At 39.0% G+C, this 72,089-nt stretch overlaps 2 non-coding genes across 2 annotated transcripts; one reads left to right on the top strand and one right to left on the bottom strand.

The window, feature by feature from the left end:
* Positions 1 to 27,657: 27,657 nt before the first annotated feature.
* LOC148547620 (small nucleolar RNA R71) lies at positions 27,658 to 27,761 on the bottom strand. The gene has a single exon (XR_015898533.1). It is a non-coding gene; the product is annotated as a small nucleolar RNA R71 (small nucleolar RNA).
* Positions 27,762 to 41,523: 13,762 nt separating this feature from the next.
* LOC148547619 (small nucleolar RNA R71) lies at positions 41,524 to 41,631 on the top strand. Its single transcript, XR_015897403.1, has one exon. It is a non-coding gene; the product is annotated as a small nucleolar RNA R71 (small nucleolar RNA).
* The last annotated feature ends 30,458 nt before the right edge of the window (positions 41,632 to 72,089 follow it).

Below are 72,089 nucleotides of genomic sequence, written 5' to 3'. Positions count from 1 at the left end.
ACATGTTCCACCTTTCCTTTTGCAGTCTCAGCATCAATCTCTTCATACATAAGCTCTAAAGTAGAAATCTTAAGTCTAGGATCAAGAATAGCACCAAATGCAAGAATGACAATATACTTTTCCCAATACTTCTTAAATTTGTTCATCATCTTTTCTCCCATGCTCCTTAGAAGCTCATATTCACTTCTCAAACTTCCCATCAAAACACATTGAATATGATAGACTTGTAGAAAATACAAATTCGAAGTAGGATAAGATGTGCCAGAAATCAAATTAGTAGTTTCATAAAAGGGGTATGTACTTTTCAAATGAGTAGAAAATACAACGAATATGAAAGAACTCTCCATCACACAACAACCAATCATGCATATTTAATGTACTTTTCAAATGATCTTGGCATGTATCATTAGCAGATGCGTTATCTAGTGTAAGAGTCATAATCTTCTTTTCAATTCCCCATTCATTTAAAAGCTCAAAAATCTTGGAAGACAATTCAAATCCCGTGTGAGGAGGAGGCATATGACAAAAACTCAAAATTTTACTTTGCAATTTCCAATTTAGATCAACAAAGTGAGCAGTTAGGCATAAATAACCCTCTGTAGTGATGGATGTCCACAAATTAGAAGTCAAACAAACTCTATTAGGAATGGCTAATAAAGTACTTTTAAGCTTTTCCTTTTCCCTTGAGTAAATTTTTAACACATCCTCCTTAAGAGTATTTCTAGTAATTAGGCCTAGAGTTGGACTGATGTATTTTACCCAATTTCTAAATTTCTTATTATCAACAATAGAAAAGGGAACATCACAATCAATCACAAATGCAACAAACATCTGACGCCATACATGATTATCTATCTTGAGAGCCCCCATTTTATTTTGCATTTCTATCAAAGTTTGACCAATATCCTCGAAATCTATTTTCACGCACCTGTCCAAATGACGCTGAAGTGACGATGTCCCATATTGTTTACCACCAGCCTTAAACTTCTGTTTGCATCCATCACATTGAGCACGATCTATTCCATCATCACCAGGTCCAAGCTTTGTGAAATATCTCCACACATCAGATGTTTCAGCCTTTGTCTTTTTCTTTTTAATATCTTCTTCCGTTTCAGATCTTTCCATATTTTTAGGATTTTGTGTTACATTCCCACCATCAACTTCCATAGAGACAGAATCATCCATTGCAGAATCAACAACTCAACCTAAATAACACAAATACATAACAATATCTAAATCAGCAATAAATCAATAATGTTGTATCAGAAGTCAGAACACATACACCAAGCATCACAGAAAGCAACGAAATAAAAGTTCAAACTAAAGTTACATAGTTAAAATGATACTAATACAGTAATACTCTAATAGAAGCCACACAAAGATAGGCAAGAAACAAGATGAATAGCATGTATTATTCACACTAGTACACTACAAACTTTTGGAATATTCATTAGTACCTCACACCCAGTACATACCACCACAAAATGAAAAAAGGACGAAGATAAAGATGGTGAAAATATGTAATAGCAGCATGCCAGAGATATAATTTCTGGTATAATTAATGTAATTCTTTTCTTTTTTTCTAGACTATTTCAGTAGATCATAAGCTTTGCATAAATTAATGAACATAGGCCTTCAAATTACTATGCTTACATTTTCAATTCATAGGAGAATTTCAAGGGAAGCAAAACAATGAAATGGTAGAAGAATTATATTATATATATACGGCCATTTAAATACAAATAATTCTTCCATATATGGATGGAAGTAGTGTATGTCCTACATAACAAGCACTACAATGCTGATATCTGAGAGGGTTACTTGCCTACTCTCAAAATTCATAAACAAAATTCATAAACAAATTTCAAAAACAAACACCAGTAAAACAAATTTTATAAACAAATCCACAGTAATTTTCAACGGCATCAAAGAAGCTGACCACAACCACAATCACAGATTCACAGTTCCTTACTAAAAAAACAAAAAAATAAATAAAAATCTTTACTTACTGGCTCACAGCCATCGAGAGGCAGGGGAGGAGAGAGTAACACCGCCGGGATCCGCCGGAACACAGAACCGCCGAGACAGCGTAGAGGCAACATGAGACAGCGTCGCCGGGACTTCAGTTTAGTGAGGATAGGCGAGATGAAACAGCGACCGGCGACGTGACTGACCGACGACAAAAGGCAACTCAGAGAGAAGTGGAACTGGAGCGCACCGCCACGAACCGCGACGGTGTGATGCTGCCTGCGCATGGAGCTCAGGGAACACCTGAACACAGCAAGGCCAAGGAGTGAGGACAGATGAGGGAGCTGAGTTGTTGAAGGATGAAGCCGGGGTCAGGGTCCGTCGGTCTGAGGGTCTCACCGTCTCAGGGAAGGGAGTAAGGGACGAAGGGTTAGGGCCGACTGTTTGTGGGAAGTGGGAACTGGGATTCTGGGAAGCAGGGGAAGGAAAACCTAATTTTCCTATTTATATATCACTTGTAAATTTACGAAATTACCCTAAAAAAATAATATGTCAGCCCACCGGGCCAGCCCGCGCCGCCCCGCCTTGGCCCGCGGTTTTAGCGGTACGATTTTGGTGGGTTTTTAAAATTTGGCGGGTTCAAAATCTCGTCCCGACCGCCATTTTTGGCGGTTTTGGCGGTTTGACCCGGCGGGTTCGGCCCGTTTTGCCACCCCTACATAAATGAATACATACAACCAAGATAGGCTAGTAATATTAGCATTATAAAAACATAGCAATCTTCTCACCACCACATTCTGCAGATTATCCGATTGTAAAATATCTACCAATTTCATTAGAATATTGGATTTCTCCATGTTTGCTTCCTCAATTGCAAGGCAAATATCAATATCACTTCTAGAAATGCCAAATGAATTAGTACATGATCCATAGATATAAACCCGAGCTTTTTTTGCCACTCTTTGCTAACTAACTTCTCCAATATCGCTAATAAACAATAAGTCAATAATTAACTGAAAATAAATAAGTTAATATTAATTCAGACAATTAATAATAATAAATTAATTAACTCAAAAAAAATTAACTCAAATAACACCATAACAGAAATTAGAACAATGCAGTTAGAAATCTTATACTTGTAAAATAATAAACAAAAATTAAATTAATAAACAGAAATTAGAAGAATAAACACAGAATCATTAAAACAAAATTTTAAACATAGAATCATCAAAACAAAATAAAAAAACCTAAATCAAAATAGAATTAAAAGATCCTAAGGGGGTGTGTGGTTCAAGTATTAGTTTGTTACTCAGATTCCATTCCCATGGAAATCAAATATACCCAGGGGGAAGGTGGGAATTGAAATGATGGTATTTTGATTCCCTGAAATCAAATTTATTTAGGAATTGCTTTTCAAACTTTGAACCAAACATGGGAATATGATATTCCCATCTTAAAATTTCTAGAAATTATTTATAATTCCCCCAACCACACACACCCTAAATCTAAACTAATATAGTAATACATGTGAAAAACAGTTAAATCTCTAATACAAACATCCTAATTGAAAATTTTCATATATATAACAAATTAAAATTAGATAAATTAGGATTTAGGGTTTAACTACCAAAAACTAATTGGTGAGTTACTTGGAGACAGTGGCGGCGCAGAGGACTTTTCTAGCATGGTAGCAGCACGGTTGGCGAAGTGGCGGTAGCGGTGACCAATCGGCAGGGCTGCAGTAGGATTTTTTTTAAATAAATTAAAAAAAATAGTAAGAACAAGGAGAAGGACACAACATACCTGAAGGGAGGAAGGAGGAAACTTTAGTGACATAGGGAGCAGCGGTGACAACGTTGGCAGCAGTGGCAGCTGAAGCAGTGGTAAGAGTGACGAATTTATTACCAAATCTACCGGTAAATCCACCGCTAATGTTCGACGCTAAATCCGACGGAATTTAGCATTTTTCTTGTAGTAAACCCTAGGATAGAATTGTAGTGTTGACAAGTTGAAATGATTTATGCGAGGGGATAAGGTGATTAAAACCTCTAGAACTAACAAATTAAATGTTTCCTCAAGTTGATTTTTTTTGTGTTGGTTGTGGTTGATATAATTGAAAATTTTGGAGTACTCTAATTATAAGGGAGACTCTATCAAGTTTTTTAAAAAATTTGAAACACTTAATTAATAAAACTTAAACATAAACTCTTTTATCGACAATAATGTAAGAGAAATTAAGCACTAATGGTCTAAATTTATTTAATTTTACTTGCTTTAGGTGACGTGATAAGTGACAGGGGATGAGCTGATGGCGGGCGGGGTGGTTGTATTAGTAGGGGCAGCCCAGAAAGAATACACGCATCCCACTTGACTTGGGTGCATCGTCATTATGCACCTAACTTACAACCATCGCACCTACTACCGATGTTGTGCTTAATGTGTAGACACAACTGTCACAGGATTTGGATTATTTGGATTTTCAAGAACCACTATAGGTAGTTGGTGCACGAATTTTAAATCACACTTTTCACAACTCGTACCACTAACCAGCAAGTGCACTGGGTCGTCCAAGTAATACCTTACGTGAGTAAGGGTCGAATCCCACGGAGATTGTTGGCTTGAAGCAATCTATGGTTATCTTGTAATTCTTAGTCAGGATATCAATTATAATTATCAGTTTGGATTGTGAAAAATAAAAGAGCATGAATTAAATACTTGTTATGCAGTAATGGAGAATATGTTGGAGTTTTGGATATGCTTTGTCTTCTGAATCTCTGCTTTCCCCATGTCTTCTTCTTCACGCACGCAAGGTTCCTCCTATGGCAAGCTGTATGTTGGTGGATCACCGTTGTCAATGGCTACCATCCGTCCTCTCAGTGAAAATGGTCCGGGTGCGCTGTCACCACACGACTAATCATCTTTCGGTTCTCACTCATGTTGGAATAGGATCCATTGATCCTTTTGCGTCTGTCACTACGCCCAACCCTTGTGAGTTTGAAGCACGTCACAGTCATCCAACCCCTGAATCCTACTCGGAATACCACAGACAAGGTTTAGACTTTCCGGATTCTCAAGAATGCTGCCAATGGATTCTAGCTTATACCACGAAGATTCCGATTAAGAAATCCAAGAGATACTCATTCAATCGAAGGTAGAACGGAGGTGGTTGTCAGTCATGCGTTCATAGTTTGGGAATGGTGATGAGTGTCACGGATCATCCCTTCCATCATATTGAAGTGCGAATGAACATCTTAGAGAGAAACAAGCGTGTTTGAATAGAAAACAGAAATAATTGCATTAATTCATCAGGACACAGCAAAGCTCGTCACCCCCAACAATGGAGTTTAGAGACTCATGCCGTCAAAGAGTACAAAGTTCAGATCTAAAATGTCATGAGGTACAAAATAAATCTCTAAAAGTTGTTTAAATACTAAACTAGTGATCTAGGTTTACAGAAAATGAGTAGACTATGATAGATAGTGCAGAAATTTACTTCTGGGGCCCACTTGGTGTGTGCTGGGGCTGAGACTTGAGCTTTACACATGCCTAGGCTGTTTCTAGAGTTAAACGCAAGGTTGTAACCTGATTCTGGCGTTTAACTCCAACTTGTAACCTGTTTATGGCGTTTAATGCCAGAATGCAACATGGAACTGGCATTGAACGCCAGTTTACGTCATCTATCCTTGAGTAAAGTATGGACTATTATATATTGCTGGAAAGCCCTGGATGTCTACTTTCCAACGCAATTAAGAGTGCGCCAATTTGACTCCTGTAGCTCCAAAAATCTCCATTCCGAGTGCAGGGAGGTCAGAATCCAACAGCATCAGCAGTCCTTTTTCAGCCTGAATAAGATTTTTGCTCAGCTCCCTCAATTTCAGCCAGAAATTACCTGAAATCATAGAAAAACACACAAACTCATAGTAAAGTCCAGAAATGTAATTTTTATTTTAAAACTAATAAAAATATAATAAAAGGTGACTAAAACATATTAAAAACTACCTAAAAACAATGCCAAAAAGCGTATAAATTATCCGCTCATCACAACACCAAACTTAAATTGTTACTTGTCCCCAAGCAACTAAAAACAAAGTAGGATAAAAAGAAGAGAATATACAATGAATTCTAAAAACATCTATGAAGACCAGTCTTAATTAGATGAGCGGTGCTATTAACTTTTGGCTTCTGAACAGTTTTGGCATCTCACTTTATCCTTTGAAGTTCAGAATGATTGGCATCTATAGGAACTCAGAATTCAGATAGTGTTATTGATTCTCCTAGTTCATTATGTTGATTCTTGAACACAGCTAATTTATGAGTCTTGGTCGTGGCCCTAAGCACTTTGTTTTCCAGTATTACCACCAGATACATCAATGCCACAGACACATAACTGGGTGAACCTTTTTAGATTGTGACTCAGCTTTGCTAGAGTCCCCACTTAGAGGTGTCCAGGGTTCTTAAGCACACTCTTTTTTTTTTTTGCTTTGAACATCGACTTTAACCGCTCAGTCTCAAGTTTTCACTTGACACCTTCACGCCACAAGCACATGGTTAGGGACAGCTTTGTTTAGCTGCTTAGGCCAGGATTTTATTCCTTTGGCCCTCCTATCCACTGATGGTCAAAGCCTTGGATCCTCTCTATTACCCTTGCCTTTTGGTTTTAAGGGCTATTGGCTTTTCGCTCTTGCCTTTTGGTTTAAAGAGCTTTTGGTTTTTTTTTTCTGCTTGCTTTTTCTCTCTTTTTTTTTTTTTTTGCATTTTTTTCTGCAAGCTTTGTTCTTCACTGCTTTTTCTTGCTTCAAGAATCATTTTTATGATTTTTCATATTATCAAATAACATTTCTCCTTTTTCATCATTCTTTCAAGAGCCAACAATTTTAACATTCATAAACAACAAATTCAAAAGACATATGCACTGTTCAAGCATTCTTTCAGAAAACAAAAAGTATTGCCACCACATCAAAATAATTAAACTATTTTAAAATTTGAAATTCATGTACTTCTTTTTCTTTTTCAGAAAACATTTTTCATTTAAGAAAGGTGATAGATTCATAGGACATTCATATCTTTAAGACATAGACACTTAGATACTAGTGATCATGTAATAAGATCCAAACATAAATAAACATAAACCATAGTAAACGAAAAACAGAGAAATAAGAACAAGGAGATTAAGGAACGGGTCCACCTTAGTGAGGGTGGCGTCTTCCTCTTCTTGAAGAACCAATGGTGCTCTTGAGCTCCTCTATGTCTCTTCCTTGTCTTTGTTGCTCCTTCCTCATAGCTCTTTGATCTGCAGTCAAATGCTCTACCACTAAACTATGGACCCTTGAGATAAACCTTTCCATCTCTCATGACTCGGGGGTGGAAGAAAATGCCTTTCTTTTCCTCTTTCTAGAGGTTTCTCCGGCCTTAGGTGCCATAAATGGTTATGAAAAAACAAAAAGCAACGCTTTTTCCTCACCAAACTTAAAAGGTTCGCTCGTCCTCAAGCAAAAGAAGATAGAAGGGAGTAGAAGGAGAAGTAGAGGAGAAGGAGGTGTGTGAATGAGTGGGTATGGGAGGAAAATGGTTTGAATTGGAATGGTGAGGTAGGTGAGGATCCTGTGGGGTCCACAGATCCTGAGGGGTTAAGAACTTAGCATCCCTGCTCCATTGAGGCATGCAAAACGCCCTTAGTGTGTAATCCTGGCGTTTAACGCCAGACTGCTGCTTGTTTCTGGCGTTAAACGCCAGCTTTTCCCTTTTCTTGGCGTTGAACGCCAACTTGGTGCTTGTTTCTGGCGTTTAAACGCCAGTAAGCTCTTCCTCCAGGGTGAGCTATTTTTAATGCTGTTTTTCATTTTATTTTTGATTTTTCAGTAGTTTTTGTGACTTCACATGATCATCAACCTACAGAAAACATAAAATAGCAATGGAAACTAAATAGATATAGTTAAATAACATTGGGTTGCCTCCCAACAAGCGCTTCTTTATTGTCTTTAGCTGGACCTTGCTGAGCTTTTAATCTAGCCTCAGCCTTGAGCACTCTTGCTCAACATTGCCTTCAAGATAATGCTTGATTCTATGTCCATTAACAATGAACTTCTTATTAGAATCAATGTCTTGAAGCTCCACATAGCCATATGGTGACACACTTATAATCGCATATGGTCCCCTCCACCGGGATTTCAGTTTCCCGGGGAATAGCCTGAGCCTAGAGTTAAACAGCAGAACCTTCTGTCCTGGTTCAAAGACTCTAGATGACAACTTTCTGTCATGCCACCTTTTTGCTTTCTCTTTGTAAAGCTTGGTATTTTCGAAAGCAGTGAGTCTGAATTCCTCTAGCTCATTCAGCTGGAGCAATCTTTTTTCTCCAGCTAATTTGGCATCAAAGTTTAGGAATCTGGTTGCCCAGTAGGCCTTATGCTCCAGTTCCACGGGCAGATGACAGGCCTTACCATACACAAGCTGGTATGGAGAGGTCCCTATAGGAGTCTTGAATGCTGTTCTGTAAGCCCACAGAGCATCATCCAAGCTTCTCGCCCAATCCTTTCTACGGGTACTTACAGTCCGTTCCAGGATTCTTTTTAGTTCTCTATTAGAGACTTCATCTTGCCCGTTTGTCTGTGGATGATATGGAGTTGCCACCTTGTGACTAATTTCATACCGGACCATAGCAGAGTAAAGCTGTTTATTGCAGAAGTGAGTGCCCCCATCACTAATTAGTGCTCTAGGGACACCAAACCTACTGAAGATATGTTTCTGGAGGAACTTCAGCAATGTCTTAGTATCATTAGTGGGTGTGGCAATGGCCTCTACCCATTTGGATACATAGTCGACTGCAACCAGAATAAAAGTGTTTGAGTATGATGGTGGGAAAGGCCCCATTAAGTCAATACCCCATACATCAAACAACACAATCTCCAAGATTCCTTGTTGAGGCATGGCGTAACCATGAGGCAGATTACCAGCTCTCTGGCAACTGTCACAGTTATGTACAAACTCTCGGGAATTTCTATAGAGGGTAGGCCAGTAGAAGCCACATTAGAGGACCTTGGTGGCTGTTCGCTCACCTCCGAAATGGCCTCCATATTGTAACCCATGGCAATGCCATAAGATCTTCTGTGCTTCTTCTCTAGGCACACACCTTCGGATTATTCCGTCTGCACATCTCTTAAAGAGATAGGGTTCATCCCACAAGTAGTACTTTGCATCAGTAATTAATTTTTTCTTTTGTTGCCTGCTATACTCCTTGGGTATGAACCTTGCAGCTTTATAGTTTGCAATGTTTGCAAACCATGGCGTTTCCTGAATGGCGAACAAATGCTCATCAGGAAAGGTTTCAGAGATCTCAATAGAGGGAAAGGACGCCCCTTCTACTGGCTCTATCCGGGACAGATGATTAGCCACTTGGTTTTCTGTCCCTTTTCTGTCTCTTATTTCTATATCAAACTCTTGCAGAAGCAACACCCATCTTATGAGCCTGGGTTTTGAATCCTGCTTTGTAAGTAGATATTTAAGAGCAGTATGGTCAGTGTACACAATCACTTTTAATCCTACTAAGTATGATCTAAACTTGTCAATGGCATAAACCACTGCAAGCAATTCTTTTTCTGTGGTTGTGTAATTTTTCTGGGCATCATTCAAAACACGGCTAGCATAATAAATGACATGTAGAAGCTTGTTATGCCTCTGCCCCCAATACTGCACCAATGGCATGGTCACTGGCATCACACATTAATTCGAATGGTAATATCCAGTCTGGTGCAGAAATAACTGGTGCTGTGACCAGCTTAGCTTTCAGGGTTTCAAACACCTGCAGGCACTCTGTGTCAAACACAAATGGCATGTCAGCAGCTAGCAGGTTGTTCAGAGGTTTTGCAATTTTTGAAAAATCCTTTATAAACCTCCTATAGAATCCTGCATGCCCCAGAAAGCTTCTGATTGCCTTAACATTGGCAGGTGGTGGTAATTTTTCAATTACTTCTACCTTAGCTTGATCCACCTCTATTCCCTTGTTCGAAATCTTATGCCCAAGGACAATCCCTTCAGTCACCATAAAGTGACACTTTTTCCAGTTTAAAACCAGGTTAGTCTCTTGGCATCTTTTCAGAACCAGTGTCAGGTGATCAAGACAGGAGCTGAATGAGTCTCCATATACTGAGAAGTCATCCATGAAGACTTCCAAAAAATTTTTCACCATATCAGAGAAAATAGAGAGCATGCATCTTTGAAAGGTTGCAGGTGCATTACACAGCCCAAATGGCATCCTTCTGTAGGCAAATACTCCAGATGGACATGTGAATGCTATTTTCTCTTGATCCTGGGGATCTACTGTAATTTGGTTGTAGCCTGAATAGCCATCCAAGAAGCAGTAATAATCATGACCTGCTAGTCTTTCTAGCATCTGGTCTATGAATGGTAAAGGAAAATGATCCTTTCTGGTGGCTGTATTGAGCCTTCTATAGTCAATACACATGCGCCATCCTGTAACTGTTCTTGTAGGAACCAGTTCGTTTTTTTCATTATGAACCACTGTCATGCCTCCCTTTTTGGGGACAACTTGGACAGGGCTCACCCAGGGGCTATCAGAAATAGGATAAATAATCCCAGCCTCTAGTAACTTAGTGACCTCTTTCTGCACCACTTCCTTCATGGCTGGATTTAACCGCTCTGTGGTTGAACCACTGGCTTAGCATCATCCTCCAATAGGATCTTGTGCATGCATCTAGCTGGGCTTATGCCCTTAAGATCACTTATGGACCACCCAAGAGCTGTCTTGTGTGTCCTTAGCACTTGAAGTAGCGCTTCCTCTTCCAGGGGATTTAAAGCAGAGCTTATGATCACTAGAAAAGTGTCACCTTCTCCCAGAAATGCATATTTCAGGGATGGTGGTAATGGTTTGAGCTCAGGTTTAGGAGGTTTTTCCTCTTCCTAAGGAAGTTTCAGAGGCTCTTTCAATTCCTCTGAATCCTCCAGATCAAGATGAACATCTTTAAATATGTCTTCCAGCTCTGATTCGAGACTCTCAGCCATGTTGATCTCCTCTACCAAAGAGTCAATAAGATCAACTTTCATGCAGTCTTTTGGTGTGTCTGGATGCTGCATGGCCTTGACAGCATTCAATTTAAACTCATCCTCATTGACTCTCAAGGTTACTTCCCCCTTTTGGACATCAATGAGAGTTCGTCCAGTTGCTAGGAAAGGTCTTCCTAGAATGAGAGTAGCACTCTTGTGCTCCTCCATTTCCAGTACTACAAAGTCAGTGGGGAAGGCGAATGGCCCAACCCTGACAATCATGTCTTCAATCACGCCTGATGGGTATTTAATGGAGCCATCAGCAAGTTGGAGACATATCCGGGTTGGTCTAACTTCTTCAGTTAAACCAAGCTTTCTGATAGTGGATGCAGGTATTAGGTTGATGCTTGCCCCAAGATCACATAAAGCTGTCTTGGTGTAATTACCCTATAATATGCATGGTATCATAAAGCTCCCGGGATCTTTAAGCTTTTCTGGGAAGCTTTTCAGAATGACTGCACTACATTCTTCAGTAAGGAGAACTCTTTCAGTTTCTCTCCAATCTTTCTTATGACTCAAGATCTCTTTCATGAACTTGGCATAAGATGGTATTTGCTCAAGTGCCTCTGCAAACGGAATCTTTATTTCAAGAGTCCTCAGATAGTCTGCAAAGCGAGCAAATTGCTTATCCTGCTCCTCTTGGCAGAGTTTTTGAGGATAAGGTATCTTGGCTTTGTATTCCTCAACCTTAGTTGCTGCAGGTTTATTTCCTACAGAGGTGGTTGGAGAAGCCATTTTAGAGGGGTTGTTATCAGCACGTGTGTGTGTCTGATCCCTCACTGGCGTTTGAATGCCAGGGTTGAAAGCTGAATTGGCATTGGACACCAACTCCTTACCTGTTTCTGGCGTTTGAACGCCAGAACTGAGCTTCCATTGGGCGTTTAACGCCAACTCCTTGCCTGTTTGTGGCATTTGAACGCCAGAACTGAGCATGGATTGGGCGTTTAACGCCAGTTCTTCACCTTTTTCTAGCGTTTGAGCGCCAGAATTATTCCTCTCTGGGCTCTTACTGTCCTCAGAGGGATTTTGGGTAGCAGTTTGTTCATTTCTTGGCTTCCTGCTGCTTTGAAGTGAGGTATTTAATATTTTCCCACTTCTTAATTGAACTGCTTGGCACTCTTCTGTTATTTGTTTTGATAACTGCTGTTTTGTTTACTTCAACTGTACTTCCATATTCATATTAGCCATTCTTGTGTCTTGTAGTATCTCCTTGAATTCGGCTAGCTGTTTTGTTAGAAAATTTAATTGCTGATTAAATTCAGTAACTTGTTCTGCAGGACTGAGTTCAGCAGTTACTGCTTTAGCCTCTTCTTTCATGGAAGACTCACTACTTAGGTACAGATGATGATTTCTGGCAACTGTATCAATGAGCTCTTGAGCTTCTTCAATTGTCTTTCTCATGTGTATAGATCCAACAGTTGAGTGGTCCAAAGACATCTGAGCTTTCTCTGTAAGCCCATAATAGAAGATGTCTAACTGCACCTACTCTGAAAATATTTCAAAGGGGCATTCTCTTAGCATCTCTCTGTATCTCTCCCAGGCATCATAAAGAGATTCATTATCTCCTTGTTTAAAGCCTTGGATGTTCAGCCTTAGCTGTGTCATCCGTTTTGGAGGGAAATATTGATTCAGGAATTTTTCTGACAGCTGTTTCCATGTCCTTACGCTAGCCTTAGGTTGGTTATTTAACCACCTCTTAACTTGGTCTTTTACAGCAAATGGAAATAGTAATAATCTGTAGACATCCTGATCTACTTTCTTATCATGTACTGTGTCAGTAATTTGTAAAAACTGTACCAGAAATTCTGTAGGTTCTTCCTGTGGAAGACCGAAATACTGGCAACTTTGCTGCACCATGATAATGAGCTGAGGATTCAACTCAAAACTACTAACTCCGATGGAGGGTATACAGATACTACTCCCATATGAAGCAGTAGTGGAGTTAGCATATGACCCCAGAATCCTTCTGGACTATTCATTTCCACTTAGGTCCATGATGGAGAAAGCGAGATGTTGTGAATTGCAAATAAAATATTTTTTTTGGAAAACCAAAATTAAAATAAAATAAAATAAATGAAAAATTGATTATGATTTTGAAAATTTGAAGAAAAATAAATAAAAGAAAATTGAAAACTAAATTAATTAATTAAAAAGATTTGAAAAAGATGTGGGTGAGGATTTTCGAAAAAAATTGAAGAGAGAGAAATTGGTTAGGAAGTTTTGAAAAAGATATGTCTTAAAATTAAAGATACTTGTAAGAAAATAAAATAAAATAAAATAAAAAGATATGAAAAAGATTTTATTTTAAGATTTGAGATTAGAAAAGATAAGATAAGTTAGGTAAGAGAAGATAAGGAATTTAAATTAAAAAGTTTCGAAATTTGAATTTTGAAATTTGAATTTTGAATTTTGGAAGTTGAAATTTGAAATTTGAAATAAGATAAGATAAGATTTTGAAAAAGATATGATTTTTTTTTAAAAATATTTGAATTTTGAAATTTTAAAACTAAGATAAGATAAAATAAAAAATTTTAAAATAAAATCTGAATTTTTCAAAGGAAAATTCGAAAAATCAATTAAAATAAAGGAAAAAGATATTTTTGAATTCAATGAGGAAAGAGAAAAACAATAAAAAGACACAAAACTTAAAATTTTTTAGATCTAATGCTCCTTATTTTTGAAAATTTGGAGGAAAAATACCAAGGAGCACCAAACATAAAAATTTTAAGATCAAAACGCAAGAAAGACTCAGGAACACCTTGAAGATTTACAAGAACACGAAGAACAAAAATTCAAAGACTCAAAGGACTCAAGAACATAAAAAAAGAACACCAAACTTAAAATTTTTTTGAAAACCAAAAATAAATTTTCGAAAATTAAATAAAGACTGACAAGAAAATACCAAACTTAAAACTTGACACAAGATTTAATCAAAGAAAAATTATTTTTGAAAAGATTTTAGAAAGAAACACTCAAAGGAGCAACTATTCACAAGAACATAGACATAACGCTCTAGCCAATTGAGTTATAAATTTAAAGTGTTTTAATAAAGGTATTTAATGTATAAAATATCTTATTTATATTTTTTTTTGGATACTAATAATTCAAAAATGCACAAGAAAAACAAGAAAAATCACAAAACAAGAAAAGCTAAAGATCAAATAAGGAAAATAAACAAGAACAACTTGAAGATTAAGAAAGAACAATGAACACAAATTCGAAAATTTAAAAGAAAATAAAAAACATGCAATTGACACCAAACTTAAAATATGAAACTAAACTCAAACAGAAAAACTCAATTATCAGTTTATAAAATTTTCAAAAAATTTAAAAATAGAAAATAAGGATTTAAAAAAAAGAAATTTCAACCAAAAACAATAATAGAAGACTCTAAACCAAAAAGAAAAATTTTTCCTAATCTAAGCAACAAAATAAACCGTCAGTTGTCCAAACTTGAACAATTCCCGGCAACGGCGCCAAAAACTTGGTGCACGAATTGTAAATCACACTTTTCACAACTCGTACCACTAACCAGCAAGTGCACTGGGTCGTCCAAGTAATACCTTACGTGAGTAAGGGTCGAATCCCACGGAGATTGTTGGCTTGAAGCAATCTATGGTTATCTTGTAATTCTTAGTCAGGATATCAATTATAAATCAGTTTGGATTGTGAAAAATAAAAGAGCATGAATTAAATACTTGTTATGCAGTAATGGAGAATATGTTGGAGTTTTGGAGATGCTTTGTCTTCTGAATCTCTGCTTTCCCCCTGTTTTCTTCTTCACGCACGCAAGGTTTCTCCTATGGCAAGCTGTGTGTTGGTGGATCACCGTTGTCAATGGCTACCATCCTTCCTCTCAGTGAAAATGGTCCGGGTGCGCTGTCACCGCACGGCTAATCATCTGTTGGTTCTCACTCATGCTGGAATAGGATCCATTGATCCTTTTGTGTCTGTCACTACGCCCAACCCTTGTGAGTTTGAAGCACGTCACAGTCATCCAATCCCTGAATCCTACTCGGAATACCACAGACAAGGTTTAGACTTTCCGGATTCTCAAGAATGCTGCCAATGGATTCTAGCTTATAACACGAAGATTCCGATTAAGAAATCCAAGAGATACTCATTCAATCGAAGGTAGAACGGATGTGGTTGTCAGTCACGCGTTCATAGTTTGGGAATGGTGATGAGTGTCACGGATCATCCCTTCCATCATATTGAAGTGTGAATGAACATCTTAGATAGAAACAAGCGTGTTTGAATAGAAAACAGAAATAATTGCATTAATTCATCCGGACACAGCAGAGCTCCTCACCCCCAACAATGGATTTTAGAGACTCATGCCGTCAAAGAGTACAAAGTTCAGATCTAAAATGTCCTGAGGTACAAAATAAATCTCTAAAAGTTGTTTAAATACTAAACTAGTGACCTAGGTTTATAGAAAATGAGTAGACTATGATAGATAGTGCAGAAATCCACTTCTGGGGCCCACTTGGTGTGTGCTGGGGCTGAGACTTGAGCTTTACACGTGCCTAGGCTGTTTCTAGAGTGAAACGCCAGGTTGTAACCTGTTTCTGGCGTTTAATTCCAACTTGTAACCTGTTTTTGGCGTTTAACGCCAGAATGCAACATGGAACTGGCGTTGAACGCCAGTTTACGTCGTCTATCCTTGAGCAAAGTATGGACTATTATATATTGCTGGAAAGCGCTAGATGTCTACTTTCCAACGCAATCGAGAGCGTGCCAATTTGACTCCTATAGCTCCAAAAAAATCCATTCCGAGTGCAAGGAGGTCAGAATCCAACAGCATCAGCAGTCCTTTTTTAGCCTGAATCAGATTTTTGCTCAGCTCCCTCAATTTCAGCCAGAAATTACCTGAAATCACAGAAAAACACACAAACTCATAGTAAAGTCCAAAAATGTAATTTTTATTTAAGAACTAATAAAAATATAATAAAAAGTGACTAAAACATATTAAAAACTACCTAAAAATAATGCCAAAAAGCGTATAAATTATCCGCTCATCAGTAGTTCATACCCAAGTTTAGCATGGTTCCAGATAACGTCCGCGATCTTTGGTGGCAACTTTTTAAGGTAATTAAGCATTTTTTTTAAACTTCAAATTATTAAATCAATATTGATCTAATTCACTTGTATTTGCTATTGTAGGACCACTTTGAGTTTGTCCATGGGGAGAAACAGAAGATGTACAATGGTTAATAGGTGAGAGCCGCCAAGTAGGGGTGGAAATGGGTAGGCTAGGGTAGCATTTGAACCCAACCCTAACCCTACCCGCTAGTTGAATTTCTTACTAAAACTCAATCCTACCTAACTCGCGGGTTGAGAACAACCCAACCCTAACCCTACCCACGGTCAACCCATAGTATCCAACCCTACCCGCGGGTTTAACAAATATGCACTATTATTATATAACCTAATGAGCATACAAATTAAAAATTCAATACAAACAACACAATCATCCCACAAACAACACAATCGTCCCAAAAATAACATAACCATCAAATATTCAATTCTACATAAAAGTCTTTGTTTAAATTAATAAAACAAACTCTAATAAAATATTGTGATATAATGTTGTATCAAAAAAACAGAATTGGTTTTTATATAAACAAAAGTATTAAACTATTAATTGAGGATCTTGGCTCAATAGTAAACACCTTTTACACTAAGTGAGAGGTCTTTGGTTCAACACCTACCTATAATATATTTTTATAAAATATACATATATAGGGTGCAGATTGGTCAAGTAGGGTTGAGATTCAACCCGCACTTTACCCGACCCGCGCTTAAACCCATTGTGCACTCAACCCTACCCACAGTGGATTGGGTTGGCAACCCTACCCGACCGAGTTGGGTACCCACAGGTAGGGTGCATGATACCACCCCTATCGCCAAGTGCCTCTAGGAGATGCTAGCAGACATCCGCAACAAGGATGCTCCTGCAGACTGGATTTTGGATGATATCCTCGCCCATCTGAAGGAGTATTTGAACACAAAGGACTATCAGGCAAACTGAGCTAAGGCCCAAGCCAGTCGAACATCCAAGATCAGAGGTTCCAAGCACATCGGAGGATCCACCACCTACAGGGCGATCGAGAAGAAGATGGTTTGTATTATTTAAAGTTTTAATTGTTAACTTATTTGTTTATTTTATTATTAATAAACTTGAAACTAATATATATAATGACTTATTGGAATGTAAATGCCTTGGACAGCAAATTGAGTTAGGTCGCAAACCTCGTCGGAACGATGTCTTTCAGAGGACGCACACGAGGAAGGGCGACCGTACGAAGTAGGTCGACAAGCAGTTTGAAGACGTTTCTATAAGTTCAACAAACCCAAATATATCTCAATACGTTATATTCGTTTGTTTATTTAACTCTATGATCATCAATGTTATTCGATTTCAGATTGAGTTTGACGTTCGTCTATTCAAGGTCTAGGAAGAGCATGCAACTCAGACAGTTGGCGGCCGCAAGCAGGGAGGTCTACGTCATGCATAGGACGTCAATCCACCACAACTACTCCGCAATTATCCAATATTGAAGCTACTGTCAGTGTAGGTGTGAATATCAGGGAGCAGATTACCCCTGCTCAACAAGGAATTACAGCAGGACATGGAGCAAGAGCTGCAGCAGCATCGTACAAGATGCGCGGAGTTAGAGACATGTTTATCAGAGATACTTGGGGGGAGATTAAGAGCCTCTAGGAGACCATCATTCACCAGCAGTCCGATCTAGATCAATGGAAGAATACAGTTATGAACATAAACTCCTTCATGCGAGAGAAACTGGAGAGTGACTCGTCAGCGGTGCACCAATTGTGCCACCTCTTCTGTCGCCTAGACGCCCTCCTGCATTGTCTGATCCTCCACCACCGACACCACCAATACCAGTAGCACCACTAGCACCTGCACTAGGACCACATGATGGAGCCGCCGATGATGATGGCAGCTTCATCTTAGAAGATTACATGTATTGTATTTGTATTTTTAGTTTTAATGACATTTTTGTATTTTCCTTGTTTCGATGTATCTTAGTTTCAAATAATCTTGTGAATTTACTATTTGAAGGTTTTCAATGATCTAGAGAAGGGGATAGAATTTAGGATTGCTTTTTATGCTTTTAAACTTGAACACCAAAACAGATTCTGCAACTTTGTTACTGTTGTATCTGTGATATCGATTATGTAAGAGACAATTTATTTTTCTCATAACGAATGAAATGAAAACATAGTAGAGAAGAGAAGAGAACACAACCATGTATCCTGGTTCAACCACTTTGTGCAATGTGGTCTACATCCAGTCTCTATCACAACTATGGTAGAATTTTCACTATCTTTATCAAAGATTACTAACACCAATTTCCTAGGATTCTTCCTAATCCTATCCGGGATGACCCAAACTTCTAACCAAGCTTGTTTCGACTAGGTTCATTCCCTAGACTTTTAACACTAATTGTTCACCTAACTTAGTAAGAAAAATCTCTCAAGCTCATGATTACAAAACAGAAATACATCAAAAGAGTTTGACATATATAATGATGGCTTTTTTCTCCAAATTAACTCTCTTTGCCTTTTCTCTCAAATGACTTTTTCATATACTTCATAAAATGTCTTTTACCATGCAAAATCAAAGAGAGATAAACTGAAAAATTAAGATATTCAATATAACCTCATAAAAAAAAAAAGAAATATAGTAGCTTAAAAATTATGAGAAATAGTGTAACTTCAACAAGCCATTTGACTTGCACAAAAATAATGGCTTAGCAAGCTTTTTCTTCTGAACTAGATCCGCATTTTGATTTGATTCAGGCTTCATTGATTTGACTTTTTCCTCCAAATCTTAATTAATGAAACACTTTTGTAGCCATAAAAAAGTGAGCTACTTTTTCTTTGTTTTGCTTTACCTTTTTCGGATAAAACTTTAGCAACAGCACCAAGAAGCTTTTCAACAAGTAATGAGCCAAGTTGCCGGTCTTGTTAGTATATGGGCTTCTTAAATATAAATAATCTTGGGCCTACATCAATATTATATACATCAAACAACTTTTAAGCTTTAACCCAACCAAAAAATATGTTTGTTATCATCAATAAATTTATTATTTCCTAAATTCAACACTATTCATTCAAATTCATCTTCAATAAAATCTCTTTTATTCAATTTTTGTTTGGTTAAAAAATCTTATATATCACAAAAAATTTTGTTATTGAATTAATATTTTATTTTTTTTTCTAAAGTAAGTTGTCGGTACATTAAAAATATTTTCTTACGAGTTATTTTACCATCGGCCACTAAACATCGGTAATATTAACTTAATATTAGCAACGATCGTTGGTTGTTCATAATATTGATCGGAATTTATAAATAATAGTTTTATTGACAATTTTTTACCGATGACATAATCGTCGATAAATTTACTTACCAACGTTATAATTGTCAGTAAAAGATATAATTCTAGTAGTGACCATTATTTTCTTATTTATTTTTATCTTTATAAACATGACATGATATATTTTAAACGACATTCTTTCATATCCCTCATCGGTTAAAAGACACAATTCTCATAGTGAGATTTTTTTATTTATATTTATCATTATAAATATGACATGGCATATTTTTAGCGACATTCTTTTACATTTTCATATGGATCCCTACTACATATGGTCAATTAATTAAGGATTAAACATGGATTTTAAATTTGAATTGATTTGCAAAGCCATGGATATCTTCTTTTTTTTTTTTTTTTTTTTTTTTTTTTTTTTTTTTTTACTTACAGAAATTAAAGGCCAATAGTCCCGAGACAGAGTTCATGGGAATCACATACAATAATTTGAGGAGTGATTTAATGTTAAGTACAATATATATACACAATCATTACACCTTTCGATGTATGATCAAGTGGTAAGTATGTTTATTATTGCTTTTTTTTTTCTTTTATAAAAAACAAAAGAATAACATTAAGTAGTAATCGATTTTCAAATCAAACAAGTAAATATTTATCAAAAAAATTATTAATTACTAAAATAAATTAGTATGTGTAATTTAATTTATTGTTAACATATATTTTATATATATTTTATATTAATAATTAATTTTAATAGTTAATTTTAATAATTTTTTAATATTAAAATCTAAATGAGAGTGATTATGTTGGAAATGAAAAAAAAAAAAAAAGAAAGAAAGAAAGAAAACAAACACTTCTACCTTCTGTTACAAGTTGTCACCCTTAGCATGATCTCACCATCACTACTACTGTCTAACCAATAAAGACATATTAAAATAATATTATTTATTAATTTAAAAATTATTATATATTTATTAAAATTAATCATTATATATTTATATATAAATATATATTATTTAATTTATTATTTAATATATATTTTATACGAATGATTAATTTTAATAACTTACTTTAATATAACTAGAGATCTCATGTTTTGGATTATTATTACTACTACTCTTTTATCATGATATCTATGAAATTATTATTTTGCAATTACAAAGTTATATATCATGATTGTATATATTGTTTTATATGCGTCTAAACAGCTTATATATTAAAACACAACTTTTGAATTCGACAATGATATAATAACATTAGAGATTCTTTAATAAAATTATGAAATTTATTTTAATATATTATAAATATAAAAATGGTTTCACATAGGCTATGAGGGAGAGAGAGAGAGAGAGTATACTGGTGCGCGGAATTACACTTCGCACAACTGAACCAGCAAGTGCACTGGGTCGTCTCAAAGTAATACCTGAGTGAGTCAGGGTCGATTCCACGAGGATTGTGATTTGAAGCAAGATATGGTTATCCTGTAGATCTTAGTCAGGCGGATAGAAAAGTTGTTTGTTTGTTTAAAGCGCATAAAAGGAAAATAAAGAAAATGTTACTCAATTGATGGTGAAAGTAATGATAAGAAGATGGTTAAGGCTTGGAGATGCTTTGTTCTTCTGGATTAATCCGGTCTTACTGTCTACTCCAACTGTGAATAATTTCTTCTATGGCAGGCTGTATGTGATCAACGTGTTTCTTGAGAGGTCGCCAATATAATGCTCCTCCAGATCTGAACCCTAGGGTTAGTGCGGATCCATTCTAATTGAGGGTGAAGCTCTTGCAGTTCATTCTCCTTAGTGATCCTACTCAAAACGCCACAGACAAGGTCAAATTTTCTGGATCAGAGAATGTTGCACCTTTGGTTCTAGCCTCTACCACAAAGACTCTAATCTCCCTAAATCTCGGCTGAATTGGTGTCTCGAGAAGTCCCCAACGAAGTCGTGGATTAGCCATCTAAGAGATGTATAATCAAGCTAGTGGTTCATCATTATCCGATGAAAGACTCATTCTGAACTTATGTAGAATGAGATAACCTTGTGCCGGTTCAACGCATTCATAATGATGAAGAACGAAGATACATTTTAGAATAGAAAATCAAACATGAATTGAGATAGAACGGAAGTACTTTATTAATCCATAAAACTCAGTAGAGCTCCTCCCCTCAACCTGATGCACCACTATTTCATGTTACATTTTATGATGAATTGAGTGGATTTTATCCATTATTCTCACACTTATTTATATAATTCGCATGTTTTACATTTTTTTTCCTTTGTGCTGTGATTGAAAACATGATTCTTTGGCCTTAAATTCGCTAATTTTAATCTTCTCTTATTAACATTTGATGCCGTGATATGTCTGTTAAGTGTTTCCAGGGTTTATAGGGCATGAATGGCTTAGAGGATAGAAAGGAAGCATGCAAAAGTGGAAGGAACACAAGAAATCGGGTATTTCAGAATCTGGTAGCGACGCTCACGCATGGGCGACGTATACGCATGACTGGTGCATTCGACAGATGACGTGCACTCGTGGCTGACACCTATGCATGGACAGTGAAAAGTCCAGCAACGCATACGCGTGGTTGATGCGTACGCGTGATAGAGCGTCACGTGCTGCATTAAACAGAAAACGCTGGGGGCGATTTCTGGGCTGCTTTGGACCCAGTTTCAGGCCCGAAAATACTGATTAGAGACTGCAGAGTAAAGCTGGAAGAGGGAATCAATCATTCAAACATTCACATTAGTTAGGTTTAGATGTAGTTTTCTAGAGAGAGAGTCTCTCTCTTTTCTCTAGGTTTTAGGGTCTTAGGTTTATTTCTTCTCCAATTCAGATTTCCATCTTACTTTAATTTAGTTTTCTTCTACTTTTATTTGTTCTAGTACTTTAGTTATCTACTTCTATCGTTGATTCCTTTTTATTGCCAATTTAGTTTATGAATTCTTCTTATTTCCTTTAATCCATATTAATGCAAGTTATGTCTTCATGTTTATGATTTCTTCTTTTTTCATTTGTTATTATTGATTTCTTGCAAATGTTGGTCTTAGATTTTACATTCTCTTATTACTTTTATATGCTTTTATTTTGTGCCTACCAAGTGTTTGATGAAATGCTTGGTTGGATTTTAAATTAGATTTTTGTATTATTAGCTTGGATTGAGTAATTTGGAGACTCTTGAGTTGTCAAAGTCTCTTGTTGGTTGGTGATTGAAAGTTGCTAGTTGGCTTGAGCTTCACTAATTATAGTCTTTGATTAGGACTTGTGAACTCAAGTTGAATTACTCACTTGACTTTTCTTCAATTGTTAGAGGTTAACTAAGTGAGAGCAATTTGTAATTACCATCACAATTGACATTGATAATGAGGATAGGAATTCCGACTCTCAACCCTTGCTAGGACTCTTCTTAGTTGTTCGTTATTTTCTTGTCATTTACATTCCTTGCTTAGTAAACTCAAAACCCAAAAAGATACAATCTCATAACCAATAATAAACATACATCTCTGTAATTTCTTGAGTTTTAATTTTATTAGGTTTAAATACTTCAGTTAATTTTATTAGGTTTGCTTAAGTGACAAACAATTTAAATATTGATTGAGGTTTAATTGTCGGTTTAGAACTATACTTGCAACGCGATAATTTTTGTGAAAATCTTTACCAACATTTTTCTTCCGTCAAATTTTTGGCGCCGTTGCCAGGGAGTTGTAAATGTGTGCCTTATTATTGGTTATTGTGAATATTGTGAATATGTTTGTCTTTTCGTTTCTTTGTTAGTTGTTTCTAGTTTTAGGAGTTTATTTTCATTATTTCTTATTAGTTTTCGTTTTTATTTTCTCTTGCTACTATGAATTTTCACCCCTTTGGCTATAAGTGTGGTTACAATTATGTTGTAGGAAGTGGAGATTACAATGAAGGCTTGCATCAAGGATGGGACAATCAAAGATGGGAGAAGCCACAAGGATTTGATCAACCCTCTTGGCAACAACCTCCTCCAATGTACTATGAGCAACAACCATTCCATAATGCATACCAAGACAATGGTTATGGTGGACCTATTCGTGACAATCAACAACCACCACCATATACCTATGAACCCCCTCTTCAATATAGCTTTGAACCACCATACTCACAAGTCCCCTACAATCAAACACTTCTATATGATCCTAACCCTTATCCACCATACCAACCACCTTATGAGCCGAATGAACCATACATAGAGCCACCCCAATTCCAACCCAATTACTCCCAAGAACCACCACCTCCAATGTATGCGAGCTTTCAACCACAATATGATCCTAATTATGTTAGCCAAGCGGAACAAGAGCCACAAGATCATTTTAAGGAAGGAATGGATTGACTTCAAGCAACCATCCATCAAATGGAGCGAGAGGAAAGCTGAAAAACATACGAAACTCTCATGGCTAACAAATCTCAACTTGAAAACCAGGAGCTGAAGTGTGTTGTGCAACAAGTGGAAAAGATGGAGAGTGTTGAACCGCCACATCCTTATCATGATGAACCACCCTCCTATCATGAACCCTTCTTCCCAAGCAATGAACCCCTCATATCCACTCCAATCTCCAATGGATGACACTCTTGGTGTTCTTCTTCAAGGGCAAAGAGAGATGCAGTGGACGACTCTAGAGTTCATAGCTACCTTGACCGAAGTAGTAGATAATTTAGCTTCATTGCACGTCAACACTCAAGGCACTCCCATGGCTACATGTGGAGAATCTAATGAAGAATGTAGCATGAAGGAGAGACTAAGAATGCCTGTGGAAAGTGAGGAATGTGATCTTGTATTGGAATAATTGGAGGAAGCCATAATTATTGAAGAGGAAGAAGTGGTTGAAGACTTAGGAGATGCTGAACCTCCATCGGAATCTAGAGTTGTAGGGTATTCCTCCAAGAAGCTTGAAATTGATGTTGAGGAGGCTAGTGCACAACCTCCAAGGTATATGCCCTATGAAGAATTGGACGGAATAGATCAAGAGGCAAGTTCCTTTGGTGATGATAATCATGAATCAAGTCCTCCTAGTGATGAATTTGCATCCACAAATGAACTCCTTGAGTTTGAAGAACCCTCTCCGATTGAGTTGGAGAATGATGTGGAGATGAAAGTCTGTCGAAAAGGATGGATGGGAGTTGAATATGCTTTGTCAAGATCGTTGGAGACTTCTCTACTTAGGTTGCCGTTGATGCCAAGGCATCTTAGGCTAGTTTCACTAGCATTTTTCTGTTAGTTTTAGTTGTTTTATGCATTTTCTTGAGCTTAAAGTAACCAAGAATGGTTAAATGAATAACAAAGCAATGAACCATCCAAACAGTATGATTTTGATGCAAATTCCATGAGTTTTTAGTTATATTACTTGAACGCTATGAATGGAAGATTTCTCATGAAATTTTGCAAGACTTTGATGCAGTTGTTTGGATGATTTCAGGGAAGAAGAGGCTAGGCAAGGAAGCAACAAAATCAATAAAGGAAGCTTGAATATCACATGTGGAGTTTAAGTTCCAGTTTAAGCTTAAAGTGGAACTCAAACTACCAAGCCATATAATGCTGGGAACTATCAGTGGCGTTTAAGCTCCAGTTTAAGCTTAAACTAGAGCTTAAACGCCAAAATCATGAAAGCTGAGGAAAAGCTGAAAGTGGCGTTTAACCTCCAGTTTAACCTTAAACTGGAAGTTAAACGCCAGAAATGAGAAATGCACCAGGGAGCCATTTCCACGTTTAAGCTCCAGTTTAAACCTTAAACTGGAAGTTAAACGCCAGAAATGAGAAATGCACCAGGGAGCCATTTCCACGTTTAAGCTCCAGTTTAAGCTTAAACTGGAGCTTAAACGTGTTCGACCATTCTCCTCCAGGGTTGCTTTCTTCATTTCCACGTTTAAGCTTCAGTTTAACCTTAAACTGGAGCTTAAACGTGTTCGACCATTCTCCTCCAGGGTTGCTTTCTTCATTTCCACGTTTAAGCTTCAGTTTAACCTTAAACTGAAGCTTAAACGTGTTCGACAATCCACACTCCAGACTTGCCTTCTTCCATTTCCACGTTTAAGCTTCAGTTTAACCTTAAACTGAAGCTTAAACGTGCTTGAATTATACCACCTCCAGGAGTGTCCAACGTTTAAGTTGCAGTTTAAGCTTAAATTGCAACTTAAACGCCACTAATTGAAAAGGTTTCTGGGCCAAAGATATTGCAGTTTAAGTTAGCATTTGAGCACAAACATTAACTTAAACGTACTCTGGTATGAAACCCAATTGAATATCATGGTTTATGGGATTGGGCCTGAAGAATTGATGAGTCTGGAATTTCAAATTGTTGAGTCATGTGTCATTACTTGATTATCACTAAGTTGGCTCAATGAATGTTACAGAATTGGATCAGCAGCCTCATCAGGATTATGGATCATAAACCCAAAGCAAAAGGAAATCAGGGAAAGGCCTCAAAGCCCAAGAAACACAACAGAAGCTCAATTTAGAAAGTGTATAAATAGGATAGAATTTAATTTGGTTGGTACTCGGGGGGGGGGGGAATTTTGGGGATCACTCTTTCTAGTTTTCATACTTTTTGTAATTGAATTCAGAGCTATGACTCACTAAACCCCCTTTCATTGGGTTAGGGAGCTCTATTGTAATTCAATGAATGAATAATAGTTTTTATCTTCTTCTTCAACCTTTTCTCTTGAATTTTGTTAGAAAGCTTCTCGATCTAATTCCATTGGTTAGTTGTCTTGGGAAAGAAACTATCCATAATTGGAATCCTTCGGAACCTTGGGAAAGGAATGGAGGATTCATGCTAGAGAAGCTTTCTCACAGTGAATTGGATTGGGGTTTGGATGGATATTGTGACATGTAATCCTACCAAATTGTGGTTCATGAAACTGTGTGGTATAATCAGTGATCGAGCATCATCTCTTCTTATGAACATTTAAACCAAGGGATTGGGAATTTGTTTGTTTTTAGAGAGAATTGGTGAGCCAAGGGATTGGGATCCAATCATATAAGATTGCCAAGCAAAATTCAATGAATGCATTGGTTGAGGAAGGGAAAGAAAAAATGTTTGATTCGGAGATCTCAATATCTCCTGAAACCCAATGAATTCCCCATTTCTGATCTATCACTTCTCTTTACATTCTGCAATTAAATTCATGCAATCACCCCGATCCCTTTTTAATTTCAGCAATTTAGCTTCTCGCTCTTTAATTCATGCAATTTTACATTCCGCAATTCTCATCTAAATCTTGATTCTGCTCAACTAGAACACACTTCTAATCCGAATTGCTCACTCAACCAATCCTTGTGGGATTCGACCTCACTCTATTGTGAGTTTTTACTTGACGATAACCGGTGCACTTGCCGGAAGGAATTTTTGCCGATCGTGCAATTTCTTAAAATCGTAGCATCAAGTTTATGGCGCCGTTGCCGGGGATTGGTTTTCGATTGACAATTCTCAAATTGGAAGTTAACTAGATTGAGCATTTTTCTTGCTTTGTTAATTCAGTTCAAGTTACTTGTTGAATTTTAATTTCTGCACTCTGTTACATGCTTCCTTTCTTTATGCCTTTAAATTCAAGCAACTAACTCACTGACTCACTAACTATTTGAATTAATTCCTCAACTGCTCTAACCATACTCTTCCATTAACCAAGAGTATTTCACTTGTTTGTTGCCTGTGCTGTGTTTTTGTATGACAGGTAGGAGAGGAGAGACATCAACTCCTCATTATACCGAACCAGAGAGGACCCTTCATAAACTTAGAAGGGAAGCAAGAGGGAAGAGAGTACTGGGAGAAGAAGAATCTGAAGGAGAATCTGAGGACAATTTTGAGGAAGCTCTAGATCTCAACATGGATAGAGAAGTTCACAACCATGAGAGAGCTGATGGAAACAATGCCATTCCCGAGAGGAGGGTTCTTGGTTCATACATAAACCCAACCTCTGGAAATTGTGGTAGCAGCATTCAGAAACCACCCATTCAGGCCAACAATTTTGAACTCAAACCACAGCTAATATCACTTGTGGAGGATCATTGTTCATTTGGTGGGAGTGCTAATGAAGATCCAAACCAACATCTCACGAAATTCCTGAGAATTTGCGACACTGTGAAGTCCAATGGAGTCCAGGAAGATACCTATAAACTGCTCTTGTTCCCATTTTCACTTAGGGACAAGGCAGCTAAGTGGCTGGAATCATTCCCAAGGGGGAGCCTAACAACCTGGGATGAGGTGGAAAGCAAGTTTCTGGACGTTTCTACCCCCCACAAAAGGTCAATAGGCTTCGATCTGAGGTTCAGACTTTTAGACAACAAGATGGTGAAACTCTCTACGAGGCATGGGAGAGGTTCAAGGATTTGACAAGGAAATGCCCACCAGACATGTTCCATGACTGGGTGCAATTGCATATTTTCTATGATGGACTTTCTTATGAATCAAGGAAGGCTGTAGACCATTCATCAGGAGGTTCATTGAACAGGAAAAAGACTGTGGAAGAAGCCATTGAAGTGATTGAGACAGTGGCTGAGAATGAGTACTACTATGCTTCAGAGAGACACAACACTAAGGGAGTCATGGAGCTGAACCATGTTGATACAATTTTAGCCCAAAACAAGGTGTTTGCCAAGCAACTAGCAGAGCTCACCAGGAAATTAGAAACAAAGCAAGTGGCTGCAATACACGCACAAGATCAAGAGGAAGTAAGCACTGAAGGAGGTGATTGGGAAGAGGCCAATTATATAGGAAATCAACAAAGGCAACCATATGATCCACATTCCAACACTTACAACCCAGGCTGGAAAAACCACCCAAACTTTGGGTGGGGAAACCAGCAAAACCAACATAACAAGTCCACTTACCAAAACTCCAACCAAAGATCATACCAAGCCACACAAAACACTTACTCCCAACCATCATATCATGGCCAAAATAATCAACCTACCCAACCTAATCCGAACCAACAATTTCAAGATCAATTAAACAGGATAGAAGGAATGCTTGCAACCATGGGTCAAGACATAACCGAATTGAAAGCCTTTAAGGAAGAAGTAAATTCTAACTTGCAAAACCAAGGAGCTGCCATCCAGAAGCTAGAAAATCAAATTGGGTATTTGTATAAGCAAACCCCTGGGCCAAGCGTTTCTCATGCTGCCAAGGCTATTGCAAGGGAAGAATGTAAGGCCATAACCCTCAGAAGTGGAAAGAAGCTAAAGGAGATCTCAAGGGAAACCACAGAGGATGAAGCAAAGGAAAATGTGAGAGACAAGGAACAGGGACAATCTTTTACACCGTCTGCAACAAAAGAAAAAGAAAAAGAGGTCCTGAAGCCTTATACACCCAAAGCACCATATCCTCAACGTTTGATGAAAAGTGAAAAGGATGGCCAATTCTCCAGATTTTTGGAGATTTTCAAGAAGCTTCAAATCAACATTCCGTTTGCTGAGGCAATAGAGCAAATGCCACTCTATGCAAAATTCTTAAAGGAATTAATGACCAAGAAGAGAAGCTGGAGAAATGAGGAAACTGTGTTGTTGACTGAAGAATGCAGTGCCATCATTCAACACAAATTGCCTCAGAAATTGAAGGATCCAGGCAGTTTCCAAATCCCCTGCATCATAGGAGAAGTCATGGTGGAGAAGGCCTTGTGTGACTTAGGGGCCAGTATCAATTTGATGTCTCTAACAATGATGAGAAGAATGAAGATTGAGGAAGCCAAACCAACAAGAATGGCCCTCCAATTGGCAGATCGAACTTTTAAATTCCCTCATGGGATAGTTGAGGATTTGTTGGTGAAAGTGGGAGATTTCATATTTCCTGCCGATTTTGTGGTGTTAGATATGGAGGAAGAAGCCAAAGCTTCGATAATCCTGGGAAGACCCTTCCTGGCTACTGCTGGAGCCATCATAGATGTCCAAAAGGGTGAACTCACTCTTAGACTGCATGATGAGCAATTGGTGTTTAACGTATTCAAGGCAATGAGCTATCCATCAGAATCACTAAAGGAATGCATGAGGGTGGATGTAGTGGACATTGCAGTACAAGAAGCCTTTGAGGAAACAACAAAGGAAGTGGCAGAGGAGGAGTTCACCAAGGATATTGAAGTTAGTGACATCAAGGCTGCTGAAACAACCATGCCAAGCATGCCAGAGAGAGTGAAAGAAGAGAAGGAAGCACCAAAACCTGAGCTCAAAGCATTGCCCCCTAATCTCAAGTATGCATACTTGGGTAGTGATGAGAGCCATCCTGTTATCATTAGCTCTGCCCTGAGCCAAGAACAGGAAGAAGAATTGATCAAGGTGCTACAAACTCATCAAGATGCCATTGGATGGACCCTAGCTGATTTGAAGGGGATAAGTTCATCCATATGCATGCATAAAATCTTGTTAGAAGAGGATGCTAGACCCTCCATTCAAGCTCAGAGAAGATTGAATCCCATCATGAAAGAAGTGGTACAAAAGGAGGTCATGAAGTTATGGCAGGTAGGGGTAATCTACCCCATTTCTGATAGCCCATGGGTTAGTCCCATCCATGTAGTTCCCAAGAAAGGTGGCATAACTGTGGTGCCAAATGAGAGGAACGAACTCATACCCACAAGAACTGTCACTGGGTGGAGGATGTGCATAGACTACAGGAAGCTCAATGAAGCCACCAGAAAAGATCATTTCCCACTCCCATTCATGGATCAGATGCTTGAAAGGCTTGCAGGACATGCTTACTATTGCTTTCTGGATGGATACTCAGGCTATAATCAGATAGTAGTTGATCCTAGAGATCAAGAGAAAACATCATTTGTTTGTCCATATGGAGTTTTTGCTTATAGACGCATGCCCTTTGGATTGTGCAATGCACCTGCCACTTTCCAAAGATGCATGCTGTCCATCTTTTCGGACATGATTGAAAAATTTATTGAGGTTTTCATGGATGATTTTTCTGTGTTTGGAGATTCTTTTCCTAGCTGCCTACACCACCTTGCCTTGGTGCTTAAGAGATGCCAAGAGACCAACCTAGTATTAAACTGGGAAAAGTGTCATTTCATGGTCACAGAAGGAATAGTCCTTGGCCACAAAATCTCTAATAGAGGCATTGAGGTGGACAGAGCTAAGGTGGAACTCATTGAAAAACTACCTCCACCAAGTAATGTCAAGGCAGTTAGGAGTTTTTTGGGACACGCTGGCTTTTACAGAAGGTTTATTAGAGACTTTTCTAAAATAGCCAAACCTTTGAGTAACTTGCTTGTCTCTGATACACCCTTTGTATTTGATAAAAATTGCATGCTAGCCTATGAACTTTTGAAGCAAAAACTTTCCTCTGCACCTATCATTGCCCCACCTGATTGGAACTTACCTTTTGAACTGATGTGTGATGCATCAGACCTTGCTATTGGGGCAGTGTTAGGACAAAGGAAAGACAATTTGGTACATGTGATTTATTATGCCAGTAAAGTCTTGAATGATAACCAAAGGAATTACACAACCACTGAAAAAGAACTCTTGGCAATAGTCTTTGCATTTGACAAATTTAGATCATATCTCATTGGATCTAAAGTCATTGTCTTCACTGATCATTCAGCTTTAAAATACTTACTTGCTAAACAAGAATCCAAACCAAGACTTATTAGATGGGTTCTTTTGTTGCAGGAATTTGACATTGAAATCAAAGACAAGAAGGGTGTAGAGAACAAGGTGGCAGACCATTTATCAAGGATACCATGTGAAGAAGGAAGCGCACAAAGCACACATATAAATGAGTGCTTTCCTGATGAACAACTCATGGTAATTCACAAAGCACCCTAGTTTGCAGACATAGCAAACTTCAAGGCCACTGGGAGTTTGTCGCTGGAATTTAACAAGCATCAAAGGAAGAAATTGGTAAATGATGCCAAATACTTCATCTGGGACGAACCATACTTGTTCAAAAAATGTTCGGATGGCATACTCAGAAGATGCATATCAGAGGAAGAAGGAAGGGAAGTCTTATGGGACTGCCATGGCTCCACTTATGGAGGACATTTTGCAGGAGAAAGAACAGCAGCTAAGGTGTTGCAGTGTGGTTTTTATTGGCCCACTATCTTCAAAGATGCAAAGGAACTAGTGAAGCACTGCCATGAATGCCAGAAAGCGGGGAACCTGCCAAGAAGAAATGAAATGCCACAACAATTCATTCTGGAACTTGAATTGTTTGATGTATGGGGGATAGATTTCATGGGACCCTTTCCCACCTCATACTCAAATAATTACATTCTTGTGGCAGTAGACTATGTCTCCAAATGGGTTGAAGCAATAGCAACTCCAACCAATGATAATAAAGTAGTCATGAACTTCCTCAGAAAACACATTTTTTGCCGTTTTGGGGTTCCAAGAACAATCATCAGTGATGGAGGAAGCCACTTCTGCAACAAACCATTAGAGGCATTGCTTCTAAAATATGGAGTCAAACACAAGGTAGCCACACCATACCATCCACAGACAAGTGGGCAAGCCGAAATATCTAATAGGGAACTCAAAAGAATCCTGGAAAAGACTGTGGGAACTTCAAGGAAGGACTGGTCGATTAAGCTAGATGATGCTCTTTGGGCATATAGGACAGCTTTCAAAACACCAATTGGAATGTCTCCTTACCAACTAGTATATGGAAAGGCTTGCCATTTGCCACTGGAGTTGGAGCACAAGGCATTCTGGGCCTTGAAACTCTTGAACTTGGATAGCAAAGCTACTGGAGAAAGAAGGATGTTGCAAATTCAAGAGTTGGAAGAATTCAGAGCTGAAGCTTATGAGAATGCCAAGATTTACAAAGAAAGAGCAAAGAAGAAGCATGACAGCAACATAGCCCCAAGGAAATTTGAAGAAGGACAAAAAGTATTGCTCTACAATTCTAGGCTGAAGCTATTTCCAGGGAAGCTAAAATCAAGGTGGTCTGGACCATTCCTTGTCACCAAGGTCTCCCAATATGGACAAGTAGAAATCATGGAAGAAAAGTCACAACGAACCTTCACTGTGAATGGTCAAAGACTCAAACATTACTTGGGAGATGTGGAGGAGAAGGACAAAGTTAAATATCACCTCAACTGAGGAAGCTGACCGTCAAGCTAATGACGTTAAAGAAGCGCTTGTTGGGAGGCAACCCAACCTGAGGTAATACTCCCTTGCTGTTTCTTTTATTTGTTTCAATAAAAAGGTGAAGTAGTTTCTGTGCATTGCAAAGAATTAAGTTTGGTGTTTCACACCAAACAATGAATTCGTGGATCAATAATTCAAAGGGGAATGTGTGACTCTAAGTTTGGTGTTCCACCACACAGATCAACTGAACACAACAACCTTTGAATTATATGAAAGGAACAACCATTCTAAGCAATCACAGGAATGCTTAAAATCCTTAGCAGCAACTTCATTCCAAGGAGAATTCAAGGACTCAAAGAGCAGAGGAGTAAGTAGGAGACTAAGTTTGGTGTTCACACACCAACTTAAGACTCAGACACTTGCCCATACATAGTTGAGCTAACCACTCAAGTGCTTGAGAAGCAAGCAACTTCATCACTCTTTGCAGGAAAGGAAACAAGGATCTGAGAAAGAACATGAAGCAACAACTAGGAGAAGAAGGAGAAATCAAATTGTTTCCTGGCAACAAAGAGAAAACAAGAAATTTCACAAGGTGGTGGTGTTCCTTGACCATTCTTTAAAAGGCAAACAAAAGCATGCTTGTTCTGGTTTAAACTGTAATTGTTGAATCTTTCTGGAATGTGAAGTTTTTAGTATGAGTGTCTGTTTACTGCTTTGAATAAAGTGAATGCCTAGATGTTTGGATATAACTTCACCTTCTTAAACAAATGCTTGCCATGCTTGTTCTGTTTCCAAAAATAAAAGAAAAGTTTGAACAAAAGTAGCTTGGCTCAATTAGTGACAAATCAAGTAGAATTAAGTGGTGGTATGCATGCTTGATTGTTTAGTCAGATCACTGGAAATTGAGTGTATAATTATCATTTTTGTGTAGAAGTTTGAATACTGTCTATGGATCTTGATGAATAAATGTCTTTGGCCATGAAAAAGAAAGAAAAAGAAGAAGAAAAAGCCACTGAAAAAGGGCAACCAAAAAGCAAAAAAAAAAAATTTTGAGAGAATAAGCTAGGCACCAATGGTTTGAACTTCTGAGACAAATGCCTGTGGTGTTTATGTATTAAGGATATGCTTGGATGAATAGGTTCTGAGGAGTGTTTCAACACTTGGTAACTTGGGTTAACTAACCCGGGATTATCAACCAAAAGTCCATTATCAAGAGCAACCTAAATACAAAACATTTAGTTACACAAAGAGGTGCTGGGCACCAATGTCTCAAGAAGAAATGTGAACTAAAATGCCTGTAGTGGATATGTGTAGTGCACTGATAAGAAAAAGAAAATGCCAAAGGCTTGTGCAACACATGACACTAAGCAAACAAGGAGCAAAGGAGCTCTAAGAAAAAGAAAGGAAAAACAAAGAAGAGAAAAGTGCCAAGGACATAAGAATAACAAGAGGCCATAGCAGTGTTTGATGGATGCAATGAAAAAGTGATAATCTTACCTGATAAGAATGAAAAAGTGATGCTGCAACTTTCTGCATAAAACCCTTTTGATGAACTTCAAATGCTTGCTAATATAGCCAATGTAATTGCTTTCTGTTTCATACTTTCCTCTCAAATAACTCAGGACTTGCTTAGGGACAAGCAAGCAATAAGTTTGGTGTTGTGATGCCAAGGCATCTTAGGCTAGTTTCACTAGCATTTTTCTGTTAGTTTTAGTTGTTTTATGCATTTTCTTGAGCTTAAAGTAACCAAGAATGGTTAAATGAATAACAAAGCAATGAACCATCCAAACAGTATGATTTTGATGCAAATTCCATGAGTTTTTAGTTATATTACTTGAACGCTATGAATGGAAGATTTCTCATGAAATTTTGCAAGACTTTGATGCAGTTGTTTGGATGATTTCAGGGAAGAAGAGGCTAGGCAAGGAAGCAACAAAATCAATAAAGGAAGCTTGAATATCACATGTGGAGTTTAAGTTCCAGTTTAAGCTTAAACTGGAACTCAAACTACCAAGCCATATAATGCTGGGAACTATCAGTGGCGTTTAAGCTCCAGTTTAAGCTTAAACTAGAGCTTAAACGCCAAAATCATGAAAGCTGAAGAAAAGCTGAAAGTGGCGTTTAACCTCCAGTTTAACCTTAAACTGGAAGTTAAACGCCAGAAATGAGAAATGCACCAGGGAGCCATTTCCACGTTTAAGCTCCAGTTTAAGCTTAAACTGGAGCTTAAACGTGTTCGACCATTCTCCTCCAGGGTTGCTTTCTTCATTTCCACGTTTAAGCTTCAGTTTAACCTTAAACTGGAGCTTAAACGTGTTCGACCATTCTCCTCCAGGGTTGCTTTCTTCATTTCCACGTTTAAGCTTCAGTTTAACCTTAAACTGAAGCTTAAACGTGTTCGACAATCCACACTCCAGACTTTCCTTCTTCCATTTCCACATTTAAGCTTCAGTTTAACCTTAAACTGAAGCTTAAACGTGCTTGAATTATACCACCTCCAGGAGTGTCCAACGTTTAAGTTGCAGTTTAAGCTTAAACTGCAACTTAAACGCCACTAATTGAAAAGGTTTCTGGGCCAAAGATATTGCAGTTTAAGTTAGCATTTGAGCACAAACATTAACTTAAACGTACTCTGGTATGAAACCCAATTGAATATCATGGTTTATGGGATTGGGCCTGAAGAATTGATGAGTCTGGAATTTCAAATTGTTGAGTCATGTGTCATTACTTGATTATCACTAAGTTGGCTCAATGAATGTTACAGAATTGGATCAGCAGCCTCATCAGGATTATGGATCATAAACCCAAAGCAAAAGGAAATCAGGGAAAGGCCTCAAAGCCCAAGAAACACAACAGAAGCTCAATTTAGAAAGTGTATAAATAGGATAGAATTTAAGTTGGTTGGTACTCGGGGGGGGGGGGGGATTTTGGGGATCACTCTTTCTAGTTTTCATACTTTTTGTAATTGAATTCAGAGCTATGACTCACTAAACCCCCTTTCATTGGGTTAGGGAGCTCTATTGTAATTCAATGAATCAATAATAGTTTTTATCTTCTTCTTCAACCTTTTCTCTTGAATTTTGTTAGAAAGCTTCTCGATCTAATTCCATTGGTTAGTTGTCTTAGGAAAGAAACTATCCATAATTGGAATCCTTCGAAACCTTGGGAAAGGAATGGAGGATTCATGCTAGAGAAGCTTTCTAACAGTGAATTGGATTGGGGTTTGGATGGATATTGTGACATGTAATCCTACCAAATTGTGGTTCATGAAACTGTGTGGTATAATCAGTGATCGAGCATCATCTCTTCTTATGAACATTTAAACCAAGGGATTGGGAATTTGTTTGTTTTTAGAGAGAATTGGTGAGCCAAGGGATTGGGATCCAATCATATAAGATTGCCAAGCAAAATTCAATGAATGCATTGGTTGAGGAAGGGAAAGAAAAAATGTTTGATTCGGAGATCTCAATATCTCCTGAAACCCAATGAATTCCCCATTTCTGATTGATGCACGAAATTGTGTTCCATGTTCTTTGTACTTGTGTGAGATTAACAATATATAATTGTATTGAATCCTCATTCTGGCTCTATGTGTGGACACAACTCCGTTTAACTAACCAGCAAGTGCACTGGGTCGTCCAAGTAATACCTTACGTGAGTAAGGGTCGAATCCCACGGAGATTGTTGGTATGAAGCAAGCTATGGTCACCTTGCAAATCTCAGTCAGGCGGATTTAAACATGATATTTTATTAGATTCAAATAAACAATAAAAGGGATAGAGATACTTATGTAGATTCATTGGCAGGAATTTCAGATAAGCGAATGGAGATGCTTTTCGTTCCTCTGAACCTCTGCTTTCCTGCTATCTTCATCCAATCAGTCTTACTCCTTTCCATGGCTGGCTTTATGCAAGGGCATCACCGTTGTCAGTGGCTACATCCCCTCCTCTCAGTGAATCATATGCTCACGCACCCTGTCACGGCACGGCTATTCATCTGTCGGTTCTCGATCATGCTGGAATAGGATTCACCCTCCTTTTGCGTCTGTCACTAACGCCCAGCACTCGCGAGTTTGAAGCTCGTCACAGTCATTCAATCATTGAATCCTACTCAGAATACCACAGACAAGGTTTAGACCTTCCGGATTCTCTTGAATGCCGCCATCATTCTAGCTTACGCCACGAAGATTCCGGTTAAGAGATCTAAGAGATACTCATTCTAGCTTAATTCATGTAGAACAGAAGTGTTTGTCAGGCACGCGTTCATAAGGGGGAAGGATGATGAGCGTCACACATAATCATCACCTTCATCACGTTCTTGGGTGCGAATGGATATCTTAGAAGAGAAATAAGAAGAATTGAATAGAAAACAGTAGTACTTTGCATTAATCTTTGAGGAACAGCAGAGCTCCACACCTTAATCTATGGAGTGTAGAAACTCTACCGTATGAAAATACATAAGTGAAGGTCCAGGCATGGCCGAGATGGCCAGCCCCCAAAGTCTAAGAACAATGCGTTCAAAGATGATCCTAAGATCCTAAGATGATCAAAAGATGCCCTATACAATAGTAAAGGGTCCTATTTATAATAAACTAGTCACTAGGGTTTACATGAGTAAGTAATTGATGCATAAATCCACTTCTGGGGCCCACTTGGTGTGTGTTTGGGCTGAGCTTAAGTGTAGCACGTGCAGAGGCCATTTGTGGAGTTGAACGCCAGTTTCTGTGCCAGTTTGGGCGTTCAACTCTGGTTTTGGATCCTTTTCTGGCGCTGGACGCCAGATTTGGGCAGAAGGCTGGCGTTGAACGCCAGTTTACGTCGTCAATTCATGGCCAAAGTATGGACTATTATATTTTGCTGGAAAGCCCTGGATGTCTACTTTCCAACGCAATTGGAAGCGCGCCATTTCGAGTTCTGTAGCTCCAGAAAATCCACTTTGAGTGCAGGGAGGTCAGAATCCAACAGCATTAGCAGTCCTTTTTCAACCTCTGAATCTGATTTCTGCTCAAGTCCCTCAATTTCAGCCAGAAAATACCTGAAATCACAGAAAAACACACAAACTCATAGTAAAGTCCAGAAATGTGAATTTAACACAAAATCTATTAAAAACATCCCTAAAAGTAACTAGATCCTACTAAAAACAATGCCAAAAAGCGTATAAATTATCCGCTCATCACAACACCAAACTTAAATTGTTGCTTGTCCCCAAACAACTGAAAATCAAAATAGGATAAAAAGAATATAATATACTATAAATTCCAAACTATCAATGAAACAGAGCTTCAATCATATGAGCGGGACTTATAGCTTTTTGCCTCTTGAATAGTTTTGGCATCTCACTTTATCCATTGAGGTTCAGAATGATTGGCATCTATAGGAACTTCAGATTTCGAATAGTGTTATTGACTCTCTTAGTTCAGTATGATGATTCTTGAACACAACTTCTTTATGAGTCTTGGCCGTGGCCCTAAGCACTTTGTTTTCCAGTATTACCACCGGATACATAAATGCCACAGACACATAATTGGGTGAACCTTTTCAGATTGTGACTCAGCTTTGCTAAAGTCCCCAATTAGAGGTGTCCAGGTTTCTTAAGCACACTCTTTTTTTTGCTTTGGACCTTGACTTTAACCGTTCAGTCTCAAGTCTTCACTTGACACCTACACGCCACAAGCACATGGTTAGGGACAGCTTGGTTTAGTCGCTTAGACCAGGATTTTATTCCTTTAGGCCCTCCTATCCACTGATGCTCAAAGCCTTGGGATCCTTTTTATTTGCCCTTGCCTTTTGATTTTAAGGGTTATTGGCTTTTTCTGCTTGCTTTTTCTTTTTCTTTCTATTTTTTTTTTCGCCTATTTTTTTTTTTTTCTGCAAGCTTTGTTCTTTGCCGCTTTTTCTTGCTTCAAGAATCATTTTTATGATTTTTCAGATTATCAAATAACATGTCTCCTAGTCATCATTCTTTCAAGAGCCAACATATTTAACATTCTTAAACAACAACTTCAAAAGACATATGCACTGTTCAAGCATACATTCAGAAAACAAGAAGCATTATCACCACATCAATATAATTAAGCTAAGTTCAAGGATAAATTCGAAACTCATGTACTTCTTGTTCTTTTGAATTAAAACAGTTTTTATTTTAAGAGAGGTGATGGATTCATAGGACATTCATAACTTTAAGACAAAGTTACTAACTACTAATGATCATGTAATGAAGACACAAACACAGATAAGCACATAACATAGAAAACGAAAAACAGAAGAAATAAGAACAAGGAATGAATCCACCTTAGTAATGGTGGCGTTTCCTTCTTGAGGAACCAATGATGTCCTTGAGCTCTTCTATGTCTCTTCCTTGTCTTTGTTGCTCCTCCTTCATTGCTTTTAGATCTTCTCTGATTTCATGAAGGATGATGGAGTGCTCTTGATGTTCCACCCTTAGTTGCTTCCAATAATTGTGTGGAAGAAAGTGTATCCCTTGAGGTATCTCAGGGATCTCTTGATTTGCAGTCAAATGTTCTACCACTGAGCTATAGACCCTTGATGGAAGCTGTTGTCTTCCCTTTCCTCTTTCTAGAGGTTTCTCTGGCCTTAGGTGCCATTAATGGTTATGGAAAAAAACAAAAAAGCTATGCTTTTACCACACCAAACTTAGAATGTTGCTCGCCCTCGAGCAAAAGAAGAAAGAATAGAAGAAGAAGAGGGTATGGAGGAGATGGATGGCTGTGTGTATTCGGCCATATGGGTGGGATTGGGTGGGAAATTGGTTTTGAATTTTGAAGGTAGGTGGAGTTTATGAGGTAGGTTTATTGGGAAGAGTGGGTGGATGTGAGTGGTGAAGGTTTAGTGGGGAAGAGATATTGAGGTGATTGGTGAGGGGTTTTTTAGGGAAGAGTGTTTATGGGGTTGTGTGAAAGAGAGTGGTGAGAAGAGGTGAGTGGAGGTAGGTGGGGATCCTGTGGGGTCCACAGATCCTGAGTGGATCTTGTGGGGTCCACAGATCCTGGGTGGATCCTGTGGGGTCCACAGATCCTTAGGTGTTCAAGGATTTACATCCCTGCACCCATTAGGCATGTAAAAATGCCTTTGTATCCAACTCTGGGCGTTCAGCGCCAGGTTGGTGGCCATTTTGGGCATTCAACGCCCATCTGTGTGCCATTTCTGGCGTTGAACGCCAGAACCATGCCTGTTCTGGCGCTGAACGCCAGACAGATGCTCCTCCAGGGTGTGACTTTTCTTCTGCTGTTTTTGATTCCGTTTTCAATTTTTATATTTATTTTGTGACTCCACATGATCATGAACCTAAGAAAACATGAAAAATAAGAATTAGATATACATTGGGTTGCCTCCCGACAAGCGCTTCTTTAATGTCAATAGCTTGACAGTGGGCTCTCATGGAGCCTCACAGATGTGCAGAGTTTTGTTGAAACTCTCCAACACCAAACTTAGAGTTTGGATATGGGAGTTCAACACCAAACTTAGAGTTTGGTTGTGGCCTCCCAACACCAAACTTAGAGTTTGACTGTGGGGGCTCTGGTTGACTCTGCTTTGAGAGAAGCTTTTCATGCTTCCTCATCATGGTTGCAGAGGGAGATCCTTGAGTTTTGAATACAAGGGAGTTCTCATTCCATTGAAGGACTATTTCACCTCTGTCAACATCAATCACAGCTCTTGCTGTGGCCAGGAAAGGTCTTCCTAGGATGATGGATTCATCCTCTTCCTTTCCAGTATCCAGGACTATGAAATCAGCAGGGATGTAAAGGCCCTCAACTTTTACCAATACATCTTCTACGTGTCCATAAGCCTGTCTTCTTGAGCTGTCTGCCATCTCTAGTGAGATTTTAGCAGCTTGCACCCCATAGATTCCCAGTTTCTCTATTACAGAGAGGGGCATGAGGTTTATACCTGAACTAAGGTCACACAGAGCTTTGAAGATCATGGTGCCTATGGTACAAGGTAGTATGAACTTTCCAGGATCCTGTCTCTTCTGAGGTAATGTCAGTTGATCCAGATCACTTAGTTCATTGATGAACAAGGGAGGTTCAACTTCCCAAGCATCAATGCCAAACAATTTGGCATTTAGCTTCATGATTGCACCAAGAAACTTGGCAGTTTGCTCTTCAGTAACATCCTCATTCTCTTCAGAAGAGGAATACTCATCAGAGCTCATGAAGGGCATAAGGAGGTTCAATGGGATCTCTATGGTCTCAAGATGAGCCTCAGAGTCCTTTGATTTCCCAGAGGGAAGCTCCTTATTGATCACTGGACGTCCCAGGAGGTCTTCCTCCTTAGGATTCACGTCCTCTCCTCTCCTCACAGGTTCGGCCATGGCGCTTATGTCAATGGCCTTGCACTCTCCTTTTGGGTTCTCTTCTGTATTGCTTGGGAGAGTACTAGGAGGGATTTCAGTGATCCTTTTACTCAGCTGGCCCACTTGTGCTTCCAGATTTCTAATGGAAGATCTTGTTTCATTCATGAAACTTACAGTGGCCTTAGATAGATCAGAGACTAGATTTGCTAAATTAGAAGTATTTTGTTCAGAGTTCTCTGTCTGTTGCTGAGTTGATGATGGAAAAGGCTTGCTATTGCTAAACCTGTTTCTTCCACCATTATTAAAGCCTTGTTGGGGCTTTTGATCCTTCCATGAGAAATTTGGATGATTTCTCCATGTTGAGTTATAGGTGTTTCCATAAGGTTCACCTAAGTAATTTACCTTTGCTATTGCAGGGTTCTCAGGATCATAAGCTTCTTCTTCAGAAGATGCCTCTTGAGTACTGTTGGATGCAGCTTGCATTCCATGCAGACTCTGAGAAATCATATTGACTTGCTGAGTCAATATTTTATTCTGAGCCAATATGGCATTCAGAGTATCAACTTCAAGAACTCCCTTCTTCATAGGCGTCCCATTACTCACAGGATTCCTTTCAGAAGTGTACATGAACTGGTTATTAGCAACCATGTCAATGAGTTCTTGAGCTTCTGCAGGCGTTTTCTTTAGGTGAATGGATCCACCTGCAGAAGTGTCCAGTGACATCTTTGATAGCTCAGATAAACCATCATAGAATATATCCAGGATGGTCCATTCTGAAAGCATGTCAGAAGGACACTTTTTGGTCAACTGTTTGTATCTTTCCCAAGCTTCATAGAGGGATTCACCTTCTTTCTGTCTGAAGGTTTGAACATCAGCTCTAAGCTTGCTCAGCTTTTGAGGAGGAAAGTACTTGGCTAAGAAAGCCGTGACCAGCTTATCCCAAGAGTTCAGGCTGTCTTTGGGTTGAGAATCCAACCATAATCTAGCTCTGTCTCTTACAGCAAAAGGGAAAAGCATGAGCCTGTAGACTTCAGGATCTACTCCATTAGTCTTAACAGTATCACATATCTGCAAGAATTCAGTTAAGAACTGAAAAGGATCTTCAGATGGAAGTCCATGAAACTTGCAGTTCTGCTGCATCAGAGAAACTAATTGAGGTTTCAGCTCAAAGTTGTTTGCTCCAATGGCAGGAATGGAGATGCTTCTTCCATGTAAATTGGAATTAGGTGCAGTAAAGTCACCAAGCATCCTCCTTGCATTATTATTATTTTCGGCTGCCATCTCCTCTTCCTGTTCGAAAATTTCTGAAAGGTTTTCTCTAGATTGTTGTATTTTAGCTTCTCTTTAATTTTCTCTTCAGAGTCCTTTCAGGTTCTGGATCTGCTTCCACAAGAATGTTCTTATCCTTGCTCCTGCTCATAATACAAGGAAGAATGGACAGAAAAATGATAATAATAATAATAGAGATCCTTTATACCACAGTATAGGGATCCCTTATGTAAGTAGAAGAAAAGAGGAAGAAATTCGAACACAGATAGAAGAGGGGGTTCGAATTTGGTGATGATGTGAGGAAGAGATGTTAGTTAATGAATGAATAAATAGAATAGGATGAGAGAGAAGGAGGGAATTTTCGAAAATCATTTTTGAAAAGGGGTTAGTGATTTTTGAAAATGGTTTTTGAAAAATTAGTTAGTATTTTTCGAATTTTTTTTTTGAAATAAAAAAATAAAAATAATTAGTTAATTAAAAAGAAATTTTTGAAAAAGGGGAGGATATTTTCGAAAATTGAGAGGGAGAGTTAGTTAGGTGGTTTTGAAAAAGTTAAGAAACAAACAAAAAGTTAGTTAGTTAGTTGAAACAAATTTTTGAAAAGATAAGAGGTTAGGAGGTTAGAAAAGATATTTTGAAAAGATATTTTTGAAAAAGATAAGATAAGAAGATATTTTTGAAAAGATATGATAGAAATTAGTTTTGAAAAAGATTTGATTTTTAAAATCACAATTAATGACTTGATTCATAAGAAATCACAAGATATGATTCTAGAACTTAAAGTTTGAATCTTTCTTAACAAGCAAGTAACAAACTTCAAATTTTTGAATCAAAACATTAATTGATTATGTTATTTTCGAAAATTATGATATAAAATAAGAAAAAGATTTTTGAAAAATATTTTTGGAATTTTCGAAAATAACTAAGAACTTTGAAAAAGATTTGATTTTTGAAAAAGATTTTGAAAAAGATAAGATTTTCAAATTGAAAATTTGATTTGACTCATGAGAAACAATTTGATTTTAAAATTTTTTGAAAAAGTCAATCCAAATTTTCGAATTTGATGAGAGAAAAAGGGAAAGATATTTTTTTTGATTTTTTGAATTTTTTTGAAAAACATGAAAATTATGCAATGCATGAAATTTTTAGATCAAAACATGTGATGCATGCAAGAATGCTATGAATGTCAAGATGAACACCAAGAACACTTTGAATGTCATGATGAACATCAAGAACATTTTTTTGAAAAATTTTAATGCAAAGAAAACATGTAAGACACCAAACTTAGAATTCTTTAATGCTTAGACACTAAGAATTCAATAATGCATATGAAAAACATGAAAAGACACAAAACAAAAAATCATCAAGATCAAACAAGAAGACTTACCAAGAACAACTTGAAGATCATGAGGAACACTATGAATGCATGAAATTTTCGAAAAATGCTAGATGCATATGCAAGTGACACCAAACTTATAATGTGACTCAAGACTCAAACAAGAAACAGGAAATATTTTTGATTTTTGTGATTTTCTAAAATTTTTTTGGATTTTTCTTTTAATTTTTTCGAAAATATTTGGGAAAAAGGAAGCAATGAATTCATAGTCCTCAATCAAAATCCTGGGAATTAGACATGGCTTAATAGCCAGCCAAGCTAAAACATGTTATATGAGACACTAGAATTCATTCTCAAAAATTTTGAAGAAAAATATATTTTTGAAAACATTTTTATTTTTAATTTTTTTTTTCGAAAACAGATGAGAGATTTTTGAAAATATTTTTGAAAGATTTTTGAAAACAAAACGAAAAGAAAATTACCTAATCTGAGCAACAAGATGAACCGTCAGTTGTCCAAACTCAAACAATCCCCGGCAACGGCGCCAAAAACTTGATGCACGAAATTGTGTTCCATGTTCTTTGTACTTGTGTGAGATTAACAATATATAATTGTATTGAATCCTCATTCTGGCTCTATGTGTGGACACAACTCCGTTTAACTAACCAGCAAGTGCACTGGGTCGTCCAAGTAATACCTTACGTGAGTAAGGGTCGAATCCCACGGAGATTGTTGGTATGAAGCAAGCTATGGTCACCTTGCAAATCTCAGTCAGGCGGATTTAAACATGATATTTTATTAGATTCAAATAAACAATAAAAGGGATAGAGATACTTATGTAGATTCATTGGCAGGAATTTCAGATAAGCGAATGGAGATGCTTTTCGTTCCTCTGAACCTCTGCTTTCCTGCTATCTTCATCCAATCAGTCTTACTCCTTTCCATGGCTGGCTTTATGCAAGGGCATCACCGTTGTCAGTGGCTACATCCCCTCCTCTCAGTGAATCATATGCTCACGCACCCTGTCACGGCACGGCTATTCATCTGTCGGTTCTCGATCATGCTGGAATAGGATTCACCCTCCTTTTGCGTCTGTCACTAACGCCCAGCACTCGCGAGTTTGAAGCTCGTCACAGTCATTCAATCATTGAATCCTACTCAGAATACCACAGACAAGGTTTAGACCTTCCGGATTCTCTTGAATGCCGCCATCATTCTAGCTTACGCCACGAAGATTCCGGTTAAGAGATCTAAGAGATACTCATTCTAGCTTAATTCATGTAGAACAGAAGTGTTTGTCAGGCACGCGTTCATAAGGGGGAAGGATGATGAGCGTCACACATAATCATCACCTTCATCACGTTCTTGGGTGCGAATGGATATCTTAGAAGAGAAATAAGAAGAATTGAATAGAAAACAGTAGTACTTTGCATTAATCTTTGAGGAACAGCAGAGCTCCACACCTTAATCTATGGAGTGTAGAAACTCTACCGTATGAAAATACATAAGTGAAGGTCCAGGCATGGCCGAGATGGCCAGCCCCCAAAGTCTAAGAACAATGCGTTCAAAGATGATCCTAAGATCCTAAGATGATCAAAAGATGCCCTATACAATAGTAAAGGGTCCTATTTATAATAAACTAGTCACTAGGGTTTACATGAGTAAGTAATTGATGCATAAATCCACTTCCGGGGCCCACTTGGTGTGTGTTTGGGCTGAGCTTAAGTGTAGCACGTGCAGAGGCCATTTGTGGAGTTGAACGCCAGTTTCTGTGCCAGTTTGGGCGTTCAACTCTGGTTTTGGATCCTTTTCTGGCGCTGGACACCAGATTTGGGCAGAAGGCTGGCGTTGAACGCCAGTTTACGTCGTCAATTCTTGGCCAAAGTATGGACTATTATATATTGCTGGAAAGCCCTGGATGTCTACTTTCCAACGCAATTGGAAGCGCGCCATTTCGAGTTTTGTAGCTCCAGAAAATCCACTTTGAGTGCAGGGAGGTCAGAATCCAACAGCATTAGCAGTCCTTTTTCAACCTCTGAATCTGATTTCTGCTCAAGTCCCTCAATTTCAGCCAGAAAATACCTGAAATCACAGAAAAACACACAAACTCATAGTAAAGTCCAGAAATGTGAATTTAACACAAAATCTATTAAAAACATCCCTAAAAGTAACTAGATCCTACTAAAAACATACTAAAAACAATGCCAAAAAGCGTATAAATTATCCGCTCATCACTGATCTATCACTTCTCTTTACATTCTGCAATTAAATTCATGCAATCACCCCGATCCCTTTTTAATTTCAGCAATTTAGCTTCTCGCTCTTTAATTCATGCAATTTTACATTCCGCAATTCTCATCTAAATCTTGATTCCGCTCAACTAGAACACACTTCTAATCCGAATTGCTCACTCAACCAATCCTTGTGGGATTCGACCTCACTCTATTGTGAGTTTTTACTTGACGATAACCGATGCACTTGCCGGAAGGAATTTTTGCCGATCGTGCAATTTCTTAAAATCGTAGCATCAGCCGTCTACTCCTTCATTTGAGTGGGTAAAACTTATCTCTATTAGCTTTACTGTCCCACTTGAGTATGATATTCTTGAAACGGATGGCCAACTTAGAAGGCTTTGTGGAATGAAGCATAAGAGAAAGATATTTAGTGGTTGGAGTTGTAAATCAAGAATCATCAAGGTTGAGACTTCAAGAGCTAGATGCAAGGGTTGGACTAGTGATCAATTGGTTTGATCTAAGAGAAAAGTTTGGTACTTCATTGAGAATTCAAATTGCTTGCCACCCGGTTGGAACAATGATGATCAACTTCAAGACGGTGTAGAAACAAGATTTGGGATCCCAGCCTACAAAAGGATCAACTTAGGGAGCTCAAAGCTTGTGAAGAACTTCATTAAGGCTTGATGACTTCACTTAGGAATGTTGGAGCTTATTGGAAGTCTAAGCGTTGGTGGAAGTGTCAAGATGAATTCAAGCACAAGCCACTATGACAAGGAGCTCACCTAATGTCCAACTTAAGGACTTTAACTAAAAGTGCTAGGTGGCAGACACCCCACTATGGTAAATTCTTCCATTTTTCCTCTTTTATTTACATTGGTAATAAGTTAAATTTTTATTTTTAGTTAGGTTTATTTAGTTTACATTATGATTTTGCTTATTAATTAATGTTTGACATTACTTTGGTAGCCTGTTAAAAAAAAAGAGGCTATCACGCGTGCGCGTGACCGATGTGTACGCGTCGACGCCCAAAACTGGTTCGTGCCCAAACCGTGCTGGAACGGCACAACAGCACGGTCTAGATAGAAAGTTGTGCCAGGACCCCGTTGGTGGGGTGCTAGGCACACATGTGTACGCACAAGTGGTGAAAATGCTCAATCATGAGTATGCATGTATGCATGACTCTCCATTTTAACGTGGTACGTAGAAGAATAGACGTGGGAAGTGAAGGCTTTCACATAGGACGTGGCCATCATGCGTACTGATGGACTAGATTTACACTATATCAAAATATAATGGATCCGTCTTTGGCAAGTATACCAAATTGTGGTCAAGTAATAACTCACAGTAGAGTGAGGTCGAATCCCACAGAGATTGATAGATTGAGCAACTTTAATTAATGGGTGAATTAGTCAAGCTAGTTAATAAGAATTGTTGAGTGCAGAATTCTAACTAGCAGAAAGGTAAATGACTTAAAGATAAAGGAAAGCCATAAAGTGCAGAAAAGTAAATGCATAAAAGTAAATTGCAGAAACATAAATGACTGAATTGTGAATGGGAAATGGGTTGATTGCAGAAATTAAAGAAAGTTATATAAGGAATAGGAAAGATGGGAATATGGGAAATTCATTGGGATTAGGAGATGTTGTTCTCTTTGGATCAAATCTAGATCATCTCATCTTCAATCATGCAACTCATTGACCTCTTGGCAATCATGATTGATTGAACCCCAATTCCTTGGTGATTCAATCTCTCAAATCTTGATAATCAGCTAATTCCTTGGTCTAATTTCACATGAAGAGAGATAAGCTTGGTCCCTGATTATACCACACATCCTCATAGATCCAAATGGTGGGTGGATTTCATGTCACCATATCTAATCCCAAAATCCAGATCTACTCAAGTGTGAGAAGGGATTTTAGGCATGGTTCCATTTTTCCTTTTCCAAGGTTCCCATGAAACCCAAATTGCATTCAACCTCTTTTTCATGATGATTGAACACTAGACTTGAGAAACAAAATTCCTTCTAGCAAATCAAAGAGAAGATGAAGAGAAGAAAAAATTCACTATCATTAATCCATCAAGTACAACAGAGCTCCCTCTCCCAATGAGAGGCAGTTTAACTACTCATAGCTTGGAGAAAAGTACAAGAGATGGAAGAAGATGAAGTGAAGTAAAAACTACTACTAGCCAACCCCTCTAACCAATTGATCAACCCCTTTTTCAGTACTCTTAGGGGGGGTATTTATACTACTCCTATAACTAGAAAATGAAAATTACAAAAAGGAAAAGAAAATTACAATTGAAAATAAAAGAAAAACTCATTAAAATGAACCATGTGCCTGGCGTGTGAGCGGCGTGCCACACCCAGCTTCTCAGCTTGGCTTGGCGTGCCACACCTGGCTTCCAAGTGGCACACCTCCTTTGTTTAGCTAGCCTGGCGTGCCACGTCTTCGAGCTCAAGTGGCACGCCCATTGTGACTCCCCCCTTCTTCCTCTCTGGAAACTTGAACTAGCGTCGCACGCCCAGAACCGGCGTGCCACGCCCTCAATGGACTCTTCAGCCTTCTCCTCTGGAAAATATACTTGGCATGCCACACCCAGCAGTGGTGTGCCACGCCCTCAATAAGGCCTTCATTGTCTTCTATGGAGAGTTGAATTGGCGTGCCACGCTCAGGTCTGGCATGCCACGCCCTTAGTAGTGCAAGATCAACCTTCTCTGGTCCAGTGAATTGGCGTGCCACGCCTAAAATCCAAAGTGGCACGCCCATTGATCTTCTTCCTTGGAGGCTTGTGCTGGCGTGCCATGCCTTCGATCTCATGTGGCACGCCCTTGTTGCGGTTGCATTCTTCCTCTCTAGACCAATGAACTGGCATGCCATGCCTTCAATCTCAAGTGGAACGCCCATTATGGTGTTGAGCTCTTCAAGATTGGCGTGCCATGCCTAGAACTCAAGTGGCACGCCCAAAATATGTACAAGGTTGCGTGGCACAAGGTTGGCGTGCCACGCCTCAAACATCAAGTGGCACGCCCATTGTGTTGAACCTTCCACTCTCTTCTGCTTAGTTGAACGGGTGTGCCACGCCTCTTGTGGGTGTTCAAGAATGCTCTCTGGAATGTATAGTTGGTGTGCCACGCCTGGCCTTGGCATGCCACGCCCATTATGCCTCATCTCTTTGGTGTGCCACGCCCATTGAAAGCTTTATGGACTCTCCTCTAGAACTGATAACTGGCGTGCCACACCCATTGGCTGGTGTGCCACGCCCATTTAGTTTGTTGGCGTTTGCACCAAGTGGCACGCCCAACACACACGCCCAGCTCCTTTTTCTTGCTTCCTTCTTCTTTTGTTGTTCTTTTCACTTAAAATTCAAGAAAAACTCATTTCAAAGCAATGTACCATAAAATTCATCATTTAGTTCCTGAAATTGCATTAATTAAATGAGATTTCACTATTTCTATGGTCTTTTTAGATAAGAGAAAGAGGTAGATGATGCAAGTCATCACAACACCAAACTTAAGTTTTGCTTGTTCCCAAGCAAATCAATGTGAATTGTTCTTAATTGATTGAGACTTGACCCTAAAGAGATGCATTCTCAATTAGAGATAGAGGCCAAACATCAATTCATGCATGAACTTTGTTATCATCATATCACAATGAACTCCCAGACTTTTGAGGATCTCTTTTAAGTGCTTGCCTTAAGAGCCCTTTCTATTGATTGTCACCTTGAAGTAGTAAGATTTGTTATTGTTTTTCTTTTCTTTTCATTCCTCTTTTATTTCTTTGATTGACCATGACTCTAAGTGTTTTGTCTCAAGACGATCCTTTAGGCTAAGCTTTCAATTAGCACTCCCAAACCAGTTGGTTTTAGGGTACTAGGTGTTGAAACACCCCTAAGAATTTACTTGCTCAGGTCTCTCTTCTTGACACATCTTCACCACAAGCATCTACTAGGATATTGGCTCTTTGAGCTATTTATTTCTTTCTTTTATCCTAGTAGTTGATTCTCAGAGCCTTGGGTCTTTTGCTTACTACTTCTTGGTTCTATGGATATTCAAGGGTCATCCTTGGCATCTACTTGTTATATCCTCTATGTCTAATTGTTCATTATGGTCTATTCACTTCCATATTTTTATTCATGATTACCTACTTTGTTCCTTATCTCTAAATCTTGAATTATCTCACTTGGGTCTTAGTCTCTTGCTCTTGTTTTTGCAACAACTCATCATTGATTTTTTTTAAAATAACTTGCTTTTATTGATGTAATGAAGACTTAATCAAAAAGACATTTTCTTTCTCAAATTCAAATAGAAACTCAAAGGACTCATAGAAAGACTTCTGAAATATAAGAAACTAAATAACAACTAACATATTAATGCAAACTATTAAGCAGAAATTCAGAAGATAAATTTCAACCATGGGACTCAACAACCTTGTATTCTTAAGCAGCTTCAATGCATATGCCCTTTCCCTTTATCCTTCTTTTGGAGGATTCATCACCATTCTTCTTTGTGGAGGCTCCTTCTTGTGCAAAGGTGTCTCTTGGCTTCTAAAAACCTAGCCTCCTCATATAAGTCATCTCCCTCTCTATGTGCTTGTCCACAATTTCCTCCTGTCTTACACTGAGCTCTTCCATTGCTTGCATGAATATTGGATAAGTGGGGTTCAAATTGGCTACTGCGTTACACAAGTGATTCAGCTTCACTTGTGCATAGCAGTCATATTGCCTTCTTGATATGGTCCTAGCCTCGTAAAGGGCCCTAAATTTAGCAAGGTTCCTCTGTTGCTCTTGTTGCTGCTCCATGATCTTGTTGAGGTTACCTTGCATCTCTCCCCAGTGAAATTGTCCCTGCTGCTCCTTCATGTACTCCATATTCCCTTGGAGTTGTTGGATACTTTCTTGCAATTGGTCCCTGGTGCACAAAATTATGATCATCAATGGCACCAACAGCTTGGTACGCACAATTGTAATCTCAACTCTTTATCACAACTCCACACAACTAACTAGCAAGTGCACTAGGTCGTCCAAGTAATAAATCTTACGTGAGTAAGGGTCGATCCCACGGAGACTGTCGGCTTGAAGCAAGCTATGGTCATCTTGTAAATCTCAGTCAGGCAGATTCAAATGGTTATGGAGAATTGATAATTAAAATATGAATAAAACATAAAATAAGATAGAGATACTTATGTAATTCATTGGTAGGAATTTCAGATAAGCGTATGGAGATGCTTTGTTCCTTCTAAACTTCTGCTTTCCTATTGCCTTCATCCAATCATTCATACTCCTTTCCATGGCAAGCTTTATGTTGGGAATCACCGTTGTCAATGGCTACTTCCCGTCCTCTCAGTGAAAATGTTCCAAATGCGCTGTCACCGCACGACTAATCATCTGTCGGTTCTCGATCATGTTGGAATAGGATCCAGTGATCCTTTTGCGTCTGTCACACGCCCAACACTCACGAGTTTGAAGCTCGTCACAGTCATCCCTTCCCAGATCCTACTCAGAATACCACAGACAAGGTTTAGACTTTCTGGATCTCAGGAATGGCCACCAATAATTCTAGCCTATACCACTAAGGTTCTAATCTTAGATTAGAAACCCAAGAGATACACATTCAAGCTTGATTGCATGTAGAACGGAAGTGGTTGTCAGGCACGCGTTCATAGGTGAGAATGATGATGAGTGTCACGGATAATCACATTCATCAAGTTGAAGAACGAGTGTATATCTTAGAGAAGAAGTAGGCATGAATTGAATAGAAAAACAGTAGTACTTTGCATTAATTCATGAAGAACAACAGAGCTCCACACCTTAATCTATGGTGTGTAGAAACTCTACCGTTGAAAATACATAAGAACAAGGTCTAGGCATGGCCGAATGGCCAGCCCTCATAAAGGTCTAAGATAGCATAAGACTAATCAAAGATCAAAAGTCTGTAAATACAATAGCAAAAGGTCCTATTTATAGAGAACTAGTAACCTAGGATTTATAGAAATGAGTAAATGATGCAGAATCCACTTCCGGGCCCACTTGGTTTGTGCTTGGGCTGAGCATTGGAGCTTTCATGTGTAGAGACTTTTCTTGGAGTTAAACGCCAGCATTTGTGCCAGTTTGGGCGTTTAACTCCAGCTTTTATGCCAGTTCTGGCATTTTGACGCTAGAATTTCTATGCTGACTTTGAACGCCACTTTGGGCCATCAAATCTTGGGCAAAGTATGAACTATTATATATTTCTGGAAAGCCCAGAATGTCTACTTTCCAACGCAATTGAGAGAGCACCAATTGAGTTTCTGTAGCTCCAGAAAATTCACTTCGAGTGCAGGGAGGTCAGAATCCAACAGCATATGCAGTCCTTTTTCAGCCTCTGAATCAGATTTTCGCTCATGTCCTCAATTTCAGCCAGAAAATACCTGAAATCATAGAAATGTGATTTTTATTTAAAAACTAATAAAAACATAATAAAACTAGCTAAAATATACCTAAAACATACTAAAAACAATGCCAAAAAGTGTATAAATTATCCGCTCATCACAACACCAAACTTAAATTGTTGCTTGTCCCCAAGCAACTGAAAATCAAGTAGGATAAAAAGAATAGAATATATAATGAATTCCAAAAACATCTATGAAGATCAGTTTTAATTAGATGAGCGGGGCTTTTAGCTTTTTGCTTCCGAACAGTTTTGGCATCTCACTTTATCCTTCGAAGTTCAGAATGATTGGCATCTATAGGAACTCAAAATTCAGATGGTGTTATTGATTCTCCTAGTTCAGTATGTTGATTCTTGAACACAGCTACTTTATGAGTCTTGGCCGTGACCCTAAACATTTTGTTTTCCAGTATTACCACCGGATACATAAATGCCACAGACACATAACTGGGTGAACCTTTTCAGATTGTGACTTAGCTTTGCTAGAGTCCCCAATTAGAGGTGTCCAGAGCTCTTAAGCACACTCTTTTTGCTTTGGACCACGACTTTAACCGCTCAATCTCAAGTTTTCACTTGACACCTTCACGCCACAAGCACATGGTTAGGGACAGCTTGGTTTAGCTGCTTAGGCCAGGATTTTATTCCTGTGGGCCCTCCTATCCACTGATGCTCAAAGCCTTGGATCCTTTTTTATTTTACCCTTGCCTTTTGGTTTAAAGGGCTATTGGCTTTTTCTGCTTGCTTTTTTCTTTCTTTCTCTTCTCTTTTTTTTCGCATATATATATATATTGCAAGCTTTTCACTGCTTTTTCTTGCTTCAAGAATCAATTTTAAGATTTTTCAGATTATCAAATAACATTTCTCCTTTTCCATCATTCTTTTAAGAGCCAACAATTTTAACAACAAATTCAAAAAATATGCATTGTTCAAGCATTCATTTAGAAAGACAAAAGTATTGCCACCACATCAAAATAACTAAACTGTTTTAAAATTCAAAATTCATGCACTTCTTTTTCTTTTTCAATTAAAAACATTTTCCATTTAAGAAAGGTGATGGATTCATTTTCATAGCTTTAAGGCATAGACACTTAGACACTAATGATCATGTAATAAAAACACAAACATAGATAAACATAAAGCATAAAAATTCAAAAAAAAATAGAAAATAAAGAACAAGCAAATTAAAGAACGGGTCCACCTTAGTGATGGCGGCTTGTTCTTCCTCTTGAAGATCTTATGGAGTGCTTGAGCTCCTCAATATCTCTTTCTTGCCTTTGTTGCTCCTCTCTCATAACTCTTTGGTCTTCTCTAATTTCATGGAGGAGGATAGAATGCTCTTGGTGCTCCACCCTTAGTTGTCCCATGTTGGAACTTAATTCTCCTAGGGAGGTGTTGATTTGCTCCCAATAGTTTTGTGGAGAAAAATGCATCCCTTGAGGTATTTCAGGGATTTCATGATGAGGAATTTCCTCATGCTCTTGTCCATGAGTGGGATCTCTTGTTTGCTCCATCCTTTTCTTAGTGATGGGCTTGTCCTCATCAATGAGGATGTCTTCCTCTATGTCAATTCTAGCTGAATTGCAAAGGTGACAAATAAGATGAGGGAAGGCTAACCTTGACAAAGTAGAGGACTTGTCCGCCACCTTGTAGAGTTCTAGGGATATAACCTCATGAACTTCTACTTCCTCTGCAATCATGATGCTATGGATCATGATAGCCCGGTCTATAGTAACTTCAGACCGGTTGCTAGTGGGAATGATTGAGCGTTGGATGAACTCCAACCATCCCCTAGCCACGGGCTTGAGGTCATGCCTTCTTAGTTGAACCTGCTTCCCTCTTGAATCCCTCTTCCATTGAGCGCCCTCTTCACAAATGTCTATGAGGACTTGGTCCAACCTTTGATCAAAGTTGACCCTTCTAGTGTAGGGGTGTGCATCTCCTTGCATCATTGGCAAGTTGAATGCCAACCTTACATTTTCCGGACTGAAATCTAAGTATTTTCCCCGAACCATTGTAAGCCAATTCTTTGGATCCGGGTTCACACTTTGATCATGGTTCTTGGTGATCCATGCATTGGCATAGAACTCTTGAACCATTAAGATTCCGACTTGTTGAATGGGGTTGGTGAGAACTTCCCAACCTCTTCTTTGAATCTCATGTCGGATCTCTGGATATTCACCCTTTTTGAGCTTGAAAGGGACCTCGGGGATCACTTTCTTCTTGGCCATGACTTCATAGAAGTGGTCTTGATGCACCTTTGAGATGAATCTCTCCATCTCCCATGACTCGGAGGTGGAAGCTTTTGCTTTCCCTTTCCTCTTTCTAGAGGTTTCTCCGGCCTTAGGTACCATAAATGGTTATGAAAAAACAAAAAGCAACGCTTTTACCACACCAAACTTAGAAGCTTTGCTCGTCCTCGAGCAAAAGAAGAATGAAGAGAGTAGAGGAAGAAGAAATAGAGGAGAGGAAGGTGGGTTAGTGTTTCGGCCAAGGGGGTGAAGTAGTGTTGAAGATGTGTGAAAATGAAGGAGTGAAGATGGGTTTATATAGGAGTGGAGGGAGGGTTTGGGTTCGGCCATGTATGGGTGGGTTTGGGAGGAAAAGTGTTTTGAATTTGAATGGTGAGGTAGGTGGGGTTTATGATGGATGGATGTGGATTGGTGAAGGGTTTATGGAGAAGAGGGTAAGTGATAAACCTATATTTTATGATATATTTTGTGCTTAGTTTGAGTGATTTATTCAATCCTTCACCCACTTATTCATATTAATTGTATAGTTTTTCTTTCCCTTCCTCATTATGTGATGTATGTGAAAAACATGTTTCCTATGTTTTAAAACTAATTATTTTAATTACCTTTAATTCCATTCGATGCCGTGACTAGTGTATTGAGTAGTTTCAGATCTTCTAAGGCAGGAATGACTTAAAGGATGGAAAGGAAACATACAAAAATGGAAGGAAAGCACAAAACGGAGTTTCTAAAGAAACTGGCATCCACGCGATCGCATGGGCGACGCGAACGCATGCCAAGCGCGAATCAACAGCAACGCGGCCGCATGACTGACGCGACCGCGCGCCTTAAGCAAAACACATATGATGCGGCCGCATGACTGACGCGACCGCGTGACAAGAAAAGCTTCGAATGACGCGACCGCGTGACCCACGCGGACGCGTGACAGAGGCCACGCACCAGAAATTACAGAAAACGCTCCCAGCGATTTCTAAAGCCCTTTTTGGCCCAAATCCAAGTCCAGAAGGCATAGACCAGAGGTTATGAAGTGAGGGAATGCATCCATTCATGGAGAGGCGACTTTAGTTTAGTTTTCATGAGTTAGATTTAGTTTGGAGAGAGGTTCTCTCCTCTCTCTTAGGATTAGGATTTAGAATTTCTCTTAATTCGGGAGTAACTCTCGATTTCAGGTTTAATGTTCCTTTACTTCAAGCTTCTCTTTTACTTTTATTCACTACTTTAGTTGATTATTTACTTTTGCAATTTAATTCATGAATTCTTCCATGTTACAGATTATTATTTTGGATTAATGTTATTTGAGGTATTTCAGTTAATATTGCTTTCTTTTATTTATTAGTTACAATTATTCCCAATCTGAAGACATTCTTATTCCAGTAGATTTACTTTTCTCCTTTTGGTTTTATTAGTTAAGAAATCAGTAACTCAGGAGTTATCAAACTCAAACATGCTTGAAAATTGTTATCTTTGTTAATTGAATTGAGCTTCAAGAATCCTAATCTTTTCTTAGAAAATAAAATAGGATCCGAAGATCAATCCAATTAATCCCTTGACCTTCCTTTATCTTAGTAAAGGTTAACAAAGCGGAATTAAGATTCAATTCTCATCATCATTGATAAGGATAGCCAGGATAGGACCTCTAGTTTCTCATACCTTGCCAAAAGTTTATTTACAGTCATTTATTTATTTTACTTGCCATTTAAATTGCTTGTCCTTCATTTACTTTATTCGCTAATTAAACTATTCACTCCTCATTCTCAAAACCCCAATTTACAATCTCCATAACCAGTAATAAGAACATACTTCCCTGCAGTTCCTTGAGAAGACGACCCGAGGTTTGAATACTTCGGTTATCAATTTATTAAGGGGTTTGTTACTTGTGACAACCAAAACGTTTGTATGAAGGGATTTCTGTTGGTTTAGAGACTATATCTACAACGCGACTGTTTTTTTTATAAAGTTCTTTACTGGCAAAAATCCCAACGTCAAAATGGCGCCGTTGCCGGGGAATTGCAATCGTGTGCCTTATTATTGGTTATTGTAAATATTCTTCTTTTACTTGTTTATTTGTTTATATTTTTCCCTTTTATTTTCATCAGCTACTATGAATTCTCACCCCTTTCGCTTTGAGTTTGGTTCTAATGTTATTGAAAGGAATGAAAATTATAACAGGAATATGCATCAAGGTCAAACCAATCAAGGATGGATGGAGCCGAGAGGACCTAATCAACCCTTTAGGCAATAACACCCTCCAAGATATCATGGACAAAGACCATTCTGCAATGCATACCCAGCTGAAAGATATGGTGGACAACCTTGTAACTACCAACAAGTCCCACCACGTGCCTATAGACCATCCTCTCAACATAACCTCGAACCACCACACTCACAAGCTTCTTTTCACCATTCACCACCACATGATCCTCATTTACCCCAGCTCCAATCCAATCACTCCCAAACACCACCACTTCCCCCTGTACCACGTCGAAACCTATCACCCCGGGAATCAGAGATTCGCCTCAAGGAAACAGCATATCAACTTCAAACAACTATTCATCAACTGGAGCAAGCAATAAGTCAATTACTTGCCAGACGTTCGAACATTCAAGGACCTCCCACAACACCATGTGGACAATCTAATGAAGAGCGTAGCATGATGGAGATACTAGAGACTCCAGTGGACATGACAGAGCCTGACTTCTTACTAGAACAAGTAGAGGAAGCTGTCACTGTACAAGAAGAAGAGTTGGTTGAAGACTTAGGAGACGCTGAACCCCCATGGGAATCCAGAGTTGTGGAGAATTCTGTCAAGGATGTTACAATTGATGCTAAGGAGGATAGTGCACAACCTCCAAAGCTAAGCTTTTATGAAGAACTAGACAGGATAATTCTAGAAGCAAGTTTCCTTGATGATGATAATGAACTTGCATCTGCAAGTGAATTCTCTGAGATCGAAGACTCTTCCCCAGATGAATACGAAGATGACGCAGAGGTAGATTTCTATAAACCGCCCATTTATGACTCAAGTGATGAGGAAGACATAGATGGATTTAATCAGGATGATATTACATTTGAAGAATTCTGCAAAGAACTGGAGAATTTCACAGAAGAGCACAAGGGAGTAGAACTCACAGAACCACTGGAACCACCTACCCCAAGGCCATTACCACCCAATACAAGCTTCAAGTGGGTACAATCCTTAACTTTTAACTGTATTTTTCCACTTGAATATGGTTTGCTTGAAACAGATGGCCAGCTTAGAGCTCTCTGTGGCTTTAAGAGTAAAAGGAAAATGGCTCGTACTCAGAGCTGGTGCACAAGGTTCGATAAGGTTCCACGCTTCAACTTGAAGTGCACGGATTGGCATCATGATCAACCGGATGGATCTCGGAAAACATTTGGTTATCCTGGTGAGAATCTAATCTCTAAACCGCCCAGATGGAAAAGTATAGATCAAGACGAAGGCGGATTTAAAAGTAAAGTTTGGGACCCTGGAATCTATGCTAACATTCGTCACCCCGGGAGTCTGAGAATCTGTTTGAAGCTGCCCAGAAGCTTCACGTGCCTAGTTTGGGACCCCGGAGGCTATTGGCATTCCAAGCATTGGTGGAGATTTCTGGATGAATTTAAGCATAAGCCTCCATAACAGGAAGCTCCTCCAATGTCCAACTTAAGGACTTTAACTAAAAGTGCTAGGTGGGAGACAACCCACCATGGTATGATCGTTCATTTTTCAATTTTTATTTCGTTTTGTTTGTTTTCAAGTGTTATTTTATTTTATAATATTGAACCTGGAATTTTGCATCGCATTCATATTAATCATTGCATTCTGCATACTGCATAAAAAAAAAAAGAGAGAAGGTGCTCCACGCGACTGCATTATCCATGCGATCGCGTCAAATGGCGTAAAACATTACCCACGTGACTGCGTCATCCACGCGGCCGCGTGACCTGGAGATCGGCGTAAAGATCCAACGTCCAGAAAGTTAGGCTGGAATCGTGCGGCCATTGTGCGTTTCGCACAATTGATCCATGCGATCGCGTCACTCATGCGATCGCGTCACTTGCACAATACCAATCCCACGCGATCGCGTAAGCGACGCGATTGCATCACATGGATTGCACCACACCCCAAAAGGAGACAGAGAGTTGCGCTGAAACGACGCTGGATTTGTGTGTTTAGCACAAATTCCAGCGACGCGATCGCATGCCCCGGGCGATCGCGTCATTTACTCTTTTTGCCCTCCACGCGATCGCATCCCACCATTTTTTCGCTCCAGCCACGCGACCGCGTCCCCCACGCGGTCGCGTGGATTCAAATTTATAACCCCCCCAGCCATGCGAACCCTACCAGTTGCGCCCCCTCCCCAAACCTTTCTTCTCCCTCTCTTCTCCTCCAATCCAACCATCACCACCTAGCCACCACCACGCCACCGCCGACCACCCAGAACCCGCCGCCACCCACCCCCCTTCCTCCTTCCCCCTTCTTTCTTCTTTTTCCTTCTCCTCCCTCCCTCCAACGCCACTGGCTCCCTTCCACGACCACCACCCACCGCCGCCGGCCCAACCCAGCCGCGGCGCCCCATCCGCCACCCACCCCTTCCCCTCCCCTACCCCCATTACCCCTCCTTTCCCTCCCTGCCCCTCCGAACAGCATCACCGCCGCCGCGCCTCCCTTCTCCGCCGCGCCAGACGCCGTCACCACCACCCCCAGCCACCTTTCTGCCCATTCTCCCTAGTTCGCCTACCAGGTTCCGCCGAACGCCACCCTTTTATCCTTTCGTCGTTGGTTCCTATTTTTCTTTTCTATTATTGTTCATCTTTAGACTAGTTAGATATGCATGTTGTAGTGGATTTTAGGATGTTAGGTAGCCTAGGATGTGTGGTGCATGAATTGTAAATTACACTTTTCACAACTCGTACCACTAACCAGCAAGTGCACTGGGTCGTCCAAGTAATACCTTACGTGAGTAAGGGTCGATCCCACAGAGATTGTTGGCTTGAAGCAATCTATGGTTATCTTGTAACTCTTAGTCAGGAAAACAATAAAATAATTCACTTATCAAATTTGATTGCAAGGAATAAAATGGCAGAACACAAATTATACTTGTATGCAGTGATGGAGAATATGTTGGAGTTTGGAGATGCTTTGTCTTCTGAATCTCTACTTTCCTCTATTTTCTGATTCACGCACGCACGTCCTCCTATGGCAAGCTGTGTGTTGGTGGATCACCGTTGTCAATGGCTACCATCCATCCTTCCAGTGAAAAGGGTCCAGATGCGCTGTCACCGCATGGCTAATCATCTGCAGGTTCTCAATCGTACCAGAATAGGATTTACTATCCTTTTGCATCTGTCACTACGCCCAACACTCGTGAGTTTGAAGCTCGTCACAGTCATTCAATCCCTGAATCCTACTCGGAATACCACAGACAAGGTTTAGACTTTCTGGATTCTCTTGAATGCTGCCATCAATCTAGCTTATACCACGAGGATTCTGATTAAGAGATCCAAGAGATATTCATTCATTCTATAGTGGAACGGAAGTGGTTGTCAGGCACGCGTTCGTGGGGGAATGATGATGACTGTCACGTTCATCATATTCACATTGAAGTGTGAATGGATATCTTAGATAGGAACACGCATGTTTGAATGGAAAACAGAATTACTTGCATTAATTCATTGAGACACAGTAGAGCTCCTCATCCCCAACAATGGAGTTTAGAGACTCATGCCGTCAAAAGGTACAAAGTTCAGATCTAAAATGTCATCAGGTACAAAATAAATCTCTAAAAGTTGTTTAAATACTAAACTAGTAACCTAGGTTTACAGAAAATGAGTAAACTCTGAAAGATGGTGCAAATATCCACTTCTGGGGCCCATTTGGTGTGTGCTGGGGCTGAGACTAAAGCTTCTCACGTGCATAGGGCTGTTTTGGGCGTTCAACGCCAGCTTTGGATCCATTTCTGGCGTTGAACTCCAACTTTTGACTTGTTTCTGGTGCTAGACGCCAGACTACAGCATGGAAATGGTGTTGAACGCCAGCTTACGTCGTCTATCCTTGAGCAAAGTATGAACTATTATATATTGATGGAAAGCTCTGGATGTCTACTTTCCAACTCAATTGAAAGTGTGCCATTTGGACTCCTGTAGCTCCAGAAATTCCATTTTGAGTTCAGAGAGGTCAGAATCCAACAGCATCAGCAGTCTTTTTTCAGCCTGAATCAGATTTTTGCTCAGCTCCCTCAATTTCAGCTAGAAAATACCTGAAATTACAGAAAAACACACAAACTCATAGTAAAGTCTAGAAATATAAATTTTGCCTAGAAACTAATGAGAATAAACTAAAAACTAACTAAAATATACTGAAATCTATATGAAATTAACCCCAAAAAGCGTATAAAATACCCGCTCATCACAACACCAAACTTAAACTGTTGCTTGTCCTCAAGCAACTAGATAAATAAAATAGAATACAAATGAGTCAAGAAACAATAATATCTCAGAGTTTTTGAGTGGAGCTCAGATTCTAATTAGATGAGCGGGGCTAGTAGCTTTTTGCTTCCGAACAGTTTTGGCATCTCGCTTTATCCATTGAAGCTCAGAGTGATTGGCATCTATAGGAACTTATAATTCAGATAGTGTTATTGATTCTCCTATTTCAGTACGATGATTCTTGAACACAGCTACTTTATGAGTCTTAGCCGTGGCCCTAAGCACTTTGTTTTCCAGTATTACCACCGGATACATAAATGCCACAAACACATAATTGGGTGAACCTTTTCAGATTGTGACTCAGCTTTGCTAAAGTCCCTAATTAGAGGTGTCCAGAGTTCTTAAGCACACTCTTCTTTTTGCTTTGGACCTTGACTTTAACCGCTCAGTCTCAAGTTTTCACTTGACACCTTCACGCCACAAGCACATGGTTAGGGACAGCTTGGTTCAGCCGCTTAGACCAGGATTTTATTCCTTTAGGCCCTCCTATCCACTGATGCTCAAAGCCTTGGATCCTTTTTATTACCCTTGCCTTTTGGTTTTAAGGGCTATTGGCTTTTTGCTCTTGCCTTTTGGTTTTAAGAGCTTTGGCTTTTTCTGCTTGCCTTTTTTTTTTCTGCAAGCTTTTGTTCTTTGCTGCTTTTTCTTGCTTCAAGAATCATTTTTATGATTTTTCAGATTATCAATAACATGTCTCATGTTCATCATTCTTTCAAGAGCCAACATATTTAACAGTCTTAAACATCAAATTCAAAAGACATATGCACTGTTCAAGCATTCATTCAGAAGACAGAAAGCGTTGCCACCACATGTAAATAATTAGAATGTTCTTATTAAAAACTCAAAAATTATTGCCTCTTATTCTAAAGAAATTCTTCTATTTTATTCATGTTTGATGATGATGAGAAAATTAAATTATAGCTTAATTGGAGATAAAATAAAAAATATAGATACTAATTACTACTATATGACTCCTAAGGTAAAACTAGAATAAGAATAGTTATCACAGAGTTAAGGCTAAGATTGGAATTTAACAACCTTTGTTCTGGGGAGTGGATGTTCCTCTAATCTGCGGGGTGCTTGGTCCTTCAAGAGATAATTTCTGGCGCTTCAATTCCCTTAAGTCGCGCCCTTGCTCCTCCTGTTCTTTAATCAAATAGCAAAGAATGCTACTTTGTTCCTTCTGTTCTTTCATTATTTGTTCCATAGCTTCTTGCATCTTGGTAACTGATGTTTCAAGATACTCCCAGTATTCAGATTGAGGGATTTCTGGGAGAAATTCCTTTGTTTTCTTCTTGATGGGGTCATCCTGTGCTTGTTGTTTTTCCATTAATGCTTTGGTGATTGGTCTCTCAATTGAGATATACTCAGTTATTCCCATCATTACTCCAGCGTCCTTGCAGAGCATAGAAATCAAGCTTGGATAAGCCAACCTGGCATCTTTGGAATTTTTGTTTGCAATTTTGTAAAATTCAGTTGAAATCAGTTGATGAACTTCCACTTCTTTTCCCATCATGATGCAATGGATCATCACTGCTCTTCTAATAGTGACTTCAGAACGGTTGCTAGTGGGCAGCAGAGAATGCCCAATGAAATCCATCCATCCTCTGGCGACTGGTTTGAGATCTTCTCTTTTGAGTTGATTTGGAACACCCTTCGTGCTGGTGGTCCACCTGGCTCCAGGGATGCATATGTCCTCTAGAATCTTATCCAGGCCCTTGTCTGTTCTCATCATTCTTCTATTGAAGGAGTCTGGATCATCTTTCAGCTGAGGTAGCTTTAAGATCTCCCTGATCTTGTCAGGGTGGGTATGAACAATCTTTCCTCTGACCAAGGTCCAATAGTCATAGATAGCAGATCCAGATAGTCTTTGCCTGTCTGTATGCCATATATTAGCATAGAACTCCTGGACCATATTCCTTCCCACTTTCATTTCAGGATTGGCTAGGATCTCCCAGTTCCTGATTCGAATTTGCTCCTGGATCTCCGGATATTCGTCTTCTTTCAGATCGAATCTGACTTCCAGGATCACTGATCTTAGACCCACTATTTTGTAATAATGGTCTGAATGTTCTTTAGTTAAGAACTTCCCTTGATTCCAAAGTGGTTTTGGAACACTTTCTTTCTTGCCTCTTGGAGTGGGTTATTTTCCTTTAGGAGCCATGATCTTAGTGATCACGAATAAGCACACCAAACTTAGAGGTTTGCTTGTCCTCAAGCAAAAAGAAAAGAAAGGAGAGGGAGATAAGGAGAGCTAGGTGCAATGGTGGATGGGAGGGGAGGGAGGCCGAACCCATATTCAAAGGGAGAGGGGGGTGGGTTTTCAAAAAATAGGGAGAAAGATAAGATAGAAGATATGATTTTTAGAAAAAAATATGATAAGAAAAGATATGATTTAAAATTGAAAAGATATGAAAGATATTTGAAAAATATAGATTTGGAATTTTGAAAAAGATAGTATGGAGATTTAAAAAAAGATATTGCTTAGTTGAAAAGATTTTTGAATGAAAAGAGAGAGATTTGTTTTGAAAATTTTGAAAAAGAGTTGAGTTGGATTGAAAAAAAAGGATTTGTGCTTATGGATTAAGATACATTTAATATTTTTAAAGAAGGGTTTTTAGAAATTAGGGTTCTTAACATGTTTATGCAAGAAATCATGAATTGAAACATGAAAATTAGGATTAAAATGAAAAATATGAAGAAAAAAACGAATTTACCTCCTCCCCACCATCCTGGCGTTTGAACGCCCAAACGCTGCATGTTTTGGGCGTTCAACCCCCAAATGCTGCTTCTCCTGGGCGTTCAACGCCCAGCTGCTGCTTATTTCTGGTGTTGAACGCCAGGAAGTCCTTTGTTACTGGGCGTTTTTCTGAACACCCAGAACGCTGTAAATCTGGCGTTAAACGCCCAGAAAGAGCTTCTTTCTGGCATTCAATGCCCAGATGGCTATCCTTACTGGCGTTCAGCGTCCAGTGGATGCTTCTGTTGGGCGTTCAACGCCCAAAACAGACTTTTACTGGCATTTTCTTGCCAGTGAGCTCTTTTTCTCTATTTTGCGTGCAGAATCCTTCTGTAACCCTGTGAACTTATACAATTGACTCTTTACCTTAGGATCAATGAACTTTATATAAACAAATAAAATCAAGAATAGGGCAAAATGCTTAGAGGAAGTGATGCCCCATGGCTGGGTTGCCTCCCAGCAAGCGCTTCTTTATTGTCTTTAGCTGGACCTTGCTGAGCTTTTAATCTAGCTTCAGCCTTGAGCACTCTTGCTCAACATTGCCTTCAAGATAGTGCTTGATTCTCTGTCCATTAACAATGAAGTTCTTATCAGAATCAATATCTTGAAGCTCCACATAACCATATGGTGATACACTTGTAATCACATATGGTCCCCTCCACCGGGACTTCAGTTTTCCGGGGAATAGCCTGAGCCTAGAATTAAACAACAGAACCTTTTGTCCTGGTTCAAAGATTCTAGATGACAGCTTCCTGTCATGCCATTTTTTTTATTTTTCTTTATAAAGCTTGGCATTTTCGAAAGCAGTGAATCTGAATTCCTCTAGTTCATTTAGCTGGAGCAATCTTTTTTCTCCAGCTAATTTGGCATCAAAGTTTAGGAATCTGGTTGCCCAGTAGGCTTTATGTTCCAGTTCCACGGGCAGGTGACATGCCTTACCATACACAAGTTGGTATGGAGAGGTCCCTATAGGAGTATTGAATGCTGTTCTGTATGCCCACAGAGCATCATCCAAGCTTCTTGCCCAATCCTTTCTACGGGTACTTACAGTCCGTTCTAGGATTCTTTTTAGCTCTCTGTTAGAGACTTCAGCTTGTCCATTAGTTTGTGGATGATATGGAGTCGCCACCTTGTGGCGAATCCCATACCGGACCATGGTAGAGTAAAGCTGTTTGTTGCAGAAGTGAGTGCCCCCATCACTGATTAGTACTCTAGGGACCCCAAACCTGCTGAAGATATATTTCTGAAGGAACTTCAGCACTGTTTTAGTATCATTGGTGGGTGTGGCAACGGCCTCTACCCATTTTGATACGTAGTCAACAGCCACCAGAATATAAGTGTTTGAGTATGATGGTGGAAAAGGTCCCATGAAGTCAATTCCCCATACGTCAAACAACTCAATCTCCAAGATTCCTTGTTGAGGCATGGCGTAACCATGAGGTAGATTACCAGCTCTTTGGCAACTGTCACAGTTACGTACGAACTCTCGAAAATCTTTATAGAGTGTGGGCCAATAGAAGCCACATTGGAGGACCTTGGTGGCTGTTCGCTCACCTCCGAATGGCCTCCATATTGTGATCCATGGAAATGCCATAGGATCCTCTGTGCTTCTTCTCTAGGCACACATCTCCGGATTATTCCGTCTGCACATCTCTTAAAGAGATAGGGTTCATCCCACAAGTAGTACTTTGCATCAGTAACTAATTTTTTCTTTTGTTGCCTGTTGTACTCTTTGGGTATGAACCTTGCAGCTTTATAGTTTGCAATGTCTGCAAACCATGGTGTTTCCTGAATGGCAAATAAATGCTCATCCGGAAAAGTCTCAGAGATCTCAGGAGAGGGGAGGGACGTCCCTTCTACTGGCTCTATCCGGGACAGATGATCAGCCACTTGGTTCTTTGTCCCTTTTCTGTCTCTTATGTCTATATCAAACTCTTGCAGAAGCAACACCCATCTTATGAGCCTGGGTTTTGAATCCTGCTTTGTGAGTAGATATTTGAGAGCAGCATGGTCAGTATACACAATCACCTTTGATCCTACCAAGTATGATCTAAACTTGTCAATGGCATAAACCACTACAAGCAATTCTTTTTCTGTGGTTGTGTAATTTTTCTGGGCATCATTTAAAACGCGGCTAGCATAATAAATGACGTGCAGAAGCTTGTCATGCCTCTGTCCCAGCACTGCACCAATGGCGTGATCACTGGCATCACACATTAGCTCAAATGGTAATGTCCAGTCTGGTGCAGAAATAACTGGTGCTGTGACCAGCTTGGCTTTTAGCGTTTCAAACGCCTGCAGACACTCTGTGTCAAACATAAATGGCGTGTCAGCAGCTAGCAGATTGCTCAGAGGTTTTGCAATTTTTGAAAAATCCTTTATAAAACTCCTATAGAATCCTGCATGCCCCAGAAAGCTTCTGATTGCCTTAACATTGGCAGGTGGTGGTAATTTTTCAATTACCTCTATTTTTGCTTGATCCACCTCTATTCCCTTGTTTGAAATTTTATGCCCAAGGACAATCCCTTCAGTCACCATAAAGTGACATTTTTCCCAGTTTAAAACCAGGTTGGTCTATTGGCATCTTTTCAGAACTAGTTTCAGGTGATCAAGACAGGAGCTGAATGAGTCTCCATATACTGAGAAGTCATCCATGAAGACTTCCAGAAATTTTTTCACCATATCAGAGAAAATAGAGAGCATGCATCTCTGGAAGGTTGCAGGCGCATTACACAGCCCAAATGGCATCCTTCTATAAGCAAACACTCCAGATGGACATGTGAATGTTGTTTTCTCTTGATCCTGGGGATCTACTGCAATCTGGTTATAGCCTGAGTAGCCATCCAAAAAGTAGTAATAATTATGACCTGCCAGTCTTTCTAACATCTGGTCTATGAATGGTAAAGGAAAATGATCCTTTCTGGTGGCTGTATTGAGCCTTCTGTAGTCAATACACATGCGCCACCCTGTAACTGTTCTTGTAGGAACCAGTTCATTCTTTTCATTATGAATCACTGTCATGCCTCCTTTTTTGGGGACAACTTGAACAGGGCTCACCCAGGGGCTATCAGAAATAGGATAGATAATCCCAGCCTCCAGTAATTTGGTGACTTCTTTCTGCACCACTTCCTTCATGGCTGGATTTAGCCGCCTCTGTGGTTGAACCACTGGTTTAGCATTATCCTCCAATAAGATTTTGTGCATGCATCTAGCTGGGCTTATGCCCTTAAGGTCACCTATGGACCACCCAAGAGCTGTCTTGTGTGTCCTTAGCACTTGAATAAGTGCTTCCTCTTCTTGTGGATTTAAAGCAGAGCTTATGATCACTGGAAAAGTGTCACCTTCTCCCAGAAATGCATATTTCAGGGATGGTGGTAATGGTTTGAGGTCGGGTTTAGGAGGTTTTTCCTCTTCCAGAGGAAATTTCAGAGGCTCTTTCATTTCCTCTGAATCCTCCAAATCAGGCTGAGCATCTTTGAAGATGTCTTCCAACTCTGATTCGAGACTTACAGCCATGTTGATCTCTTCCACCAAAGAGTCAATAAGATCAACTTTCATGCAGTCTTTTGATGTGTCTGGATGCTGCATGGCTTTGACAGCATTCAACTTAAACTCATCATCATTGACTCTCAGGGTTATTTCCCCCTGTTGGACATCAATGAGAGTTCGTCCAGTTGCTAGGAAGGGTCTTCCTAGAATGAGAGTGGCACTCTTGTGCTCCTCCATTTCCAGCACTACAAAGTCAGTGGGAAAGGCAAATGGCCCAACTCTGACAATCATGTCTTCAATCACGCCTGATGGGTATTTAATCGAGCCATCAGCAAGTTAGAGACATATCCGGGTTGGTTTAACTTCTTCAATTAAACCAAGCTTTCTGATAGTGGATGCAGGTATTAGGTTGATGCTTGCCCCAAGATCACATAAAGCTGTCTTGGTGCAATTACCTTCTAATGTGCATGGTATCAGAAAACTTCCAGGGTCTTTAAGCTTTTCAGGAAAGCTTTTCAGAATGACTGCACTGCATTCTTCAGTGAGGAGAACTCTTTCAGTTTCTCTCCAATCCTTCTTATGACTCAAGATCTCTTTCATGAACTTGGCATAAGAAGGTATTTGCTCAAGTGCCTCTACAAATGGAATCTTTATTTCAAGAGTCCTGAGATAATCTGTAAAGCGAGCAAATTGCTTATCCTGCTCCTCTTGGCGGAGTTTTTGAGGATAATGTATCTTGGCTTTATATTCCTCAACCTTAGTTGCTGTAAGTTTATTTCCTACAGAAGTGGTTGAAGAAGCCTTTTTAAATGGGTCGTTATCAGTACTTGTGTGTGTCTGATCCCTCACTGGCAATTGAGTGCCAGAGTTAGAAGCTGGAGTGACGTTAGACGCCAGCTCCTCCTCTGTTCCTGGCGTTTGAACGCCAGAACTGTGCTTCTTTTGGGCGTTCAACGCCAGATTCTTGCTTGTTTCTGGCGTTTTAGCCCCAGAATTATTTTTCCCTGGGCTCTTACTGTCCTCAGGTGGATTTTGGGTGGTTTGCTCGTTTCTTGGTTTCCTGCTGCTTTGAAGTGGGGTAGTTAGTGCTTTCCTACTTCTTAGTTGAACTGCGTGGCATTCTTCTGTTATTTGTTTTGACAGCTTCTGCCTTGTTTGCTTTAATTGTACTTCCATGTTTATATTAGCCATCCTTGTCTCTTGTAGTTTATCCTTGAATTCAGCTAACTGCTTTGTTAGAAAATCCAATTGCTGATTGAATTCAGCAGCTTGCTCTGCAGGACTGAGTTCAGCAGTTACTGTTTTAGCCTCTTCTTTCATGGAAGGGTCACTGCTTAAGTACAGATGCTGATTTCTAGCAACTGTATCAATGAGCTCTTGAGCTTCTTCAATTGTCTTTCTCATGTAGATAGATCCACCAGCTGAGCAATCTAAAGAGATCTGAGCGCTTTCTGTAAGCCCATAATAGAAGATGTCTAACTGAACCCACTCTGAAAATATTTCAGAGGGGCATTTTTGTAGCATCTCTCTGTATCTCTCCCAGGCATCATAAAGAGATTCATTATCTCCTTGTTTAAAGCCTTGGATGTCCAGTCTTAGCTGTGTCATCTGTTTTGGAGGAAAGTATTGATTCAGGAATTTTTCTGTCAGCTGTTTCCATGTCCTTATGCTAGCCTTAGGTTGGTTATTTAACCACCTCTTGAATTGATCTTTTACAGCAAATGGAAACAGTAATAATCTGTAGACATCCTGATCTACCTCCTTATCATGTACTGTGTCAGCAATTTGTAAAAACTGTGCCAGAAACTCTGTAGGTTCTTCCTGTGGAAGACCGGAATACTGGCAGCTTTGCTGCACTATGATAATGAGTTGAGGATTCAACTCAAAGCTACTGACTCCAATGGAGGGTATGCAGATACTACTCCCATATGAAGCAGTAGAGAGGTTAGCATATGACCCCAGAGTCCTCCTGGACTGTTCATTTCCACTTAGATCCATGATGGAGAAAGGGAGATGATGTAAAGTAAAAATTTTATTTTTATTTATTTATTTATTTATTTAATTATTTCGAAAATAAAATAAATTAAAATAAAATAAATAAAAATAGGTGAAGATTTTTCGAAAAAATGAGGAGAGAGAAAGTGATCAGAAAGTTTTGAAAAATATATGATTTGAAAAAAATTTTAAATTTTTGAAAAAAAATCTGAATTTTAAAAATAATTTTCGAAAATTTGTTTTTAAAAATAGAGAGAAAAGATATTTTTGAATTTAAAGAGGAAAGAGAGAAACAGTAAGATAGCCCAAGATTTAAAATTTTTAGATCTAATGCTCCTTGTTTTCGAAAATTTTGGAGGGAAAACACCAAAGAACACCAAACTTAAAAATTTTAAGATCAAGACACAAGGAAAACTCAAGAACACTTTGAAGACTCACAAGAACACAAGAACATGAAGAGAGAACACCAAACTTGAAATTTTTAGAAAACCAAAAAAAATTTTTCGAAAAACAAAGAAAAATCAACAAGAAAACACCAAACTTAAAGTTTGGCACTAGATTTAATAGCAAAATTATTTTTTTGAAAAATTTTTGAAAAGAAAACAAAAGACTCTGACCCAAAAGACAAAAATTTCCTAATCTAAGCAACAAGATTCATCGTCAGTTGTTCAAACTCGAACAATCCCTAGCAACGGCGCCAAAAACTTGGTGCACGAATTGTAAATTACACTTTTCACAACTCGTACCACTAACCAGCAAGTGCACTGGGTCGTCCAAGTAATACCTTACGTGAGTAAGGGTCGATCCCACAGAGATTGTTGGCTTGAAGCAATCTATGGTTATCTTGTAACTCTTAGTCAGGAAAACAATAAAATAATTCACTTATCAAATTTGATTGCAAGGAATAAAAGGGCAGAACACAAATTATACTTGTATGCAGTGATGGAGAATATGTTGGAGTTTTGGAGATGCTTTGTCTTCTGAATCTCTACTTTCCTCTATTTTCTGATTCACGCATGCACGTCCTCCTATGGCAAGCTGTGTGTTGGTGGATCACCGTTGTCAATGGCTACCATCCATCCTTCCAGTGAAAAGGGTCCAGATGCGCTGTCACTGCATGGCTAATCATCTGCAGGTTCTCAATCGTACCGGAATAGGATTTACTATCCTTTTGCATCTGTCACTACGCCCAGCACTCGTGAGTTTGAAGCTCGTCACAGTCATTCAATCCCTGAATCCTACCCGGAATACCACAGACAAGGTTTAGACTTTCCGGATTCTCTTGAATGCTGCCATCAATCTAGCTTATACCACGAGGATTCTGATTAAGAGATCCAAGAGATATTCACTCATTCTATAGTGGAACGGAAGTGGTTGTCAGGTACGCGTTCGTGGGGGAATGATGATGATTGTCACGTTCATCATATTCACATTGAAGTGCGAATGGATATCTTAGATAGGAACACGCATGTTTGAATGGAAAACAGAATTACTTGCATTAATTCATTGAGACACAGCAGAGCTCCTCACCCCCAACAATAGAGTTTAGAGACTCATGCCGTCAAAAGGTACAAAGTTCAGATCTAAAATGTCATCAGGTACAAAATAAATCTCTAAAAGTTGTTTAAATACTAAACTAGTAACCTAGGTTTACAGAAAATGAGTAAACTATGAAAGATGGTGCAGAAATCCACTTCTGGGGCCCACTTGGTGTGTGCTGGGACTGAGACTAAAGCTTCTCACGTGCATAGGGCTGTTTTGGGCATTCAACGCCAGCTTTGGATCCATTTCTGGCGTTGAACTCCAACTTTTGACTTGTTTCTGGCGCTGGACGCCAGACTGCAGCATGGAACTGGCGTTGAACGCCAGTTTACGTCGTCTATCCTTGAGCAAAGTATGGACTATTATATATTTCTGGAAAGCCCTGGATGTCTACTTTGCAACGCAATTAGAAGCGCACCATTTGGATGCCTGTAGCTCCAGAAATTCCATTTTGAGTGCAGAGAGGTCAGAATCCAACAGCATCAGCAGTCCTTTTTCAGCCTGAATCAGATTTTTGCTCAGCTCCCTCAATTTCAGCCAGAAAATACCTGAAATTATAGAAAAACACACAAACTCATAGTAAAGTCCAGAAATATGAATTTTGCCTAGAAACTAATGAGAATAAACTAAAAACTAACTAAAATATACTGAAATCTATATGAAATTAACCCCAAAAAGCGTATAAAATACCCGCTCATCAATATGGTTAGTGGATTTAGGTCTGTTTAATTGCACTGTTCTTGTTTCTTGTTTCTTTATTTTCACAATTCTGCTGATGCTGTGCTGTTTGTTTTCTTAATATGATATAATTTCTTGTTTCATGCTGCTCTTTACTCTGAATTTTCATGTTTATATTCCTTATACGTAAGTCCAGCTTTAATTTTGATTCATATGAACTATTTGACTGCTATTTATTTTCCGGGACAATCCAATTTTAGCCAGAATGCTGCCCAAATTTCTGTAAAATATTTCCATTCATGTTTTGGTTTCGCCATTTTGAAATCTGTTTTACTCTGCTTTAACCAAACCATTCATGAATGCCTGGGCAAGTTTTCTTATCCTTTTTGATTTCATGGTTCCTACACTACATTTTTGATGTTTGATTCCAAATTTTTGCTTTCTCTGTATCTATTTGAATCATCATCAAACTGTTTTACTTGTTTGGATATGAGTTACTTATCGCTTCTAACTGTGAATACTTGTTACTTGGAATATTTTCATTATGCCACTTACTTTAACCCACTTCTACTAACTTACTAATTTTCACCTCCTAAACTCTTTTTCAATTATAACCAACCTAACCTTTCAAAAACTTCTTTTCTGATTTTCTTTCACTTTCTCTTAACATTCTAACCAAGGCATGATGTTTATTTTTCTATTTCACATGAATTCTATTCCATTTTGGATTGTAAATTCTTCTTTTCGAACTTTTAACTCCTATTCAATCCTTAATGCACTTTTACTTAGCTCATATTCATTACTCTCCTGCTCCTTTGCCACTATGTGCTTCTCTTGTTAATTTCCTCCTTGTTTTCCTGTTTTTATTATATCCTTGAATTCTGTTTTTTAG

The sequence above is a fragment of the Arachis ipaensis genome, chromosome B8 (genome assembly GCF_059453495.1).
Source record: "Arachis ipaensis isolate K30076 ecotype BB chromosome B8, ASM5945349v1, whole genome shotgun sequence".
Lineage (NCBI taxonomy): Eukaryota > Viridiplantae > Streptophyta > Magnoliopsida > Fabales > Fabaceae > Arachis > Arachis ipaensis.
Note: the sequence above shows the minus strand (reverse complement) of the source record. Positions and strands in the feature narration are given on the sequence as shown.